Here is a 72,089-nt window from a genome sequence, read left to right on the forward strand (position 1 = left end):
TTATTTAATCAGTTGTGTAGATTTATAATATCTCCATAGAAACATTTTTGTGGTGTTTTCTTCAGGTTAACTATGTTTGTTTGCATGGATTAACGGAAACGATTTTGGTTAACCTGATTTAACAATAAAGCTCTCTGGTCCCCAGTTCTTCCATTCATACATGTGTCACGTAGGCCCGGAATAAAAACCCACCGGGGCTTCCCATTTGATTCATTAGGATTTGGATGGTGAGCACTATCCTGATTAAAGGCCTCAGACTACTGATTGTCAAACCACTGCTCGCTTAGTTGTTACTTGCTAACACTTTGCAATGACCCAACGTTATGAGACCTAAACATAATCAGTAGTCATCGGTTAATGGTAATCTCCATTTTTCATTTAAAACAATGCTATCTATAAGCTTTGAGGTATTTCTGTTTACTTAAGTGATTTAATGTGATTTATACCTTAGCAGAGGATCCTATGAACAGACACCCTTACCTCTTCCTCAGTATTCCTGATTTGTGCTCTGTGTATGTTACATAAGAAAATGTATGTGTGTATGCATACACATATATATGCACACTATAATTTCATTTTGCATGCAAGAACAGTAAAAGTACCTCTGTTTTCTGGAAGTTACAATCTCTTTCAAAACTTTTTCCTAATGTTGAGCTAATGTTTTAGTATTCCAGTGCTGTTGGTCCATTGTTCGGAAGTACAGCTTTATCAGCAGAATGTGTGGCAGATGGTTTACATTTGCATTAGCCTTCTGGAAAAGGAATCAGCTCCCACCAACATAAGCTTCATCTTTCCTTTTCAAAATTTACAACAAATTCGTCAGAATGGCATTTTTAGAGGAAAAAAAACCCCAATCCGACTGTCTTTGCGTTCCCTTTTTGAAGAGGAAAAATGAGTCCTGTTCTAATGCCCTCATCTGCACATATATCTTCCGTCCCCTCCCCCAGTGTTTGTTAAAATGATTTAAGTATTTCATTATGCAAAATGACTTTTATAAAAAGACCTTCCTTTTTGCCCCACAGTCATTCTTAATTTCGTTTGTCACTTGTTATAGAGTGGAGTTATGTGAAGCTAGGATATATTATTTGTTCTAGTCTGTATTGGATAATTTATTACATTAAGAAACCAATAATTTTCAAATATAATCAGATTTAAGTTTTTAATAAGATTCATCCTCCCATTCACACTTGCTTAATTTAAGGATATTAAATCTGCTCAGGAATGAGCTGCCTCTCAAAGCCTCGTGTGCCTATTAAAGGATTTTATTCCTGATGTGTTAATAGGATTTAATTATATTAGCCCCATAGTACAGAGACACATCACAATTGTTAAACTTGATAAACCAGACAAATACATGCTAAAACAGTGATGGCCAGCTCCTTAAAAAAATTAAATAAATTACAAGGTGTTAATATTTTAATATCTATGCTATGTAACTATAGGTTTGCATAATGCTGAAATTTTAAATCTTGACTGTTTAACAGACTGTAAATACTTTTTTCTCAAAAAAAATCAAGGCTAATGAGGAAATTAATAAGGCTTTTTTAATGACTGTTTATCTTTGTTTCTTATTTCTGATTCACAGAGGTTAATTTAGATAAATTTTCAGATTTTCTCTTCTCATAGCATCCTCTTGTTGTCTACAGACAAAAGCTGCAGCAAGTCATTCTGGAAATTTGGCATATTAAACACTGTCTCGATTTCTTTGTTTCCTGTGGCTAATTAGATTAATGGTATAGTGACAGAAACAGAAAACAACGGCTTGGGACATTTTGCAGAGACGTGGTTAGGGAGAGGGAGAGAAAAGAAAGGCGCAAACTCCTGTAGTCTGTAAATCTCGTCAAGATCTCCTTCGGCAGCACTGGCATCAATCAGAAGTGCTGGCTTTTGTCAGGCTTGCCCGAAAGCTAAACGTACAGGAGTCAGCGTTGCTGATGGCTGCAGACATGGAGAGATGGAGGGAATGACAGGGTTTGCAGAGAATTGCAGGGAAGGAGGAAAAATTAGCAATACGCCATCCGGTTGGACATTTTGCTTCCAAAATTAGATTGACGCGTGTTATGGCACGTTTCCACTGGTAATCACAGACACTCAACGTGTATTTCAAGAAGATTTAGGCCCTGAGTTTTTCTCTCACTTGCGCAGAGCTAGACTTTGAGCCTCTCAAAACATGGTGTAGGCTGCATTTGTTTGGAGAAGCTAAACATGTAAAGTAGGCTTTCGTTTTTAAAAAAGTAACTTTCTGGCACTTTTCCTTGCCATGATAGCCTTGGAAATGTAAACTGATATAAACTGTTTTTTTGGGTTAGAAAGGAAGTAGAAGAAGAGTTCTTCTTTGCCCAGCGAGCAGTTGGTGAAGGAAGCCGTAAGGCGTCGTGCTGGCTTTCCACCGGCCCCCCAGCCTGCCTGAGCCACCTGGCCGAAGCCATGGGCTGGAGAGCCGATGCTCTGCCCCGAGAGCGGGAAGGCAAGGAACAGGCTTGCTCCTGCGTGGAGCTGCAAGAAGACACACGAGAGAGTGAGTGTAGGGTCTACACATAAGATAACCCGTTCTCACCAGTCTCCTGACTCTAAATAAATGAACTTTTTGAAAATCTTTTGATTCTGAGGACTCCAGCTTGTGACTGAAAATGCAAAGGACTGGCCGTGGTGGGAGAGGGATGGGCTGAGTACCAGCTGAGGTCGGCTCTTGTTAAGGCTCGAAGCTAGGCTGTCTTTGAACCACCTACTTCAGACTTTGGTGCCTGCCAATGTAGGAACCGACTGTGAGGTCTGCATCCAAACCTACAGTGAGGAACTGAGATGAGCTATAACCCAAGGCTGCCAGACCTTGGCTTCCTGCAGACAGCGTGGACAAATAAGCATCTATAACAGATAGTCTGAATAACAGGCAAATAATTGTGGTGGTCTTTTAATACCTAAGGTGGGTTCTGCTTTTTCTGTACACTTGTCATGCCTTGGCTAGTCATGTCATTCCTAATTTATAGTGGCTATCAATAGCTTTTTAAGACAACATTGTGGCTTTCATGTTTATAGGTTGATAAACTCCTGATAAAATTACTCATTCAGGCTTGCTATCTATTGTTTAAGCAGTATTATTGATCGCTTTGTATGTCTGCATTGACATATATAAAAAGCTGTGTATATTTATTAAAGACAAAAGGTATCCTGCTCAAAGATGAGCGACTGTAAACATGCAACTTGTCACCATTTATACATATATTAACTTTTTTCTTTGCCTGCAGTACTGTGTGAAAAGGTCTTTCCTAATTTAACTTGGGATTTATGGCTCCGTAGTGCTTTTTTCCAGTTAGGTGCCCATATTTCTTTTCACATGAATCTCCCAGGCATTTAAAGGGGTCTTAGCTGCCTTGTGTTGCCACTAGAACCAGAAGCAGAAACGGTAGCTGCCAGTGGGGATTAGCTGAGTGTGTTTTTGTTGTATCAGATACCAGGAGCAGGAACACAGCCATCTGCCAGGTCTGGCGAGGTAATCACCCTGCTCTGCCTCCCCAGCGCTCTGCGGGTTTTGTTGCTCTGTTTATAAACTATAAAAATTGAAATGACATAGGAATTGTGTTCCTGTGAAATATACTGAGATTTTGAAATTCACCTCCCTTTCTCCCCCAACGTTTCAAGACTTTCCACGGAAGCAGGAAGGATGGTCACCCAGCAGAGACCACTGTGCCCAGGGGGTCACGGGGCTTGTCGGGGACATTGGGGCCATGCCTCATGGAGTCAAAATGCCAGAGAAATACTCACGTGGAAGAAGAGTCTGAAATCACATATCAGGGCTGTATGCAATGCCAAGGAATTCAAACGTAAAAGTTTAATTGCAAAGACAAGCAGGAGAGGTGAGAGTAGGAGGATGTATTTCACATGGACTCCCAAAGGAGAACTGATTTACAGTTTGAAAAATAGTAGCAGAGCTGAAAAAATCAATGTTCTTGGGCAGATACAATGATAAAAATTAGGAGGTACTCTCAATAGAGACAAGGATCTCACTATTTTATGGGCAGAAATAGGTCACTGTGCACACTGAAGTATAAAAGTGCGATAAGTTTCATAGCATGAAGTACAGGGTCCTCTGGTGAAGGCCTGATAGGGAGACAAGAGAAGAAACCTTTGTCCAGGGACATTTGTGATGAGACACTATAGCCCAGGAGGAAAGATACCTGCAGCTGAGGGGGGGGGGGGGGGGGGCGGGGCGGGGAAGGTACCAAAACCCCCAAGCAAACCTTCCATCCTTGCAAAATGCAGTAGGGCTTGGGAAAAACCAGCAACTCGACGAGCACTGCTGGTGGAGACTGTTGGCAAACACTGTAGTCTTTAATACAGTTTTGAATTTACTCTGCATATCCTTTTTATATGCAGTGATGCTCCTCTCTGATTCCTCACACGTGTGGGTTGGTGGGGAGAGGTATGTATTTGCACTTGAGATGCCATTGTTATTCTCATGATCTGTATCACACACACTTTACCTCTCGTATTATACTGTCAAGATCATTTTACCTGTCTCTCATCCTTTCAGTGCTTCCTTTTAATTTGCTTGTCAGGCTCCTGTACATCTTTGGCTCTTTCTAAGCCTCTTCATCCTGACTTATGAGTAGGACATTACTGGAGTACATCAGGAAATTCACATTTCAACAATTTTTCTCTACATCTGTCCTTGCCCTTCCCTGCACCCATCCAGCCTGTCTGGCACGTTTCCTAGATGGTGCCCTCTTTCATAATGCATTAATTTTTTTTTTTCTTTTTTTTTGAGTAACTTCAGCTGCTCTTTGGAGTCCTTTCCACCTTTTTTTTCAAGGTGGAAACCATCTGGCGCTCTGTTTGGCGTGTTTCCCATGGGATTTGGGCAGGAGCAGGCACACCGATTGTGCCCTGCGTCCAGCCCTGCCAGGTGCCTGGTCAGGGCCGAGCAGTGGTTGCTGTTTCTTTCTTCACCTCACACCGTATTTGTCGCTAGCGAGTCTCGGCGTCTCTTGCTGTTGCTCGTGAATTCTCATCCTTACTTCTCCTTTTCTTGCAGACTTAAATTGGGGCTGAGGAAAAGGTCACACTAATAACAAAAGTATTAATTTTTGTGCGACCAGAATAGTTCGCTTCAGTGCTACCAGGCACTGTTTCGTCTTGCTTGTGTGGTTCATGAACTACATGCTAATTTTCTTTATATTTAATTACCTTCGAATGTCTCCTGTGCTTCAGGGTACAAGCCATCTTCTGACTAATTAGGGCTTTTCCTCTGAACAGGCTATTCCCCATAAGTCTACGAAGGGTTTCTTGTACTTTTCTTTGAAGGATGTGGTAACCAGCCTCTGCCAGCAGTAAATGGATTGCTGGACACTCTGCTCCCGAAGTTCTTCTGTTATTAAATCCACAAATTTACACAAAGCAAAGTTAATAAGTGTAGCTGATTGGGCGGGCTTGGATCAATTCTTTGGCATGCAGATGTAATGGAGTGCATATCGGGTGAGCTATTGTGCCTAAAAGAAAATAAATATATTTTATCTTAAGACAATTACCCATTCTTTTGTAATAAGTGTGTGCTATATGTTAACTCCTCCCGATTCAGGCTTTGTCAGACAAGTCTCCCTTGTTGTTATGTAAAAACTGTGCAGGCATCAGATTTTCATTCTCAGTACTGCTTGGTCAGTGATTAAATCAGTGCATGCTGCATGCGAAAAGCACCACAGCAATGCTAAATATTATTATTGATTATGTATATAGCAGTCAATACAAACATATTGTGTTTCGACTGCAAAAATGATCATCTTAATTAGCTAATGATTTTTCGCCTGATTTCTCAACAAAATGAGACATTATGCGATTGCCTTTCAGTCTGACTGTTCTCCCTCTTCCCTGTCACTTCTGGACCTGTTGGTTTCAGTCAATGTCAGTCTGGTTTGACTGAGGGTGGACATTTCAAAGGCATCAAGTCCTTACATGTTTAAATAGGACATCTGAAAAATCCTCTTGATACACCAGTGAGGGCAGCGCTGTGTTAAACCAGATTAGACACCGGAGCCGCCTGCAGGCGCCCACCTTGGGTAGAGATGTGCGCAGGAGCGAGGTTTCGCTGATGCTGTTACTCACTGAACAATTTAGAGGATTTTATCGCAACCTTCAGTGTTTGATTTGGGAAGAGATGCTGCGTGCTCTGCTCTCCGTTAAGTATCTGGAATGTCGAGATCATGGGAAGAGCTGAGTCATAGTTACCACTTGCTCAAAAGCTAAACTTCGTATTTTTTTCTTTCCTTTGTAGGTCAGGTTATCTGTTTCAATAAACAGAACCAAGCACTTACACTAGACTGCTAGAGTCACTCTTTCACAAAGAATAAGAGCCGTTTAGTGCACCAAATGGTTTATAATCTAAATGACAGAAAGCTGCCTCCCCCCGCAGGACCCCTCAGGACAGATAATGCCTGGCTTCCTCAGCTGGCGGGCGCTTTCTACCAGGAACTACGTCTCCAAAGCCTTTGTGCAGAGATACAACCAACTCATTTTCTGAAGTTGGGTCATGTCCAAACATATGAGATTCTTCAAGCATGAAATTCCACTTGACCCTATTAAGGCTTTCTCAGCATCAGATATGTACACTGCAGAGTGGATAATGTTCATAACTCATTTCACATTACCCCTGGGTAGTGCCAGTGGAGAAATCCTGTCTAGTCTAATGCAATCAAAGCTGTGAATACGAGGAAATTGAAACATCTGGCCAGGTTTCTCTACCGTGCCCCAGGAGGTGCGACATGAGAGATTCAGGTCAGAAAGAGGAGGGACAGAGGCATCTTTCCAGGGACGTGTGTGCTGCAGAGGACAGATGTCCCAGCAATGTCGCCAGCAGCACCAGGGTGCATTGGCTGGGCAGGTCACCTCAGCTGATTTCTTACGGCTGCATGGAAGTTCAAATGTGCAACTGCAGTTTGTGTAAACTTGTCTGAGCTAACCTGAGAGCAGGGCACCTGAGCACAAATAACCATGACGCTGTAGGCTGGTGGAGCTCTGTCTGGGCCAGCTGCATGAATATTTGAATCCACTCAAATCATTTGGTGGTACGGTGGGGGAAAGCACATGCATTGGGGTGGGTGCTGCATGCTGAGGTAGACCCAAGGGTAGGGGCTTGCATTCTGCCTCCTGTGTTTGCCAGGGGTGTGGGTAGGATCGCAGCCACGCAGAGCCTGCGCAGCCAGTGACTCTACAGGACCCAGCTCCTCTTGCAGCTTAGTGTTTGCATGTGCAGGGATGTCTGTCCAGGCATTTGTTCTCAGTATAGACAAAAAAAGCCATTGCCTTGGGCAACTGTTTTCCTTCTGTGGTAAAACAGCTGTGGCCTTGTGCCTCCTTTGCCTGTGCCAAGGGGTGGCTGAGAGTGACAGCTGTGGGCAGGGACATCCCGGTGCCTGTCCCCAAGCCCTTCCATCACTCTGTGGTGTGAGAGCAGTGAGCCCAGTTTCCAAGGCCGTCCCCTCTCTCTCCATCTCCAGTCCTCTCCTTCCCTCTTCCCACAGCAGGCACAGCCAGATCCCCGCTCCACAGCCACAAGGCATAAAATAGGATTTTGCGTGCACACAGAGTGCCTTGAGCCAGCACAAACCTGTCCAAGGTGACTCCAGTCTTGCCCGTCATGGTGCCTTGGATCAGGAGAACCCCCCCTCAACTGTATGTCCCTTAGAAGCTGCTGAGATTAATAATTTAATTTCCTCCACGTTTCACATTTTCTCCATCTTAAGATCAGCTTAAAAGAGACACTTTTTTTTTTTGTTATTATTGTTTTGAGGACAGAGGTATTACCTCTCGAGGATATCCAGGGAATTTATTCCTTCAAAGTTTTTGGTCCTTTTAAGGGCTAAGGGTACAAAATAGCTTTAATGGGAGTTACCTACAAAAATTTCCCAATATTGAATGGAGAAGGCAGTTTGTATGTCTCTGTGACAAAGCCAGCTATTAAAGAAGCAATATAATTAATGAAATTAATTAATATAATTAATTTCAGCATAAAAATTAGAATTAAGAAGGTACATGTATGTAAACAAAAGTCAGCTATGAAATCCAGGGCTGTGTTGAATGCATCTCTGAAAGAAATGAAAGAAGGTATATGTCTTCTTTCCTCCTCGTCCCTCTTTGCAGGCTACTTGAATTCAGAATTAACCTTCTGGTCAGGACCCTCCTATGCATATAATGTCATATCTCCTCTATAGTCTTGGAATTAGTCTAGAGGCTACTACGCTGATGCACTCCTCATGCTGGGAGGAATACACCACGAAGGCATGTTTTAATCTTTCTGGAAACTATTTTCATTACACTTAAAAATTTGTTATGTTTTTATTTAATGCCCAAACTCTAAGCTTGGTCTTGGCCCCTCAGCTTTGCAGTGCTGGGGCCCACCGCAGATGAGAGGGTCTCCAGGCTGGTTTCTTACTAAAAGAACCAGTTATTTTGTTGGAAGGCTCCAGGACACACTGCCCATGCCTGTCAGGGATGTTGTTGCAGTGGTGTTTTTGCCTATGCTGGACAATTCTGCTCATGCTCTTGTGGATTTTGTTCTTTATGTTCATAAATACTTTCAGAGCCTTTGATTAAAATTGCCGTATACAAGATGCAGAGTATTATTCTTCCACTGTTGTTTTTCTTAAAACACGAGCCATTGCTCTCTGCCTGAAAACACTAAAACCTAAAGCACTGTCATTTCCTTCTCCATAATTAAGTATTTTTGCCTGAGTTTCAACTGTTGTGATAGAAGCAGTTCCTTCTGAAACCATCAAATCTTACTGTATGCCTTGAAAAGGAGGGGAGAGAGTGGAGAGAATGGTGATATCAGACTCCAGCTTTTAAAACCAATAAAATTTTTATTGGGTGTCTTCTAAAGTGATGCTCTAGCAGGGATTGATGACTGGATATTTCTAGTCTTACATTTTCTAGCTCAGTGAGTTTCAGTACGGAAGACACCACAAACTTGATCTTGCACAAGAGTCATGATGGACAGACTAGGAAATAAGTAGTTTGTAAAACTTTCCCTCCCCCAAGTCTCGGAGAGTAATACTTTTACCATTACTCTTCAGCAGAAGTGACATTAGCTTAGCTGGATGTGATGGCTTAGCTGTATTGCCTTAATTAAAGCAGTTAAAATGTTTATTCACAAAGTGCCAGTGTGCCTGGGATATGTGTTTGGAAAGAATAAAAACCGGCTTTCCATAGAGGATGCTTTTTTTGAAGGATGTTTATAGCCGCTCCCCAGGTATACTTCCTTTCTGAACATGTCCGATTTTTTCAGTTATCACTGGCCGTTCACCATGATGATTGATAACAATGAAAAAACAAATAGTTATTTAACCATTAAAAAAAAAAAACCTTTCAAAACAAGCCTTGAAGAATGGCTCACTTCGTATGAGTAGGGGAGCAGGATTTTGCCGGGCTGTCTGAACCAAAATTAACCTGCCTCCTTCTGTGTCAGGGAGGACATAACGGATGGCTCCTGGGGCTAGCAGGTTACTCCTGCCTGTCTGCCCAAAGTTGCTCCTTCGAATCTGGGCCAAGCTGACACAACTTGAAATTTACCCTCAGGCAACATTCAGGACCATATTTGATGATTTTTGGGCTCAGTCCTACTCTCTCTGGGCATATGTTCACACAAAAATATGCTTGCCTTCCCTGACTTGACACTAATTGCTCAGCCAAGCAGTGAAGGATTCCGACTCTGATTTAAGCATGTACTTGAAGCTATCATTCTTAAGCACAAAAGTCAGCGGCAGGTAACATATACTTAGCTACACTTTAAGTGCAGGAGTGTACTTTAAACATGTGCTGAGGTGCTGTCCTGAGAAAGGATACTTTCTGGTCCAGGCTGCGACCTGTCGTTTTTTACTTCGAGCTCACTTGTCAAAAATGAGACAACATGTGGGAACATCCACAGCATCCACAGCTTTTCCACGGCATTGGGAACAATGAGAAATCCAGGGTCATCAATGAGGCGCTTTCTGGAATAAGTAACATTCCCTTTTATCCTCTCTGCATCTCCTGGGCCGTTTCTCTTGTTTCCCCTCCCCTTAACCTAGCTAGCTGGTGCCTCGGGACCTCCACATAATGTCTGGAAAGTTTTTTTCTGTGTTTTTATTTAAAGCCTCCAAAATTTATGTGCAGAAAACTAACTCTGCAAAGACAACCAGTCAGCCCCGTGCTGCATGATCACTAGCTCCAACACAAAGAGGTGTGAGCGCAGGAACCCGTGCCTGGAGAAATGGGTTTTAAATATTTTTTTTTAGTTAATTTTTTAGCTTTGACTTTCACTCTTTGTTTTTAGACTGTCTGTGGTTTTTGACATGTACATTTGGCTGTCCTGAAATGCGTGTGACTTCTTGAGTGCTCTGTATGAGGGATGTGCTTTTGTTACTAACCACCTCCCTAATCTTCTGCTCTACAGCCTTCGTCAGTGGGGACTCTCTATTTTCTTTCATGTTGCTAGGAGAAATGCCAGCAGCGTGGGTCCAAGATGCAAATCCTTGGGGTCCTCCCTACAAGTACACCTGCTTTGCGATGATTTTTCAACTACAATTAGTTGCTTCAAATTACTAAGCTGAAACCTGACCACCTGTTTTTAATACATTAAGTGTTTACCGTGTTGATCTTGTATCATTTGATCTTCATCAGGACTACCAAGTCAAATACTCTACAGAAGGCCAAGTATATTACCCTTCTCACTGAAACTTATATTTTTCTCCAGAAAGGTAACAGCTGCTTGAAAAGATCATTTTTTTCCATAAAACCATGTTGTTTGACATCACACCGCCTTTAATCACTTTTTTAGTCGCATCCTTTATCAGCTGCTTCACTATTTTCGCCTGGTTTCATGTTGGGCTGAGAAGTCTATAATTATCTGGGTCATCTCATTTATCCTTGTTAAATATTGACACTAAATATTTAATATTAAATATTGATACTAATGGATGAAATGTAGAATTGATGACTACCAGATTCTTGGCCCTAGGGCAGGCCAGGCAGGCTCGCAGCCCTCGCTGGGGAGCTCCTGGCAAAGAGCCGGGGACCTGAGCAGCTGAAGAAGACACAGGCTTGAAAGAAGACGTGCCTCCAGTGTATAACACCCCTCTGTCGTTGTTAACCATTCCAATCGCGTGCTCGTTTTTTGTTTTGACAGGGTCTGAAAACTATTTAGGAGTCATAACAACAGCATCATTACTCCCAGGTGAGACCGTGGTTGTCCGTGGCGTTTTGTGGTTTCAGGCACTTTTACTGAAATCTGGAGCGCAAGGCAGACTCCCTTCTGATCCGTGTCCCTGGGTGATAAATGTAGGGCTATTCATCAATGGTGTTAGGAGACATCTCGCAAGTGAAGCAGCTGTAGTTACATCTATTTGGAAAGTGAAATCAGATCCCGTAGGTACTATATGTGGATGAAAAATAGACAAGGGGTTTGTTCTAAGGTTTCCTCCTTTTGTATTTCCAAGGGTGTGTGTGTGAAGTGTCCAGCATCACCAAACAGGTGCTTTTTACTTCCTTGCCCTGTTTCTATTCGTACACTTTTACCCTGATTGCTCTTTCAGGGTCTATCCGACTTGTTAGCTGAATTAAGGCAGTCCTGAATCGGAAGGTCTGCAATCACCAGGTTGACCTATATCAGCCAGTTGTATTACTTTAATTTCTTCACATGACCTCTTGCTCTTGCATGACAGCCTTCTAGTATGTGGATGTTTTGTAGTGGAAAGGTGCTGAGAGAGGAAGAAAAAAATTGCCACTCACCTAGAATGTGAATCATGAAAAGCTTTCCCAGAGATGTCCATTCTTAATTTCCTGTGTTCGGTCTGTTAGCAGCATTGCTGGTGAAAAGCCAATATGATCTGTGTTGCTGTTTCAAAACAAATGCCTCCTTATCCAGTAAGGTTATGTGTTCTTTCACTTTTCCAGGCAATTCTACCAGGAAAGAAAAGAAAATCAAATGGCATTCTTCTCTTCTTTTTTTGCTTTCATATTATTTTCCTCACTGTTGGAAGTAGAAATGCTTAAAAAAACACTTAACGCTTACCAAATAATAATAGTAATAGTATTATCTAGAGATATCTTGTCTGTAAATCAGTGGTGACAGTCAGCCTGGAGTCCAAGCAAAAAAATGTGCAAATGGCTTTATTGAAAATCAATGTGCATTTGTAAGTGAGGGCTGTTTTTTAAATCCTTTGTGTTCATTGCTGGTTTTATAGTGATGACACTTGCAGTGATGCTGCAGCTTTGTTTCCAAGAGTTAGTCTTAAAGTGCTAGAGCAGGTAACTGAGTTTCCCCCCCACCATTTTCTTTTTCCACCTGCCCAAACTGGCATCGTGCTCAAGTAAAAGGAAGCTGCATGGCAAATGCTTTTGTACTTTACAATATTGCCTATGGTATAGACAAGTTAACAAATACAAGTAGGACATCATTCACTGGGCATGGCTGGCAATCACCTCCCCATGCTTGGTGGAGTATCGCCCTCGTGGAGGACATAACGTAAAGCAGGAGAGTGAGAAGCAGCCTGGTGCTTGGCTGTCCTGGTCAGGACACCTGCTCTATTCCCATGCACGTAACACTTCTGACACCTTGGTTTTCCAGCAGCAGTTTAAGACATTCGTGCCTCTGGTGGTTTGCTCCCTGCACAGCAAAAAAATACACTTGTGCCACAGCCAGTCCAGTGAGGTCTGGTGTAGCTCAAATTGATATCAGACGCAGATTTGCATTAAAACACTGAGTTTGAGGTGGGGCAGCTAAGATGTTGGCATATGAACTTTCCTCTGACTCTCCTGCAGAGCAGGCAGCCTCCTGCAGAGGGGTGGCAGCGAGCAGATGGAGGTGGCAATCCTGTTGAAGGACTGCAGCTGTGTGCCTGGGGCCACCAGCCCCAGCTGAAGGTCCTAGTGGCTCCAGGTGTCAGAAGAGCAATTTAGGGATCCCTCAGGTCAGTAGGTCTGCAAAGGTCATGGGTGTTCCTAGGGTTGCAGCTCCTCAGGCTGGATCTTCTAAGAAAAAGTAGGTTGCTCATTTTTCTTAATTCGGTTTTGTATTTGTGTATGTCAGCTGTCTGTTGGACAACTGTTTGCCAGCAATTTCTGCTTCTGTCTGTGTTGGCTTCTGGCATCCCCTTACAAAATATGTGGCCAGGGTTAGAACAGAAGCGATTTCTGTTACTGTTATTACTGTTACTGTCCAGACCTGATGGTCTGACTTTCAATTATTCCTAATGTGCTGCTTCTGGTTTCCATGCCTCCCTGTCCAAAACTGTTTTTTTCCCCTTGCTTCTCCATGAGTCTTTCATTAGCCTTCCCTATTTCATTTTTAGTTTATGCAATCTGGTGGACTTTCAAGGTTGTTTTTCCTCAATCAAGATCTCTCCTGTATTGTTATTCCATCCATGTGTAAGCTATAAACTTTAGGTGGCCTTTCCCTATGCACATCTATCACCTACATGTGGATCTCTGGAAATGCTAAATCACAGAATTGCTGTAATCAGGTCTGTGTGCTCTGCACAGTCGCCAGCGATCGAGCCAGGCTAAGGTGTGTTTTTAGAAACTGAGTAATAGAAGTTGAGTAAAAAATGTTTCATCTAGGGAGTGTGGTAATAGTCTGTCAAGAAAAAGGACTATTCTAACCTTTCTAAAAAATATGAGAAGATCGTCCATCTTATGACTGGAGACTAAAACACGGAATGCTGCTCTTATTTGACTTTTGCCTGATCATCTAAGCAGTTTCACATATATGCCATATGCTTACATTATTTGTACTTTCATATCTTGGTATGTATATATCACTCCATCTGTGTTTTTTTCCTTTTAGTCTTCACCATTCTGCATTAGGATTGTACTTGAATACAAACCTGTAAAGTAAGTTAAAACACCTGTTTCACTACTTGAAGTACAACATGATGTATTTTTCAGATAGGAGTCCTAGCTAATGTTTTTTTCAGGTTTTCTTACACGGTACCTTCAGAGGTTATGCACTGTGCGTAGAAATGCTATCTTAAGGTATGACCTACTGACTTCTTAAAAAAAGACTGAGTTAAAGAAAAGCAAAACATTTGCTATAATCAAATCAACTTGTGTTATCCTTGGTTACTTCAGCTGAGTAATTTTATATATAAAGTGGTAGCATTCTGTGGTCATAGTGAAGGGTTTCCGTAGAATTTCTGAGAAGAATGGTAAAAACCATTACTCTCCACCTAGCATGTGAAACATTCTCAAAGCAGGGTATTGTTAATTATGTTCTGTGCTCAATGTGTTGACTGAAAAGCCCCTGCTACCTATGCTGCTGTATAAAGAAAGGATTCTGTAAGATGTATCCTTTAGCTTCAGAAATGGTTCTATCAGCAAAAGTAATCTCTTGGAAAGGACAAGGGAATGAGAGAGAAAACAAAATGAGAGATACTACTTCAAATGATGTTTGAATCCTATTCTAGCTGCTTACCAAATACCAGTTTTCCAAAAGGATAAAAGTTAGAAAAAGCTTTCATGCTCTGCTGTCAGAGATACCACAGCTCATTAGCGCCTCTTCTCAGAGAGGAATGAACTAAGGACAGCTGACTTGGATACTACAATGACAAACATGGCATAGAAAACCAGGGGAGAAGAAACCTACCAAAATGTGAATTTGATCGAAGTAGTCCTTCAGGGCATACACAAAATGACATAGAAAGCTTCACGTAATGCGAGTGATTTTAGTGCTGAGGGAGGAAAAAATGTTGTTTCTCACTCAATTAACATACTGGAATGAACCAGTGCTAGGAATTCAGTTGATGGTACTGTAGCTACCGCTCCACCAAACTATAAACCTTTTGAAAGATCCTTTGTGGCTAAGATATTGAGTCCCACCTGATAATCAGCAGGATTTTGGATATATCTGTTCTATATGATGCAATTACTTGAGCTTGCTGTAAATTGGGTAGATAAAATATCAGAAATAGTTGAACTGCAGAAACATGGCATATGTGGAGAGCTACTCAATCCCGCTGGGCAAACAAAATAGTGCTTCTTTTATGCGAGTTAGCTGCTGTCTAGACATACCTGTAGCCTCCTAAACCACTTAGTACTTCTGAAGGTTTTACCACTACACTCATCAGTCATTTTATATGCTTTAGAAAGCCATGCAATGACTGTTTAATTATGCAAAGTGAAGGTATAATTAAATTTCACTGGAACTGTGGGGATTTGAATATGATGAAATAAAATGGGTTTAGTTTTACAGGCTCGGTGTGCCACAGAGGAATCGCAAAGCCTTTTGATTTTCTTTTTTCATATCTGTAATGCTCTCTGGGGGAATGGAGAGTTTGGGCCCAAGGTGGCTTTCCGTCTTTGTGACAGGCAGTGTAGATGTACACTCATAAAAGTTAGATGTTGCCAAGCACAACTCAAAGATGAGATTTGTTTTTCTCCAGGAAAGCTGCCAGCACTGTTAATACATACATCTGGAAGTTCTTGAAACCTGGTAATGAGGACAGTGGTAAAAGCCAAATAAAGAGTCAAAATAAACAGATCTATAATACAACTTTCAAAAATAGTAGCATGAAACTGGGCGCCTAGGCATGTGGCATGCGTATAATACTGCCTCTTCACAACCATAAGAGCTGCAGGCTCAGCTGTTCTGGAAAATCGGGCTTCTTGCTTAAAAATGGATGTAAGAGACTGGCTTTTCCCTGATATTTGGAGCTTTTGATCTTCCTCCTTCAGCCTTCTAATGGTGGAGCTGGCTAAGCACCTTCTGTGTACCGCTGGGTTGCTTACCACGCAGGGTCGTGTGGTAGTGATTTGCTTTTCCTTTCCTCTTTCTGATTTAAGACCCATTTTGGAGAGGACAAATTGAAAAGATAATGGGTTTAAAATTCAAATTAAACACTGGTTGAGCAATTGTTGCTTTTCAACCAATGGAGCAGAGACTAAGGAGGGAAAAATGGCTGAGAGGGAAGGATAACCTGGTGGAAATGCAACATTCCTCATCTAGGTCAGGCTTTCCCAAATGGTGCTTAGTGATGGTGGGCTCGTAGGTGCTGGCTTTCCTCGGTCTTCAGCTACGATACTATAATCTTTAAAGATAAACAGAAAGGAGGGGAGGTGTTTCGTACAGTCGTGGATCAGAGTCACAGTCCAAAATCCGTCTGTGGCATGGTTGCCTACTATTGCAAGTGTATCATACAATGATATAAAATATGCAAATTGCATTACATAGGTGTAAAGGGCAAACTTATAACTTGCATCATGACTTTTCTTTCTTATGACGTTGTCTGATTTTAACTGTTGAGTCTGAAGTTTTCAACCTGGCTTGAGAGCTGGACTTTTTTTGTTCACTTCAAAAAAAGTTTGAATATAATTTAGCCATTTCTAGAGTGTGCCTAAGTGGAAAGATTGCTGTGTTTATCTCTGTTTCCCTCTCTCATGTGCTCTCTCTCTCTTGTGTTTTTGTTTTTGTTTTTTTTTTTTTGTGCGTGAGGGTTTTTTGGGGTTTTGGTTTTTTTGTTTGTGGGTTTTTTTTTTTTTTTCCTTTGGGCAAGTTTCTTTTAATCAGAAGAGTTCACAGACCCATTTAGTTGAGGGGAAAGCCCAGCATCTTCATCCCTTAAAAAGGACACTTAAAATCCAGCAGATAACTTTCAGTTGGAGGCCTTGTTGTACCTCCAGAACCTCCCAGGGTTAGCAAGAGTGTGCACTGAGACCTATGCCACGGCTCAGCACCTGGGCTGGAGAAGCACCTGCTGCGTGCCGAGCTGTTTCTTCTGCTGGCCATGTTCAGTGTCCTGGGTAGGCGGTAGCTGCTGAATTAAAATGATTAATTATCTAGTTCTGCTTTAAGCATGCAGTATACATGGGTTTGTGCTTTGTTGCCTCTGTGCCCTCTCGGTTGGCCCAGAGGGTCTGTTTTCCCGGTGAGTCTTCCTTGGTGGCCATTGCCACAGTTTCTCTCCACTTCACAGATACCTGTCAGTCCAAACCTGTGTGTAAAAGGTGACTGTGATTTGCAGCAGTATCATAATGCATACATGCAAGAGATTAAAGCAAGGTTGCCTTTCCATATGGTCGTGGTTTGCCTACAGAGTGTAAATAATGTACCTGTAGCACAGGATTTCAGAATTATTTTAACTATGTAATGTCACTTATGAATTGGTCAGAAGTTGAGATAAATGCACTAATTTGCACAGATTTTGGTGACTGGTGGATGTGTAAAATGACTATAAAATGCACATTAAAAGTGGAGAAGGAAATGATTTTAACTTGCATAACAGACAAAGATACAGCAGGAAAATCAGTACTACTTTCTGTCTTGCAACTTCTAGCAAACGGCTGTGGTTACCCCTCAACCCTATGTGCTACCAGGGATGCCGATCTGCCTCTTGTTAATTATTGTATTCATTTACAGTGTTTTGGGCTGCTTTTCTGGCGTACACTGGTCTCTTTTAATGAAATGTCTCTGAGATAAACCATGGTCCCATACCAGTTCAGAATCTGATCTGCAGGTTTCCTGAATGGCAATGGGTGTTTAGGATTATCATTTTTCTCCTTAAAACTCTAAATAATACATCAAGAATTCAGTCTTATTTGGATGTAATCACACGACCCCCATAATCATTTAAGCAAATGTTTCAGAGATACAGCACTACATAATTACTCGTGGGTAGGGAATAAATGTATGCAATGGAAAAGCCCTGCTAGTGCTAATGCCTCCTGTAGCACTGCAAAGTCCTGTAGTGCAGCAAAAAGTTTCCCTCTTGATTATCTGTCAGCTGAGGAGGAAAATGCCATTCAGCAAAGAGACCCTGCCTCTATTTGCTTCCATTCTTTTTCCTGACCTCACCTGTGGGTAGGCTTTTTGGGAAACATGCTTGTATTGTGTTTATCCTTTTGAAGAGCTACCTGAGCACCACTGCATGATGATGGACCATCCTCCGAGAGAGCTGGCTCCTGAAGTCTTGGGTAGTTTTGATGGCCTTGTTACTTAATAGCTGTGGTGTATAAACCATTTACTGACTTACCGAGCTTGAGACCAGATCAAATGATCACATATGGACATACTCAGCAGCTTATTCTACACTTAATAATTAACAATTATTCTTTGAAAAAAGAACAAGGCTCACCAGGGATAGGTGAAATTGAAATGCAGTTGCAGAGGAAAAAGATATTTTTTTTTTTGAGACAAATGAACTGTTTCCGTACATTGTAGAGCTTTTGAGATAGCTGACTGCCTCTTTAGGTTTCTCATCACCTTTGTAAATTAGAGTAAGACAGAGGAAACACTGAAACAGGAGTAGTATGATGCTACGAGCAAATCAAGTACTTTAAAAGATGCGCTAGATGTGCTCACCACACTCCTGCATAAAATTGAAATTATAAAGTGAGAGGGAGGGACAGAAACCAGCAATGTCAAAAGACAAAACAAATAACCCCCAATAAAATGAAACAGTTCCTTTCAGAAAACACAGGTACTTCTTTATTCTAGCCTTTTTTGTCAACATCCTTGCAGTGGGGAAAAGAAGAAATTCTAATGGGTTCATGTGAATTTAGTATTTGATACTATAGTCCTACTCCTATCTTTAACACTTAAACTTCTGTACGCTCACACACCTTCTTTCATAACTGCCTTAGGTTTTTTTTTGCTCTTCGTGTGAATATCTTGAATAACTGCTGAATTGAACATTTTAAATTATTTCTGTCACCTTGCCAGTGCTACCTGGTTCTTTCACCTTTTCAAAAATGTGATATTATCTCATAACTTGAGCTAGCATATACAATAAAACTGGTGATATTTTTCTGCCATATGATTAAACTTTGAACAAAACTCTTTGGGGCTTGTGTATGCATGAGCTATAATTCCTGCAGGGAGCTTATGGCCAAGCTTGCAGATGACTAAATTGATTTGTTTTCAGAAGTGCTGAATGGGTAGATAGCAAGACTTCCCACCTGGGTCTTGCTTGTCTGATTTTTTTCTTTTAAATAGTATTTTTCTCTAGAATGCAGAGCAGATCTTTGTTAATGTTTTCATCTCTATCTGGGCAAGCTCACCAAGGGTGACCTTATAAAAGAATCTTCTCTCATTTCTATGAAAAGAGCTTGTCTACTAAGGAAATCGCTTGACTTGAAGAGTTGTGATTTTATTTAAGTAAGATTATATTTAACTGAGATTCTACAGGAGAATTAAGAAAACATAAAATACATACAAGCTATTCAACTTAAAACTGTAATAAAAATGGTTTGTCAGCAACTGGTGTTCTTTCATACTGCCAAGTATCTGTTTGTTACACTGTTGTCCATCTGTGTAGGTCTGTCGCTCTTGAAGTTTCCTAGTAAAATGAACAGGATTTTTTTCCCCCTGAAATCATCATATTCTGATGAAATCTGCAGACAGGCGTCGATGAGGGAGTTGATCTTGCCGTGTCCCTTTTCCCACAGGCATTGCTCCAGCACCCGTGTTTTTCTTGCAGTGGGTGGGTGGGGGTTGTGCTACAACACGTCAAAGGGGGAAGAGGGTTTGTGGTAGTGCTGGCTCCGGGGAGAGACGAGGGGAGCTCTTTAGTGCTGGAGAAGTGTGCCAGAGGTGGAGAGGACCTGAACATTTTATGTTCTTTGTTAGAAGTGTCTTATAGGGAGGAAGCCAAAATCAGCAGTGGGCAAGGTACCTGCTCTTTTCCATCCTCTCTGAAGGAGGAGGAAAAATCAATGATAAGCTCCCGTACATACACTTTATAGCCTATGGACTGAGATGTTCAATGACATGAAAGCACATCTTTATAAAGTCAGAATGCATTTCTGGTTTGGTCTGTGGTTACCACTAAAGGCTTTATACTAATGCTGTTATTGGGGGCAGCTGCATTATAGCAGTACTTACTTATTTATTCACTGTAGTGACAGTTACATTTCATGTAGCAGCTGCTGAAGCCAAGACTATTCAGCAAGGGCAAAATGTGACAAAACTTCAATGAGATTTTCTTCTGCAATATTAAGTTTTAATTTTTTGTACAGGAACAAATATTTTTCTACTGCTGTTTTCAACTTTTGTCTGTAGCATTATCAAAGAAATTCAGTAGCCACTAGTTAGGAGCGTCAAATTCAATTTATTGCATTTGACTTTCTTGTATGTGTATCTGTTCTAGATATATAACCAGCTTTGTAAAACCTAAATGCATGAAAGTCATTATTGTGATAGAAACAGCCCACCCCATGTTCTGAACACTTTCAGCTTTTCTTAATTCCTTTTAGTGTAATGAGGGTTTAGCCTCTGGGCAAGGGGAGGAGAAAACCCTAGTGTAGTATACAAATGATTTAGGAAATTCTAGACACATGCAGAAAATGGTATCTGCTCTGGAAGGCTTATTGATTGCTTCTAAATTTTAACTAAGCAGTTGATGGGGAAAGGGCAAACTCTGCCTTGGAGGATACCAATGAGATGCTCAGGTTAGTGCAAATGTGACCAGAATGTCTGTGGCTTCAGGGTCTTTATTCTGCTGTTATTCACCTGAGATTTTTGGTGTAGGCATTTCTGTTTTGCTGGAAACTAGATCAGGCATATCTGTGTGTTTTGTTGTGGTTTTTTTTTGGTGGGTGTGTATTTCTTTGGTGGTTTTTTTTGTTGGTGGTTTTTGTTGTTGTTCATGGGGTTTTGTTTTGGTTTTGGTGGTAGTAACTTGTGCTACTGTAACTGAAAGTCCCGGGCTTGGTTCCTGCTGGCAGCCACGCTCTCGTGAGTGGATCCAATACATTTGGTCACCAGTGTAAAAATATGTCTTTGCCTGGGCTGCATTCAGCCTGGCCAGGGGAGTCTGTAATGAAGTAGCCAGGCATGTGCTTGCACGGGCTTGTGGTGGCTGGCTCCAGACAGACCTGCTCCCTGGATGTGGCACAGCTAATGGTGCCATGGGCCACTCTGCTTTGGCGAACAGACTCCAGATTAAAGCGTAGCCAATTCATCATCTTTTCCCCATCTGCACGAGGAGTTTGACTGCTGCCCAGCAATAAATGACGTTTACAGGAAAAGGTTGTTTGGCCCGTTTCTGTGAATGACATGTCACGTCCTTCACTTTAAAGCTGATACTACCTGCTCTATTTGTATTATATACTTGGTTTCCTCTATTAACTCTGGAGGACAGTTTCCATAACTTCTGGTGAACTACCAGCAGTAGACTCTGTAGACACTAAGCAACTTTTCCAAGATGATAGGTATTGTATGTATAATCAAATCCTGCCATAAGTTGCTACCAAAAACTTTTCAGGCTTGCTCGCCGTTGAGCCACAACAACTCGAAGAGCAAGTACCTTTGAATCAGGATTTTCTGCCCATCTTAAAGGAGGCAGAGTTGATGCTTACATTTTACATGTCAAATGTCCATTAAAAGCAGTGATGTTTTGTCTTCAGTACATGTGACATCCATAGGACACCAGTAAAGTGACCAGAGTAAATACTAATGGGCCATCTCAAGATGATGCCCTCTCACATCTCATTTTGCATGAGCTGTTACATAGCTGCGGTGATGGAAAACAAGCTGCTATATTTAACTGGTTTTAATATACATTAGTAACAGACATATGTTTAATGTGTTTAGCTGTAATTAGCACTTTTCCAAATATATATTATCTAGCTTTCTGTAAATGTTTATTTTTGTACAGCAGACTTAATGTTATATTCACAGAATTGGTCGGAAATTTTTCGACAAAACAAACGTGAGAAAGTGGCAATTTGTTGAACCCAAAACTTTCTTGGGGAATGTGGCATTTTCTATGAAAAACTTTTTTCCAGAAAAGCTTTGACATGTCTTCAGTGTGGTTTCTGGTCTGAGGAAGAAAGAGACTGTTGCCCTGGGCTGTGGGAAACCAAAGGCGCTGATATGGGGTATGCCCCATTTGGCAGAGCAGGGAGTCGATCCTGGTGAATCTTGTCTCTCTGGCTCAGTTAGTTACATCTCAATAGTGAATGCAGCAATCCTAAGTCTCAAATAGATCCCATGTAGGTCTAATCACAGCAAAAATTTAGTAAGCTTCTGCAAGTAGTAAAAACTCTGTTTGAACTGTTGCTGGTTTTGTGGGACAGCTGGCGCCGAGTACTGCGCCCAGCACTCACGGGCAGCGCTGAGCACTTGTAACCTGTCTCTGACGGCACGGGTTGGTCTTGGCTTCTCCTTCAGCTCAGCTGCACTTTGTAAACCAGACCCAGTATGGACCTGCTCCCTGCCAGGACGGTACAGGGCTAATTCTGTATGAGGGGGCTTCCTCCGGGCCAGGAGTGGGGGTGGAATAAACAATGATGTCTTTTGCCAGTCTCTTTGAAGATACCCAGGGGAAAAGTGCCTTCTCCCCCCAAAACCTCATGCTCATTTAATTCCCTTTGAACTTTGGATATCAAACATAAAATGGCCTGGTTGTCCTCACTCACACTGGTCTCAAAGAGCATAAATTCACAGGAGCAGGTGAGAAGTTTGCCAAGCCCATTTCTCTACCTAAGGGGTTATGGCATGAAGGGGTACTAAAACATCTTTCTTTGCTCCCCAGCTCATGATCTGTGAAAAGCAGCTGCCTCTGCTGATTGCTGGCAGGCAAGGAAGGGTTGCATTCAGGGGAGGGTGGGACAGACTAACAAGGATGCTCATGAGCCAAAATGCCAGTCTGCATCAAGTAAAACAAGCTTGTGCTTGCAGGAAGTTAGTGACAGAGACGGTCTAATTTGCCTTGAGTGTATATATTTACCCTCTTTATTTTCTGAACACACAAAGCTGGCAAATTCTTTTCCTATGGAGAAATTTCTCAGAAACAAGCTTGCCCTGTCTCCTCCAAGACAAAGTGTTTCTGCAGTTGGGGTCCAGTGGAGCCAGAACTGATGTCGTTGGGCTGCCTGAGGTGTTCAGAAAGGTATTTGTTTCCCTCACTGGATTATTGAGGTGGCATTGCTGCTTTTCATGCTTGCTGAGCTTTCCTTTAGGAGTGGAGCTGGCAGTTCCACTTTTCTGATACCCCAGGCACATAAAATAACTTTCAGTTGTTTGGATCCCCATATCTTAGCCGTGCTCTGTGCAGCTGCTCTCCTATATGCCAAAGGTAAAGAAAGCATCAGCATCTCGCTTCTGGCTCCCCTACTTGTGGCAAAACTTTCAGTAAATCGGTGCTATATTCTCTGCTTGTATTGCATTTGACTTTTTTTTTTTTTTTTTTTAAACCTCTGAGCTCTGTATTTTTGAAATGGAATGCCACAGTTTCCATCATTACCTTCCCAACATAGGGTCTGACTTTGAAACACACATTTTCACTACGGTGAAGCCATCTGCTATGTGTGGGGAATTAGCAGTACTAGGCATAATGTTTCTTTATAGCTATCTAGAAATGTGCCCAAATAGTGCAATATAATCAGGCATAATAAGATTTAAATGTCTGTTCAATGCATAGACCTGCAGTAAGGCCATTTTCACATCATCTTGCATTGACTTGCATTATGTTGTATTGAATTTCATTTCAGGTTTTTTTTGCTGGTGCCATACAGGCCCTGCTGTTGTTATCACCTCAGATGCATGTGTTTTTAATGATAGTGTTCTGAGATTCAGATAGAGTTGAATTTACATGAAGTGGACAATGAATGTGATATAAGCTGCCTTGCATTTACTGGAAAGTAAAAGCATACATGTGGGTAGATACTGTAGAGTAGTAAATGTGCTGTAAATTCACACTTAACCTCCCAGGTGGAACCTGTTTGTGGAGCCATATCTAGGGGTTGACAAGAATTAGGATAATATTGGTTGTAGTTGTTCTTTTCATAAATCCACGGCGTTTGTAGGGCTCTGAGCTTGCTGTATACTTTTTTCACAATTGCTATCTATCTTTGAAGGCTTCTGTTTCTTTTCTTTTTTTTTTTTTTTCCCCAGCATGTCTCACATGCAAACCAGGGTGTACTCTTTTCATACAGTATTGAATTACACATCCATAGGCATCATATAAAACTTCCCTCCCCCATTCCCCCAATAGTTGGTGGCAATTCTGTGCATTTTCAAGCCTTAGGTCTCTTTAAAATATTAACTAATCCCTAGCCCATCATTTGTGGGCAACTATAACCTGTAATTTGCAGCAGTGAAAACTGAGGCAGAGAGGTTAACTTGCTGCAGATGTTGGTGATATAGTGGTAAAGCATGAATTAATCATCGCAAGCATCCTTGTAGAACCACTAGTGCAGAATTCTGTTAGGCATCTGAAGTGTGGGGCTTCCCAGTTCCCAAATCTCTAAGTTACGCCACTAATCTTCATATCTCTCCGTGTTTTTCCTGTGTCCCTGATGATGACCATTCATCAAGAGCGATGTGTGCTAAGCTGTTAGTTATGTTCCCGTGCTGTCAGAATACAAAAAACTACTGATGTTGAAAGATGTGGGGATGCTTTTCGCTCCCTCCCTCCTTCCTGCTTCTGCTAGTCTAGTTGCAAATTACCTATGTTGAAAGAAGTCATGAGGAAAGAAGGGAGAATGCATGACTGAAGAAAACTTCAGATGCTAGAAACCCGATAAGCTTCTAATGTCCTTTTGCTTCCTGGCAGGGTGTACGGGACCAGAAACCTGTTTTGAACACACTATTTCTAATTTAATGAAATGCTGTTGGCTGAGAAAAAGACTGTTGAGACCAAAATATTGGTTGTAAAATATGCCCTATCTCTATTTTTGTTCTGGCTGGCAGTGTCCAGAAAAAGTAACTGTCTCGCATGGATCCTTGGTGTTCAGTGCAGAATTATAGAGAAACATGACTCCACTCGCAGCGCACCAGAACGACAAGCAGGGGTTCTCTCGCACACTTGCCATCACAGATCTGGCCCTCTCCGTACCAGCAGCTTGATGTGTGTTCTCTAATAATGCTTTCCATGTCAGAACGAATACATGGTAGGGAAGAACATGAAGAAACCTTCACCAAATCTGCCTGGCTCAAGAAAAATAGATATTGTTGGCCTTGGGTTCTGACCTGTTTTCCTTCAGTGAAATTATCCTCACGAGAAAAATCAAATCGGGGTTTACCTCCCTTTATAAAGCCTCCCTGCCCCTACTGCAAACACCACAGCTTCAGGCAGGAGTGGGATCTTGACTGTAGAGTATTGCAAGTGTTACAAAGGTTCAGCTTGGCACCACGCTGAGTGGTTAGAGAACGTCTCTCTCCATCTCTGCAAAGAGAGGAAAGAAGTAGAAAAGTCCTATCAGAATCAGTGTTGTCATTGACAGGAGTGGAAGGGTTTAAGGTTTATAGTTAATAACAGCAAGCTATGTTCATCTGCTATTTGTCAAAGTGAAGTACTTGGAAAAGAAAGATGGCTATTGGAAGAGTTTCCACAATAATGTATCAAAATACATGTTGAAAACACTTTTGTGTCCAGAAGAATGGCCTGAATCAACTTTGTGCTTTCTTTTATTTGAAATCAATAACAAAAACTAGTTTTGCTTGGAAGGTTCCCATGAAAGAGGAGTACTGCCATCCCTTGAAACTCCAGAAATATTTTTCTCATCTCTGTTTCTCCAGACCCTTTAAATACCTTTGGGTCTGCATTAGACGTAAGCAGTGTGAAGTGCTATGCTTAGCATTTTCAAGGGAGCTATGACTTATGGGTAGTGTTGGCTGGGCCACAGCATCATTCAGTCCTGCTTCAGTTGTGTCTCTTGGCTGTGAGCTGGTGTTACAGCTGGTGAAGGGAAGCTCGGGTACTTCAAATACATTGCTCTCTAGGATCCATGTGGACAGCTTTTTAGGAAGGCAGTGCTGTGAACTGGGTCATAGTTTCAAGCCCATTTTGTGCAAGCTGCTGAAGGTGCACGCAAGATGCTTGGATGCTATTTTCCAGTGACAGATTCAAATGGGTACCCTAGAACCAGGAGGCTTTTATCCTGTTCTCCCTCTCCCACCAGCTTTCCCTGTCCCATAAGGATCCTCTGCTTTTGCTTCCCTCCTCTGCTTCTGCAGAGCTGAGGCCTGGTGCCTCGGGGAGGGTGGTACACAGCTTCTGGCAATGCAGCTCTTCCAAAGGTGAGCACCAGACTGACTGGAAAGTGCTGAGTTGTGTGTACCCGATAATTCTGGGCACTTTGCTTTAATGTTTCAGGACAAAAGATATTACTGAATTATCTAAAATTATTTTGTGGCTCTTGGCTGTTTTTTTAGTGTTGGTTTTTTTCCTTCTTTTTTCTTGTATTCCTAGCCATTGCTCAGTCTAGCAAGGTGGTTGGCCACAAACCCCTCGCATACTGATCAAGATGAATGGTACTGGTAGCCTGACTGACTGGGGTGTAACCATGTAGATAGAAAAAAGTTGCTGCCAAACACATGCAGCTTTTACAACATGTGCTAAGAACTCTTTTACTCCTGCAGCATCCTACAGCTTGAGGTAGGATGGACAAGATGGGAGGGAAAGAAGAGAGGGAACATAACATAATCCTTGTTGAACAAGATGGAGCACTTCTGTTTATTTCTAGAGATATGTAGGGTTATGTTTAGGACTCTTATAAGAAGCAACCGCTGAAGTCAATCCTGCTTTCGCCTAGAAAATGGACAGACTCTTTCTTGGTGACAAAGGCCCTCTGACAAGTATCAAAGCAAGCGAAGCTTGCTGTGTCACACTTTGTGGAAAATAAAATTGGACTCATTCTATCAATCTCCTTCTCTAACCCTCTTTTTTTTTTTTTTTTTTTTTTCTACTGCACACCCCAGAGGATGTGATTGTTATTGGATATACTTGTTTGCCATGTCAGTTGAGTGAAAAGTTTTACTCTGATGCTGTGGCTTGTTTTGAGCTTCTGGTAACGTCGCATTCAGCTGAAGCTTCCTTCTGAGCCTGTGGGTGTGTGCATGCACGCGTGCAGAAACTGCTGGTGGTTGCCAGGCACAGTGAAATCTCACTGTTATTCCTGTCTCATCTCCATGACAGATTTATTTTCCTCTGCATGGTTACAGTGACTCTTACTCATGTCCTGTCCTTCTTGGTGGCACTAACCTCCCCCTCTGAGGCTGGTCTAATGCAGGCGGTGCCCTGCTCATTGGGTTACAAAATAGGCCAGGAAAATCTTCTTTGATGCTGGTCAGAGGCTGCTGTTGGATTCCTTGGCTTTGCTCCCCTGCTGAATAGCAGCTCAGATTTCTTGACCTCTTCTCCAAGGCCCCACTTTGCTGCTCCAGAGCATGCCAGCTTTGTCGTCTGGGTTGCAGCATCTCCTGCAGCTATCGGTGTGTTGCCTGGTGCCTGGGTGCCTTGTGCACCTTGGTCTGCCAGTCCTCCGCTCCCCACAGCTCCCTGGGGAGCTGTGTGACTTGCAAGGCCTCCAGGAGACCTGCAAGTTCAGTTTCCTGTCTACTATATCTATGTATTTATGAGAGAGTAAGTAAACCTGCCATGCAATGCTGCTGTGTTCATGTGCAGTCTTAGTGGCTTGTCTAATGTTTTCCTTTCTCCCTGCTGTTGTGTCCAAAATGTTTCCAGGCTTTTTCTAAAGCAGGTCCTGCCTGGCCCCCATCCTGGGGGCTGAAGCAAACGTGTTGTATTTACTTGGTGAAATTCTCTGGCTGCGAGTCTCACTGGGGTGTTTTTCCTGAGGCTATCCCAGAGTGATGGGGGGAGCCCCGGTTCTTGCTGGAAAGGGAGATAAAATAAAAGTGAAGCAGGTTAACTGGGCTGTCTTACAGGCAGCAGCTTGTTTTTTGTCCCCAGTGAACCAAAAGGTAGGCTTAGGACTAGGTCTGCTTTTGAATGCTTAGGTACAAGATCTTAAAATGGAGCCAAAATCCCTTCTAAATACGGCCCCCTGGCTTCCAATTTAAAGAATATCTGAGCTCTGGGAGTCTGTCACAACACAAACCCGGGTTGGTTACTGCAGTCTGCTATCAAAACCTGCTGAAGGTTTCCTTTCTTAAAAACCAGCCTTTGGGATCTGTCACAGCCACTTTTGGCCAAACTGAAGATGTGCTGGTGGTCTGGATAGCAGCACAGTCAGCTGCACAGAAGGGGTTGTGAAGTGTCCAGATATCCAGTTTAAAGCACTAGGTAAAAATGAAACTGCTTAAATAATTTAGAAGGAAAAGAGATTTGACTCCTTGCATTCACTGATGCTTTGAAATAAACCCAACTCAAACCACTTTTGCAGTTTAAAACCCCTCATTTAACTCTGTACCTAGTCATTTAACTCTTGCTAGCGCATTAAGTGCACAAATAGGGTTACAAATGATTCTAGCCCAGTTAGCAAATACACACATATTGTTCCAAGAAAGACCCTTCTCCAAGAATTTTAGCTTTATTTTGCTCTTTTGGGATTCTAGAGTTTCCAATAAGATCCAGACAGTACTTTAGGTCTTGTTTAAATCAAGCTACTTGGTATTTGTCTGTCACTTTCTTCACACAAGTTCTTCCCCAAAAGTGCTGCCTGCGCATCCCGAAATACCTGGGGCAGTGCCTGGGCCACCTGGTGCTGTGAACAGTAAATAACAGCCCGGGTAATGGAATTGATTCCCGCTCAATGAAGAGGACTGAAGGAGTTAAAACTTCTCAAAAATGGACTGTAGATGGAACTGAACTGTGCCGGTGCCGAGCCTCTGAGATCTATTAGTTTTGACAACCTCAGTTATTCTGGTGCTTCTCATCATCTGTAAAGTTAACAAGGGCTGATAAGAGATGATGAGGCACCACACGGGTTTGTATTTCAGAACTCATAAATATTTCACAATACCATTTTTCTTACAATCAGATACATTAATTTGTCGACTGTAGATGTTGCTGAATATTCACTTGGTGCAGAGTTTTAACAAAGGCACTGCAAGGATAAACATTTTTAAATCAGCAGATAGAAGCCATGGGTTCTGCTGCGTGCTCAGCTGTTACATGTTTTCAAATGCATGTTCTAATTTTACTGAAATTGTTGATTTTTTGACCTGCTTTCTTCCTTGAAAATATATTATGATTCATAGGCAACCCCCTCCTCCAGCTGTATTTTTATCTCTTTTTGGTGTGACTTCGTAATTTCATACTAGCGAGTCAGATACCCAAGGGTGAATTTAATTTGAAACAAACCTTACTCTTGGCAGAACAATTTTTACGAGGGGATCAAACAATGTAACATACAATTTTCTCAGGCTGCATGTCACCTGGAGATGCCTGCAACTCAAATTAAGTAAAGGTGCTCTTTGAAGCAAAAAAATTCTATGAAATATAGTGTGGACAAACTCTCCAAAGTAGCAGTTATTCTTTCTCCTGCTATAATAAGATGGAGCACACAAATATCACTTGATTAACAGCTGCAGTATTAATTTCCCTTTTTGGTTGCTTGACTCACAGCAAGAATCATGTCAATGCAGCAGAGAAGCAATTAAATTGATTTTAATCTTTGTCAGAGAAGATAACATGCCTCTTTCTCTTCTCATTTAAATAATTAAAGTTTCAGCAGGTATTATTTCTGGCTTTAAAGAAATTGGTATCTTAATGTAATAGAATCCTTGTAATTATACACTTAATGGGTCTTAATAAGTTAATCATGGTTTTTCATTTAAAATGTTTTTTTACTTATTAAACTTTTATTTGCTTTGATGGTTATGCTTTTAAGAGGGTAGAAAATATTAAAAAAATAAAGTTCTAAAAAAAGGCCTCACTTTTTTTTTTTCCCCCTACATGGCCTTTCAAATTCATTTTCAGTGGAATAGTTGGATTTCAACACATGCTTTAAAAATTCTTATCCAGTGAAGCTTTCTGTTATGCTACAATTAATTATTTTGTTGAAAAAGCTCCATATAGTGAGTAAAAACAAATATTCTTTTATCTTTGTTGTACAGCAGACATTTCTTTGTCCCCTTTGATCCAAGCTGTTAGTCAGTATTTGGGGTCCTCCAGGTTATTCCTATTAGGCAGAAAAATGGCTGGTGGAGTCAGGTGTGCCTTTGATGTGATGCTCTGTGTTTACTCCGAGCACATGTACAGCCTCTCTCCCTGCACCGTGTAAGGAGACACTATCTTGTCTTGCAGTCCCAAGCTTGCCTGTTCAAGCAGCACTTTACCCCAAAATCTTTCCCTTGGTAATGACCTGACATGGCAAACTATGTTTGTCTCTTTTGTTTTGAAATTTTTCCCCCTCCACTTACAGCAGGATTGCCAGCAGTCTTATGTTACTTGTTCTGGTTTTCTGGCTGGGAGAGTCTCAACCCTTCTTGCCAAGAAAAAAACTGAGCCGACAGCAGACCATGTTTCTCTGGAGCATGCATGGATGCTCTCCGCTTCGTAATGACCCACTTCACACAGGAAAACCATAGTGAAAAGTTCATTTGCCTTTTAAAGGGGACAGATGCCCCAGTCTGTCCAGGGAGGACTGTCCCCAGGGATACCTGTGGCTGTCAGGCTGGGCCTCAGGAGCCCCCTGGCCCCTGACTCGCTGGTGTGGAGCTGACTTCTGCTTTGGAGTTGCAACCCATCTCTCTTGTGGTTCCTCTTCTAGCGGCGAGATGAGGGGAAAGGCAAAAATATTGAGGATGAACTACTTTGCAAGGTTTAGTACAAAGGACTCTAGAAATATTTGGGAAAGTGAAGACAGTTCCATCTGGAGATCTTTACATTTTGAGAATTAAAACCATACAAAAAGAAATAGTGACAGGTCATTTGAAGTTTCATTAAAAAAAATTGTGAATGTCTTCCTGTACAACTAATATACTTTGTATTCTATAAACAGAAATTGAAAACTCATGTGTCTACGATATGAATTACCAGAAGTTAACAAATCATGAAATTGATGTCTTCCCATATAGTGGATTTGGTCATGTTCTCTGAGAATTCCCAGTTGCTCAGTGACCTAAATGGAAAATATTTCGTTTGTGATTAACATCATTCAACTTTCTGAGTTTGCACTGAAATCAGTTATACCCAAATTTTCTTAAAGCAAATTTTTTTTTTTCAAGTATGAATTATGGTAGTGATGAGCAACACCTCACATAAGCAGCAGGGAGCACACCAGCATCTAATTTATGTCCATGCTCAAGAGCAGCATTGTATTTCTCTTATTTATTGCTGTATCATTAGGGTTCTTGTGATTTTTTTTTTTTCTTTGTCTAGAAAAGTACTTCATATTTGCTCTTTGCTTTGAATAGATATAAAATCTTCTCTTCTAAAATACCTTGTTAGCAATGCTGTGATTTGGAAGCTGTATTAAACTGTCAGATTTCTTTTCCCTCAGATTTCATTACAGGCAATGCTCAACTGAATTTGGGTAGGGGGGTAGACTTAACAGACAGTAAAACTACATGAGTGATGCCTATGGGGCTTGTGTGTATCCCTCCATCCCAAGATACTTAAGTGGTTCAAAAAACCAGCAGGAAAAGCAGAGAAAGGCACTTATTTGCGGTCTTTCTCAGCCTGGTTCAAATATCCCTGCAAGTAAAGTTACTGCAATGCAATTGCTGGACTCTCAAGACTTACATTGCTTTCCTGGGAAAGGCCTTCACGTAACTTTTGAGCTCTAGATGTGGCTGTGTCTTTTCTTAGGTATGCACGCTCCAGTGATACAAATATATTTTCATAAAGCAAACATATAAGTAAAGTCTGGCCTTCTCCTTCTTCTCCAGTTTACGAAGGGAACTGGCAGCTTGGATGGGGGAACTCATGAAGGAAGAATTCCTCTTTTCTGTGCACAAATAACTTATATGTGCAAGAGCCTGTTGCTCCACGGCTTGGGCAACACCTCTGTGTTCTGCATAGGTGCAAAAGTGCTCCTAACTGAACTTAAAATCTGTTTCATGGGGTCTAATATGACCAATTAACTTACTCTCATCTCATTTGTATCGCTGTGCCATATGGTGTGTGTGCAGGCAGAGATTTAGTCCAGGCAGAAATTTTATGGAAGAGAATTGCAAATGGGGAAGGGAGGGAGAAACCGGGTGGTTAATCAACAGAGACGGGGTTCTTGATAAATACATACTGTTTACCCTAAATAGGGAAAAGATACGTAACAGATGCTGAATTCTTCAGCACACTTGGCAGCATAACATACTTGATATCAACAGAAGTACGAACAATATAAGTGATGTAGTATATAGGAAGGGATACTCTTTAACTAAGAACCAAGTTGGAAAGGATATTGCTTGTTGCCTTGCCTACCAAGTCATTACTGTGAGCGTTACAGGCAGTCTGCAGATAAAAGATAATACTGTCTGAACGGACTGACATTTGCAATTATTGTCTGTATTTTGCTCTTTGTTTTTCCTCTTTCGAAATCTCTGCTCAAAATATGATTGCAATTGCTTTCCTGGTATAAGTTTTTTGTAGGACAAATCTACTGTGCCGTGTATTCCCAATTGCATCCTAAGTTTTTGATCAGAAATATAGAGATATAAACTTTTATCTGAGTGAATTTGGAGACATTATTTTAAGAACAATCTCTCTTGGCCAGCCAGGGCTCTTAAATGTCAGCCAGTGGATATTTACCACTAGTAGTACAGTGCAGGAATTGTTTAACATGTTTAGGCATTGCCTCTGAACTCTGTTCTTTTTTTGTGATGAACACAATTGTGAAGGCTTTCAACTTTACTAAAAAACATGTGGCAGGCTGAGATTTCCTTATTTGTATAGTTCTTTCAGTGCCTTCTTACATGCAGCACAAATCCAGAAGACCCAAACCAGGAACCTGAATTCTTGCTTTCAGTCAAAATTGTTCCCTAAGTCTGACACGAAGTGGTTTGTGTAATGAAAATCACATGATAGCAGACATCATTTTACTGATAGATGGTTTTGTTGTATTTGATGAGGTACAATTAGGAACTAATTTGGCAGAAACCCTATCCTCCACATAAGGCAGTCATATAAAATATTATAGTCAGCAAAAATCCGTAGCAAATGCCTTTAATGACTTTCTTTTATGAAAAAATTTACGAACTCGCATATCATATATAGCAAACCCTCAAATCTTCACCACTTGGCGTATGTGTGTCTGTGTTAATAATGCCCTCAGTAACCATGCGTGACACACACTGTTATCAGAATGCAAAAGATTTTCAATCCTCTTTGTCACTTCACTTATTTGAATATTTTATCTAGGAGTCAGTGATTGAAATCAGCTGGCGTTTCTCTGTTTGGAATGAAGCTGTACTACACCTTACAGCTTATCTGTAGTTGAGCTGAACAGCCTCTGCAGGAAGGCTAGCTTTTTTTTTTTTTTTTTTCCCAAAAGCAAATTCAGATGTTCTGTTAACAGCATAGCTTAAAAACATTTCTCAATCGTAGATGCAATAATTTCAGTCCAATAGCAGTATCTTACCTTGCCTTCATCTACCTCCTCAACCCCTCCTCAACTAGTTTTAAGATGTAGTTTGAGAGGTTGATAGGTTTTAGAAAAAGGCATGTATGGTATGGCTGCCTGATGACAGGAGAGTAGACTTGATGACCCAGTGTTGTGGTTTAACCCCAGCTGGCAGCTAACATCACACAGCTGCTTGCTTCCTCCCCACTGGTGGGATGGGGGAGAGAATCAGAAGAGTAAAAGTGAGAAAACTTGTGGGTTGAGATAAAGACAGTTTAATAGGTAAAGCAAAAGCTGTGCACGCAAGCAAAACAAAACAAGGAATTCATTCACTGCTTCCCCTGGGCAGGCAGGTGTTCAGCCATCCCCAGGAAAGCAGGGCTCCATCACGTGTGATGGTTACTTGGGAAGACGAGCTCCATGACTCTGAGCGTCCCCCCTTTCTTTCTTCTTCCCCCAGCTTTCTATGCTGACCATGACGTCACATGGTGTGGAATATCCCTTTGGTCAGTTGTCCTGGCTGTGTCCCCTCCCAGCTGCTTGTGCACCCCCAGCAACTCGCTGGTGGGGTGGTGTGAGGAGCAGAAAAGGCCTTGACTCTGTGTAAGCACTGCTCAGCAATAACGAAAACGTCCCTGTGTTATCAACACTGTTTCCAGCATAAGTCCAAAACATAGCCCCATACTAGCTACTATGAAGAAAATTAACTCTGTCCCAGCCAAAACCAGCACACCCAGGCAGTCCTTGCCCACCCTACCTTCCCAGTGCGCTGAGGTTTGGGGTAAATCACGTCTGACAAGTAACACGGGTCACAGCAAGGTGACGTTTGCTGAAAGGGTGCCTGGGCTGGGTAGCAGCTCCACAGGTCTCTGTTCTGGCGCACTGTGCGACTCGGGGCATGTGCTTCTTTCCATGTCAAATATTGAAGCATGTCTCATTGGTTCCTAATGCGCTATGCCAACTAGTTAAGATGGAGTATTTGGGAGCTTAAAAAAACCTAAAAAATTAATGGGTTGGTATTTCAGGTGTATTTACCTTTTGTGACCTGCAGGATGCTGACAGCTTGTACAGGCGGGAAAGGAAACTGGAATTCCAGGTCTCCACCAGGCTTGGTTTTTAGTGTCTTAGGCCACTGGCAGTACTAAACACTTCAGTGGAAAATGTAGTGCTGGAAGTACTAATAGTATGAACATAGTTTACAGTACAGTTAATTTGTGTGTTCCAGACTGAGCATGGCTGCCTTACTTGTGCCCTCCTTGTGAAATGGCCCGTTCTCAATACTGTGAATAGAAAATGTTTGAAGTAGCAGTGGGAGGATGTAATGTGGTAATAGGTGTGATGGAGGGCAGGCATCTGTTAAAAAAAGGCAGAATTGTGGTTGTGGTGCAGAGGCCTTTAGGGCACAGTAGTTACAGTAATGGTAAGATGTGAGCCTCTGGGGAAGCAGAGAATATGTACTGACAGACTTGCTTTTCTCTGCTTTTATGTATTTGTGTTAAGTTTTACTAACAGTCACTGTTTTCTTTACCTTATTTCAAGGTTTTATTTTTTTGTCCTGCACTGCTTTGGTTGGGTGGCAGGCAAGGTAAAAGTGTGGGTGCTTCTTGGGAAAGGGTATATTGGTTGCATAGGAGACTTTTTTTGCATGCAGGGCTGCATACAATGGCTGCTTACAATCTAGCAGCTGCACACACAATGTGATCCACCAGCTCTTGTCTTGTGTAGTCTATGGTTAGAGTAATGGTTTATTTCATGGTTAGGTGACACTCTTATTCCTATGAACCTGACCTGCACTTACATGTTTGGCTTCTGACAGGTGACCTCATCAGCATCTGGCTGGTTCTGGTCCTGCTTTCCATTTGGAACACTTAGGTGTTCAGATTGGCTCCTGTTTCCTTATCTCACGCGTACTTGGGATCCAGTAGCCACTTTTCCTCATTTGGGGTCTCCCAAGAAGGACTCCACAGCAGCCACTCTTAGGATAGGACTCAGCAATTCTATCACTTTGACTTCCAAAATAGTCCTAGACTCTCCCCAGGTTTGCTGCTTGATCTGACAAAGGCATGTTTGCCTTATAGCTCTGGTTACGTCTCTTCAGGGAGAACAGAGCAATAAAGGATAGAAAAACCCTTTATCAAATGAATTTCTCATTCACAAAGCTTAAATGAGGATGGGGGACTTGCAGGTTTGTGGAAATGTGATCGAGACTGTGAGCCCTGCTCTGTTTTTCCCTTCTTGTGAGTCCTTGGTTTGGTGCATTTCTCCCAGCTTTCCTGTTGTGATGATAGTGGTAAAATGGCTTCTCTTTCTCAATGTGTGCTTGTAAAACAACAACTGTTTCATTCTTTGCTGCTTCACTTCTGCAGGGCAATTTTAGTGTACCATCTCCTGATGTGTTTGTACCGTGACAGTGACAGAGCCATAACTGCCTGAGAGCTGATCAAGAACTGTGCTGTGGATGACTCTCTGCTCCTCCACAGTGAAAGGTAAACCACAACTGGTAATCAGCAAATAAAATGAAATTCTGGATTTGTCAGATACAACCCGAATACTATTGCAGTAACTCCTGCAGGCTCATTTTACATGTCACTTTGTCCACTTTAAAATATGTTGCCTTCTTTTTTCATCCGGAGCACTGTGTGATGCAAAATCTTCGAAAAGATTGAAAAGGTATACCTGGCTGACCTCTCATTCCATTCGTTATATTTTATGTCATATTGTGTCATCTTTTATTCATCTCTTCACTAGTTAACTCTTCCCTCCTTTTTAATTGCTCATTATAAAGAGGTTTTTCCGAACTTGTAGTACTCTTTGCTGCACCTCTGTGAACCTATTCTATTTTTGCTTTGTGTTTTTTTTTTTTCCTTAAATAATTGACCATGAAAGAGTTATGGTATCAAGACAAGGAATAATGATATAATAGCTCCAGTCGTCTTCTCTCTTATATGACCTAATGGTTATCACTAACGTTAGGAAATGCATCTTCAGAATTCATGATTTCCCCAGGAAAAAGAGGTAAGAGAAAGGGAAGCAGGAGTTGGGGCATGCAGATATTAACAGAGGAATAACTTCAACAGAGATAATATTCTTTCTCACCTTGCTGTCTTTTTATCTAATTATGACATGTTTGTCTGCTGTCCCCTATGATTTTTTTTGCCGTATGGCTAATACAAGTCCAAGTGAGCCCATTTCTGAGATGTAGCAGGTCACAGGTGAGAAAACATGGATTAGCCTGAGCTTTCTTCTCAGTCTTGCTGTCTCCTACAGCACCGTATGGTCTACACCCGATGCTGCCTTTATCACTGAAACCGTTCCTGCTCAGTGTTTGCTGAGGGGAGCTCCCATGCAAGGAGGCAAAGGTCTCCTCTCTCTCACTGACTTCTGCTTGATGGATTCTTGATTGACAAACTGAATGAATTATTGAGAAACAATTGTGACATGCAAGCAAAGCGCCCCAAATAAGAACATTTTCTCTTCCTATAAATATGACTTCAACATTTCTAGTTTTGGAAGTCTAATTTAAAAATAATTCAGTGCTTTACAGTTTAATTCTCTTGTGCTGTTGATCTGGGAGACTTCAAAGCTACAACAAAAATAAGGTAATAAAAGCAGACAATGACTTTGGTAATGTATTGTGTATCATAAATATTTGTGTCTCTGACTGCTTTCATTTTTAGCTTGCTGAGGAAATATAACTTGCTGAAGGCGGTTACCTTTGTTCGAAGCCAACCGAGACAGCACCAGCACTCAGTAATTACAGCCGTACAGTTTCCAGGAGACTCCTTCTTCACCAGACCTGTCGTCTCATGTCCCCATTTGTAATGCTGTTCATTATATTCAACCTGCTGCCGTCACTCTGGAGCTTTCAAAAGGTATTCTGTGGGCTATCGTGCTGCAGGACGCGGATAATGAAATAGTTAGACGTGACTTGTATTATAATCGGCTCACCTAACTTTCATTTGGCTTGAAAAGTAGACTTAATAAAAGCAAGAGTGAAAGGCATTTTATGTTTTTAATAAGGAATCTCATACGGTATTACCTGCTGTTTTTCATTGTGTGTCTCTTCTCATGGTTTCCTTTTGAGGCACCTGACAGAAGAAGAGCAGTGAATGTCTCTTAATCTTAAAGCTTTTTGAGAAACTGCAGTGGTAATCAACACTACTGATCAGTAATTTCCAACTGCAGTAAGATTGACTTAAAGTTTTTATATCTACATCTTAGATTTTAAATGGATAATTATTTGTTTTCTAGTGAAGATAATCGTCTTCGTCAAAAACAAAACCAAAAATCTACACACCCCAGAACAAAACATCTGTTTAATCACTTATTATTTGTTTTCAATATCTAATTATAAGCTTGTAAAAATCCCTCTACCCTTGCAGTGTCTCAAGTTGGACTGTAAAGGAGCTAAAGGAGTTTGTGCTGCTCTGTCCTGTGGCAGAATGGAGGTACGCTTCACATAAAGTGTAGTGAATTGGAGACAAGATCAAACAATGAAACCTGAGACCTGGGTGTGACGAGAGCATTGAAAAATAGCTTCCGAACGTAAACCAGAACTCTTTATTGTAGTGCTATAACTTTTTTTGACTAGATAGTCATTGCTAAAGGTGATCCATAGGGTAGCTCCAGGGAAGCCCCATCCTTGCTGCTGCAGACCTGGATCAGCACGTGCGCCGCAACACAGCGCAGGGAAATTGAAGGTGAAGTGGGGAGGCAGCCTCTGTGGGAGCTTCTAAATAGAAATCTGATTTCTGAAGTCATATGCATAATGGTAACAGCCCAGTTATGGGAAGAAAAGCCCTGTCCCCCAAAATGGGCAGCTGTGCTTTCAGTGGAATAGGTTCAATAAACACAGGCATGACTGATGTGACTGCATGAAACGGAACTGGCTGAAAAATACCTGGCTCATTCTGTGAAAAGTGGAAGTACTGTCGGTCAATGGTGGAAAGCACTTTGAGGGGTGGGCATTTGAATAAGGACATCTGTGCTTCGGTGCACACCACCTCCCAGTTCTGTTGCCACTTGGTCTGGATACAGAACCAGAGATGCACCACCAAAAATGCTACTTTCCAACTCTGACTGTTAAATGATGGCATTCATTTTTCTCCTTGCCACAGCTAGTAATAGTCATGTTTCCTGTAAACTTCAGACATGTATTTTGCACCCTCTTCTACTTAGCGTTGCCCTAAACTCTACCCGAAAGCTGAAACTGATGGAGTGCTCTGCTGCTCATAATATTAGTTGCTTAAAGTAGACGGTAGCATTACTAACCACTACCTTGTTTTGACAGTTCTTGATGGATTGGTTCAAGTGCTAGTGTCAATACTTTGTTATGTAAATGTCTTTTCAGCTCTGCAAGAAGTATGCAGGTGATGGCTGGATTTCAAGCCTGTTTACCTTTGGGAAAGGCATGTGTATGGAAGACAAGTACCTTCTTGATCATGCAAGAAGCTCTTGCCTTCGTATGTTTATAAATGCCCAGAGAAAGAATTGGAGACATCTGGTGATGGTTTTAGACAAGAGCTAGCCAAAAATATTTAATAAAATTAAATTTAAGAAATATTTTAATTAGATTTATTGCTTAAGAGGAGACCTGTAACAACAGCCTTGATCATGGCCTTTGGAACCACTTCTCCCTGAAAACCTATTACCTGTCATCCCCTCCCCACTCATAGCCTCCAAGATTTCCCAATTCCTTTTGGCTACACTCACACCTGACTACCCGCTGACCTCTCCTAGTCCTCTGTTGCTCCTTCCCGCCACTCACAACCTATTCTGCAGCCCGAGCAAAACCAGATTTTTCCCTTCCCTGCTGAAAAGCCTTGAGCTGGCTCAGAGTTAGTCCTTAGGAACTCGGTGGAGCCCAGCCATGCCTCGACAGCCCTTGCTTTGACCTCTCATTCTCAACTTTGCAATTGTCATGGTTGCAGCAGGTAATGGTCTGTTCTCAATTCTCTTAGCCAGGCAGCGCTTGTGCAGTGTGAAAGGGAATTCTGCCTCACTGCATTAAACGATCCAACTAGTCAGAGAAGTATCTGCCCTCTTTTTAATTACAGGAGATTGAGTGAAGTATGATTCGTTGTATTACGTACTGACTAGCGGATGTTATAATGCATCTTTTCTACAGCTAAAACCATTTCTGTTGAATACAGTTTCAAGAATGGCCTCTGCAGTGGGAAATATTCAGTCCATTGAAGTCAGTGATGCAAGTCTGGTTGAATTCAGTAAGACCAAGATTCAACCACTAGCTTACAAATCAGATAAAAAAACTAGCAGTAAAATGATCAGATAATTTACAGGTTACTCCTCCACATGTTGCTAAAGCTTTACGCTACTTAGGCCGGCTTGGTAAAGCTGTTAACTCTGCAGCTGTGATTGGCTGCTATGTGCTTCGCAGCCGAAAGTGTCGCTGGACCTTTCCACTGGTGATGATCAATACCTCTGTGGTGTTGTGTACTCCTATGTTGAAAAGGACAGAATGGTATTAGACTAAATCCTTGGTCTACAGAGAAATGACTTACTGCTTCCTACCCTGTGTAGGAGGACTGCTGGACACTGAAATGGACATACTTCATTCTATTTATAGGTTACTCTGAAGTCTGAGTTACTTATGGAAGAACTAATGTTCCTTGGAAATGTCAGTCAGAACTTTTTCATTTTAATAATGTGCCTGGTTGAATTCAAAACTGGTATTTTATATTGACACTGCGCATGAACTGACATGTCGTTATACACATGCTAACCTAGGTTTATAAAATAATAAAATCACTGCGGTTTAAATTCCCACAAAATATTGATGGAAAAAGTGTTATACACTTAGGGGAGTAGCTTACTTGCTAATGTGTTTGCCATTTTTTACTGACCTTATTGTGAATGCAACCTTGCTGCAGGCTCCTGCAAATTGGAGCTCTGCTACAGTATTTCTGTTAATACCTGCAGAACCACGTACTTACTGGAAGAGCACTCTATTCTTCCTCCCTTGCTTCTGGAATTCATTAGTCTAATAACCAAAATGACAGTCTAGAATAATACATCTTTATTTATTGATATATTTCTTGGTTCTGCTCTGTGATAAGAGGCATAGTGACTTAATTCAGGCAGTGTATGACATTGACAATTTCTCTCCATTTCAGTGTTCAGCTACCTGAAGGAAAAACAGCCCAAATCAAGAAGAAAAAGAGTTTTCCTTTATGTGCTATGTTAAAATAAAGCTACGTTAAGGGAACAAGAAGTTTGTGAAGGCATGCTTTTAGTTGGGAGAGGAGATTCCAGGATTAACATGGTCAGTGCTACATGATTTCCGACTTTCATACTCATGCATTACAACACTGCCTTTTGTTACAATTTGCATATTATTTCAGTTGTACAGTAACTCTAATAATGTTACTTCAGTTTAAAATGGTTTTCAACTGTGAGAAAGGTAGGTCTTTCAGGGGATACTAAAGACAGAAGTCTGATTTTTGTGTTTCCAAAGCCAGAGAGGGTGGAATGATTGAAGGAAGACAACAGAGCAGGTATTCATTTGGAAGAAGGTGGTGGGTTTTTTTGGTGCTGTGACATTACTTATGTCCCAGAGGTAAGAACTTAAAACTGGGAATGAGGTCACTTCATGGGAGAACCTCCACTGTAAAGTGATTAAAAATTGGAAAAGAAATTAAGCAGCTGCATGGCATTATTATCCAACTTGGAAAAAGAGCAACAAAGTGATTGACCTTTACTTGAGCTCTTTTAGCTTAAATTGTTCTTCATATCTTTGACTATGGTATTTAGTGATTTTAGGCTGAGGATGTCCCCAAGTTTTATAGAGTTAAATTACAATTTTATTGTTGTGGCAACAATATTATTGTTCTTTTTTTATTAACTCACTGAAACAATCATACTAAAACTATATCTATGACTGGGTGTCAAAGTCTTGATTATGCACATAAACAAAGACCATGTTTTCAGAAGAGGCCGTGTGCTCACAGCTTCCCCAGACTGCTGACTTTGTGCTGTTTCTTCTTCCTCTGTTACCTGAACTGCAACTTGGCTCCCTCCGGGAGGGGGGTTCCTTCGTATTGGGTACGGACAGCATGATGCTAGTGAGTTGCGTATATCTCTGTGTGTACTTGAGGAGGGGAAAAAAAAAAGGGGGGGGGGGGGGGGAGAAATAGCTATGTCTGGAAAAATGACTTGTAATTTTGCCCTGAATTTTCAAACTTTATGTAATTTCAGCGTAGGGAATTTCTACTTGTGTTCCGACACAACAAGGTGCGATGGCAGCTAGAGAAATCATTTAAGACATTTTTGTAAAGATAATTTATTAGGCGTTTACATGGAAAAAAGGAGTAACAACTTAATAGCAATATACCTCTGAGCAGGTAAAGTCAAGTTGCCCTGAAATGATTGTGTCAGATCAAGGGCTGTGAAGAAATACAGATAAGCCAATCAAAGTTGTCTTGGGCAGTATGTATCAGGGTCATTAAAGCGAACCTTCAGATACAGTAAAGAATTAATTTTCTAACATAGTAGGGATGGAAAGTGAGAGAGGAACTGAAACTATGACATTTGTCTTTGAATTTAAAAAGGACACAGAAATTGAGGGAGAACAGTACTGAGGTGCTAAGGGAGGCACAGGGAGCTTGTAATGATCTTGTCGCTTGTATTCCACGGTAATGTGCAGTTCTTCCCTTCCTGCAGAGATTTCTATTGAAATTACCCATATCTATTCTGTTCTAATAAACCTGCTTGTAATTAGTTGGACCTGAGCTGGTTTCTGAGATTCACTTTGGAAAGAAAAATAGAACTAGCTGTTCTCAAGTAAAATGAACTTGATATTTGACCGCAGAAAGGGCTGAATTAGAATAAAAGTCCAATAATTTGAGATTTTTGGGAAAAAATAGAGAATGTTAGAAGAAACAGGAGCAAACTAACTTGGTGTTCCTCTGGGCTGGTGAATAGAAGTATTGCAGTTTGTACAAAAGGGAGTGGTTTAAATTTCTATTGGAAAGAACAGAAAAATATGGTGGTGGGTTAGTAACGCATACTGAGTTCAGAAGCATTAGAATATACACTGAGAGTTGAAAGTAAAAGGCATTTTGGTTCAATAAGTCATTTATAAATAGCACTGAAATAAAATAATGATATTTTAGGAACAAATATGTTATGCATTTTGAAGAGGTAACTTTTAAAATAGTTCAATAGTTTTCACATGATTAATTGCTTTGGACTTGAAACCTAATAGATATTTTTTCTTTCCTTTTTAGAAATGTCAAAGGGAGGCATATTATGAACAATAAAGGAAATAGCAAGACAGAGTCTGTTTCTCTAATTTTTTCCAGAATTATGTATAATTTTACTAATGTTATTGTTCTCCACCCGTCCACCCCCTCTTTTTATAGATGTATATGGATTAATGTGCTAAAATGGAAATTTAATTTAGGGCTAAGTGAACTATTTCCATGGAAATAATAACATTGTTGATGTCCTTTGGTTTGGGAAGTATTCTAGAAAATGCAATCCATCAATTTTTCATCAGTCTAGACACAGGCCAGAAATCATGATGATTTTTGCAAATGAGTGCAGTATTAATAGCAACCTTTGTACTTGTATTTTCATGATTTTGAGCAGCTGCAGTTTATGGGTGTGTGTGTATGTCTGTATATGCACACACATGGATACAAATTTCTTAAAATTCAGATTTGTTTTTTACCACTGCAGTCTTTCTTAAAAGACAGTAGATGTTCATCAAGCCTGAAATTTCCTTTGAACAGCTTTAAGTCTGCAAACTGTTCAGTGTCATTTGTAGTCTTACCATTTAGCTAGTTCCACTCAGGTAAAAAGTAAGAAGCATTGACTATAGATATGTATATATGTAGTCTTGCACGAGACTAATGGCTTTCTTGAGATTATTCACAAGCAAAATTCCAAATAAATTTAAACATTTGAAGAGTTAAGGATAAAGTAGTATCACACTCAAAAGTTGAAATAATGTGTTCTATTTCCACGGTGGTGTGTGCACACACACTAGCTTTCACTGGTGGGTGCATACTGATGGTGCAGGTAGAGCTGAGAAATTATACTACATCGGGGCTAGAAGCATGTTAGCATTCAGTATGCTTCTGCCTGATTCTCTTCGGGACTTCCAAATGGCAAAACCAACATGGGAAATGTAAACGCACCATAATCTGGTACAATTATTTGTACTTATTTATTGAGAAAAATATTCAAAATAATACTTTGCTGTAAGTGCTGGTGTTATTTTGTATTGTCTACACTAATAGGTATAAAACTTATGGACCAAAGACCATTGTTCAACCTTTTTTTTTCTTTTTTTTTTTTTTTTAAACCAGAGAGAAGGTAAAGCATTTCCTTAAATGTCAGTGTATATAAACCACTATTTACGAAGTCTTTATAAATTACAGTCTTTACTGATGAGGCATATTCACATTGCTGCTCCATTTGTTTACTCAGGAGACCAATTTATTTTGCTACCTCAGTGCTAACTGTTTCCATTGACATCCAGGTCTGCTCTGACCAAGCAACTGTGACAAGTTGTTTATTGAACTGTAAACGGGCACTGCCTGACTCTAAACAATGGCTTTACCTAATTATGAAACCCTATGCATCATTTTAGTCCAGTGTTGTTGGTTATACAAACAGGATTTTACTGTTATTGAAAAATTAATTTAAGTCTGGGTACACTGTACTACAGTGAAAGATATTCTTCATTGTAACTTTATAGATTGGTAGCTCACATCTCAGATGAACTGACTATAATGTTCCAACTGTGGTTTGTTGGGCACTATGAATACCTGAGAAAGGACAAAAGAGAGAAGCATCTTATAAGAACATAAGGAGATGGCATAACAGCACAAAATCTATTGCTTATGCTTTAAATGAATCTGATGTTATCAAAATGAACTCTTAAAAATAACATTGATACAAGAAATACGGGTGTACTTATGGAAAGGAAAATTGGATCCTCAAGAAGTTGTTAACTTTCTGACTTGGAAGTAGTAGCAAAAATTGAGTAGACCCACTTGAAAAAAACAACTCTGCCATTCTTCCCATTACTTTATCAGAAGATAATTGAGTGCAATCAAAGCTTTTGTCTTCAGCTGTCAGTAAGTCAGCTTCTCTAAGAGAGCTTTATCCAATAATCACAGAAAGAATTCGGAGGGTTTACTCTCCTTTGTTGGTGTTTCGGTGGTGTTTTTTTTGGTTTTGTTTTTTTTTTTTTTTTTGGTAAAAGGAAACTAACCCAAACTTAATGAACAGTTTTGATACCATGAAGTATATGTAAAGGGGAAAAAAAAAAAAAGATGGAACTATATGTGTATATTAAAGAACTCAGGAAAACTAACGTATTAATGTTCTAGTAACACACATGAAACATTTGTGACTGAGGGCAAATCTCCTTTCCAGTGAGAACCTGCACAAACAGTGCTGTTCGTAAACAGAATTCACTTAATTCATCTTTATCACTGAAAACTTTTCTGATTGCTTTTCAAAGCATTGCTTAATGATCTTGTATAATTGGTTCCATGTGTTAAATCCCTATTGGTAGTTTCACTGTGATTTTCTTATGAAATATGAAACTCTCTAAAATTTAATGGTGAATTAATATTAATTTAATCAAATATTTTAATATTAAATCTATTAATATTTCATCTTCTACATGGCTATGCAGATTTTTGAAAGCCATTCCAGTGTTTTCTGATGAACTACTCAGTTATACAAAGACTATTTAGAAATCTTTTTGCTCTTGTGGTTCCTGAGCAGTAGCTGGGCTGCCCAGGTCGTTGGTTATTTTTATTCAGCCTCTAAAGTGAATGCAAATGAGTTGCGGGACACAGAGAAGCTAAAGAAAGTTTACCAAGTCTGATGGAGTCTGTAGTTTCCTTGTGCCAGGCTAGAATACACTTAAAAAGAGCCCTGCATGATTTTACAGGTTAATCTCTGTTCACAGCAGGGTTTGACTCGTATCAAGCCTGGCATGCTTAGGCACCTGAGGGCTGTCACTGACAAGGGGCTGCGAGGAGATGGACTGCCACTGATCGGCTCTAAATGAGCCAGTTGCACAGAGCTGATAAAAACAGAGATTTAGTGAAGTAGACAGGCCTGTGCTAAACCAAGCTCCTCTCTCAATCGAAACCCTGTCTGTCACTTTAATCAGTCATCTCCCCTGTCAGGCACAGTCAGCAGAGAGGCTGGAGTGGTGCAGGAGATGCGGCTGAGGGATGGCATGGGGTGGTGGCCAGGCCAGCGCAGGGTGGCCTCCCCGCTGCCTGCAGGGCTCTGGTGCACAGAGGCAGTGCCACGGCATGGTGCTGGGGGTGTTTCGCAGCCCAGACGTGCTCCAAGAGGTGATAGGTAGTGCTAAAGCAAGGATCTTTTTTTACCAGGTGATCTGTGCCTTCTCCTGTGTTTTTAATACAGCGTCATTCTTGCATCCGACTGTGCTTTTTCAGTAGCTGGAACAGTCTCCTGGACAAGAAGATGCGGGCTACAGAGGTTACAGACCTGTCCTGCTGTAAAAGATGTAGTCAAGTATCTTAGTGGATTCTTTCTCTTCTCCAAAAATAAGTTTAAAAAATGCAAAAATGTTTGCTCAAGATAGCAAACTTACAGTGGAGATGTTACATGTTCAATGCTATGCATGCCATTAGCCAGAACTTGATCCCTGATGGCAGGGTGATGCTGCCTGGCTTGCTGTCATGAACAATGTACCCTCTCTACTTAAAGGGAGGCAGACGAAATCAGTGTTACTTTACTTCATTTTAAATGAATTTAATGTTATTTTTACAGAAACGTATAAGATGCCATGCTCGTTTCACCAAGATATCAAAGGCTGAGGCAGTAGCAGAAATAGAAGAAGAGAAAAAAAAATAAAAAGGAAGAAAGACATTGGCCCAGTGTCACAAAATATAGCTGGCATTTGGTCATGGACACAGCACTCTGATGCTGCTTGGCTTCTTAGGTGAACTTCACAGAGCACAGGGTTCTCTTGTCCCCAGGAGGTCACTGGGATAAATTGGTAAGTACTGCAAAGCTTTCTTTCCAGGAGCGTTGAGGGTATGCTGCTGGGCAGCTGCTCCTCCTTCCTGAAAACTGACCCTTGGGATTGAGCAGGCAAAGGAGCAGTTAGATCAGGGAGTGGAGGAGGAAGGGCAGAAGTAAATAGTTTACAACACTTAGCAGCATCTATGGCTGCTCCTCCCTCAAAGGGCTGCTGTCCATGCTCTCTCCTGGCACCTGGATGGGGCTGTAAAAACTTCGTTGGCAACTCTGTGTTGTGCCTTGTTCTCCACTGATGTTAGCACAGCTGCAGCTAATGGGCTGTACAGCCTGGAACAGGGGAGCTCTTGGGAAATTCAGATCTAGACAAGAACTGGAAGGAGGAAATACTCTGAAAACCCAGCCCCGGCAGCATCCTCTCTGCCTCTGTCCTTTCGTGTAAGGCACAAAGATCCTGTTTATCTAAGGGTTGTGGTAAACTTTGGTACTCTTCTGTTCACTGTGAAGCTTGACCAGCTTGTACTGTTCTGGTACAAAATATCATTCCACTCCAGCATACTAGGCTGTGCTTCCCACCTCATTGGGCAACATATCCTGAGGCCAATGTATGGCCGGAATGACCCGTATGTTGTCCTTTTCACTTTGAATTGCTACAATTCCTTGTATTCATGCAGAGGCTTCAGTGGGTACCAAATACTGCTGCTGGTTTCTCCCATCGCCTAAGCAATGCTAGCAAGGAGCATGTGCCCATCGCCACATCAGGTCTCTGGGATTTTAAGGAGCCTAGAGAGTGACAGTAAAGGATGAACTTGTTGGTTCAGATTTCTCTGGCAATGAAAGTCATGCTATAAATTCAGCTGAGGGACAGTCCTTGAGTCTTCAGTGACTTGAACAAGTGGCAGTCAGATTTGGTTTGCAGCAAGTTATCTAAGCTAGTGTAAATGATGAGAGGAAGAGCAGAAACCCAGGGACTTGTGCTTCAAAGGAACATGGAGCAGCAGTGACTCAGGGGAACACGCTTGCTGGGGAAGGGATGGGTGAGAAGTATGGCTGGCTGTAGGGGCTATGCTCAATATTTGTGGTAAAGAATGCACTGTGGGGATGAATAGGGCAGGACTGTGGGTGACTGGCCCCAAGAGCTGAGGCTACAGCCTCACTACAGTGAGTTGACCGTTATAACAGAATGAAATAGAAGGTCACATATAGTAGATTTCACTGAAACAACGGGCATTCCTTGAGAGCTACCAATGTTACAGAATTGGACTTGAATTACAGACTTGAGCAAAGGGAGAAATGGTGGGGATTGATGTTTGGGTGGGAAGAAATTCAGTTTGGATAGGGGATATGAAAATATCCTGACGAAGAAAAGGCTATGCAAATACATACATACATACATAATATATTTATATGTATTTACACCTGTATTGTTTGATATCTGAAAAATCTGTTTGAGATTTCTCATAGGGATGATGTCATTTTTAGACCTGACGGCAGAGCTGAAACATGTTTTATACAGTTAACATTTGGAGTTAAAACTCATGGAAAGCGGTGGGTGTGATGGTGAAGATAACTGCCTTGCACAATGCGTAGGTGTAAAAGACAATTCTGCTGCTTTGGGGAATCCCCAGGTGAAGCACCAGCCACCTGAAAGGCTGCCCAGCTGTTGAGCTGTGCAGTGTCAGGTTTCATTGGGCTGAATGCAAACGTGGGAAATTGGAGAGTTACTTTAGATACCCACATCTCTGTTTCAAAGGCCACAAGGCTAGAAGTAGGCAGCGTAGCTCTCATTGAGTGTCTAGCAAAAGAGCAAGAGGGGGGCTGGTGGTAGAAAGTTGGCTTGGAAGAGGCTCAGAATGACAAGCAAAGGAAAGAAATGGGCTCTGTCTGATGCCTTCTGTGCTCAGAAAGCAGGGCAACGTCTGTGCTCATGGAAAAACAGCTGCAGCGATGAAATACAGGCCTTTATGTTTTCTCTCAGCAGAAGCAGCATGCAACAGGCGTGCAACAGTACTGGATAGTAGCTCTAGATGAAATACCTGGCTTAGGGTTGGTGTGAAAATGGGTAATGTGTTTATGTTTTTATCCTTATTGAGGTCAGCTCTTCCATCTCTATTATTTCTCTTCCCATATGGAGCTGTTGCTGTAAATACGTATCTGAATTCTATAACACGCTGAAGCAGCAATCAAGCAGTGAATATTGATATAGTAAGGAATATTCAGAGTAAGTTTGTTTTTTTTTTTTTTTGTCAAGTTTGGAAATTTCCGTTTCCTATTCTCTCTACTTTACATTTAGAAATCAAAATCTATAGGGATACATAGACACAATGACAAATTGTGAAAATGCAAGCAAAAGAGCTTTGACCCTAGAAGCCCCCAAACTGCAGCAGACAGATGTACTTGCCAGAGCCAGAAGTAGTCTATTGAATCATACAAGCGCCATAAAGTTAGCTAAAGCACTAATTAAGTATGGTCGTCTTAAAAGAAGAATTCATGCTTCATCTTGGCAAGATGCCCATAAGAAAAAGATAGATCTGTCACAGTCTTGCAGACTGCAGTAATTAAGGTTTAAAATACTTCCCGGTCTAAAACAAGGATAGTTCAGACAGAGCTAACTGTTTAAACAACGTCCCTTATGAACTGACATTGCTCTTCTATTTCAGACTGACATGTTTTAATTATTATTTTTTTTTTTTTGCTATTGGCTTCTGTGCAAAATGTACAGAAAAACAGAAATTATTAAATACTCATCAACACTTTTTATAGAAGCTGAGAGGCTAGAAAACAATTGTATGGAGCAGCCAGAACATTCTGTGTGGAGGTAGTACAGAAAGTAGAAAATTGAATTCGGCACCTCAGAGTAGTTAGGAAAAAAGGTTATCTGTCTGGAGGTTTTGTTCTCTTCTGTCTGTGAACACGTGGTTCTATTGATGTTAATTGGATCCAAACATCTCCAGATTTTAAGGTTTTAAAATTTATTTCCAAATCTTGTGTCTCGACTCCCATCCAAATCTGCAAGTTCTAGAGGAGAAAGATCTCCATCAGTGCTTCAGTCAAACTGCTTTAAGGTTTTGATTAGTGAGTAAATACAAAATGAAAGGTCAAGTTGATTGCATGTGTCTCTGACTTAAATAGGCTAAATGTATTGTATGTGCGTGCGATCTCCCGGTATAATTTTGCATAACGTGTTATCTTGTTAGGTCTCTCAACTCGGACAATCTATTTTCCATTCAGAAAGGTCAGTCTAGTTTTAAGGATGCAAGGTATTTGGGGGTCCAAGACCGTGAACCTCTTTGTAGTGCCCTACTACTCTGTGTTATATTTCTGGTGTAATCCAATACTTGTCTCAGAAAAGTCTGCCCTCTGGCACAGTCGTTCCACTGTCATAAGAGTTTAGTTTTCTGTGATCTCAGTGGTATTTAACAATAAGGTCTGAACTGCATGTTTAGCAGAAGCTGTGGGAACATGGATGTCAAGTCCATTAATCACGGATAAAAAAAAAAAAAAAAAAAATCTCCAGGCTGGACTGTCAGCCAAGGATTAGCTGTGCCCCCACTGCAAAACCTATTCAAACTACCCACCGATTAGGTCAGCTTGTCCTTCTGCCCTGAGATTTTTTTTAGTAGAAACTGGCAGTTACAGCTATAATCCTTACAGTACTCGAGGCTGTGTATAGATATGTGATTGGAAGACCATAGGCTACTCCTGTGTAGTGTTTACTTCACTGATGTCAGGTTGACACAACTGCATAAAATCGATACAAACCGGCATGTTCTGAGAAGCAGATGAATGCATGAGTTGGAAGTGTTTCAGCAGCACTTTAGTAGCAGCTTTTGAGCATGTTTCTGTAACTCAGCAATTCATTTTTTGATCTGAAATTATTTGGAAGGTAAATATTAGCTGAATATATTTATTAAAAGGTAAATAAGACCAAATTATTAGCATGTTTTCTAAATATCTTACATATTGAAAAGATTAATTTTTTGCAGTGATGATGTGACTTGATATAAACATATCTGAGGGGCACACAAGGAAATCAAATGCATGCTACAGACATTTTGACTGGTCTTGCTGCTTTGGTTCGGCTAACGAAAACAAGCAGTGTGTATTTTGGTGGTGCCTGGTGAACGATCTCTGTCTTTTGAGTGACGTTGTGCTGGTGAGTTGGGATGACTTTTGTTTTTTTAACTGGTTAAAGAGGGCACGAAGATGTCTTGCAGTCCTCTGTTGCGGAATAAAGTTTTATTTTCCTCTACTGCAGCTATCAATCAATGTGGCTGTTCTGCATGGTTAACAACATAGCTCCAGAATCCTATTACTATGCAAAGTAATTTCAAATTATTTTGCAAATAAATTGCTCAGACTCTGTTGGATTTTCTGACTTTCTGGAGTTATCTTGAATTCTCAGCACCATTTGGCCCCATTCATTTTCATTTGCAGAATTATCTGTTGTATGGAAATCGGTGTTAATTATTTCTCTAGCCACTATTATCACTAGCCAAAACTGACATTTTAAACCTGTGTCTTATTAGCAATCCTGATATAGGGTCACTCGTTCAGCATGGTGCTGTGATCTGTGTCTCTGGCACCTTCACTGGCTGTCTTACTCCAGGCTGCCCAGAAGGTCAGTGGGAAGGCAGAGCTGGGTGGGATATTCTCACTCCGGTGTTAGATGCAGTAATGTGCTCTCGCTGGCTGGCATCTGCCTGGGCTTCCAGGGGCTTCGCAAGGTGCTTGCCTCAAACCATATGGCAATAATTACTTCGCATCCAGGCCTGGCTGATTCTGTCCCCTTCACCAGCTGCAAGGGTAGCTGGAGCCAGCTCCAACAAGCTCTGTGGGTACTTAATCTTGCTGGCTCAGGAACTGGCTTTGGACTGGGGTGTCAGGTAAGGGATGTGGGAGACGTGCCCAAGTAGTAGCTCTCTGCACCAGCTTTTGGATGTGTGCTGAGAAGGGCTTTCGTTTGCATTCGTCCTCTTGGTATAAAGTATTTTTAAGGTGATTGACACATTAAGATTTATATTTAAAATTTAATTTTACATTTATTAAAAGGTTGAGGCAGAGTATGAAAACGTAAAATGAGAATTGAAATTAAATGTCAAATTAGGGTTTGCTTTAGGGTCTGCAAAATTTGGTGTACCTAGAATATGACTTTAAAATGTACAGAAGCCTTAATGAGTTCTCGATATACCTGTATTTCTGGAGCTCTTGAGAAAGGAAATCATTTTTCATTTTTGTTAGATAATGAATAATAGGCCAGGCAGAGCAAATTCTGAAATTTGATATTTTTTTAAAGAACCATATATATAGTAAAATGATGACAATGGAACTTGTTTATTAAACTAATGTAGTGATTTTATCACTTCATTCTTGGTATCTTAGTACCTGATATTAGCCTGGTATGGTTGCCATGGTAACTGAACACACTGTTCCTTTCATTTGACCTTAAGTTCAAGCCCTGCTGTTGCAGCAGAAACGCCAAGAACACCTCCACTTTTATTAAAAACAAAACTATCAAATACATGCAAAGAGAAAAATGGGCAAAAAGAAAGGACAATCTGACATTACATTGTGAAACCAAAAAGGAGAAGAGCCTGCTTTCAAGTAGAGGATCAAGAAACAGTAACTGTTAAGATACGTGTGTTCATATCGTGTTCTGTCTTTAAATTCAGCTGTGTTTGGATTGATTTGCTCCATGACCATTATATTTACTATTCACTGTAGAAGTGGCTACCCTTTAAAAATTCGCTCTTACTTATTTGCTTTGAGAACCTGTTGGATTTGCTCTCAGAAGAGCAGCATTCACATGCTCAGTTCCACGTAGCGACTGACTGCCAAGCCAGAAAATAGTTGAAGAGATCAGAGAAGATTCAAATTAGGGTCTAGTCGGACGAGAGCTCCTGCTGGCTGGTGTTTGGGGACTTCTGTGTTGTTTCTATCTAACTTGGTCATCCCACATGACTTTGGGGTTAGTGACTTCTTTTGAGGCTCTGATCCACATCCAAATGGAGTCCATTTGGTCTTGGATGGAGCCCTGAAAATGGGGAAATTCTTGGATATTGCTGGAGGAGATGCCCTTTCCTGAGGCCAGCTAGTGGGGTGGGCTGGAAGTAGCTCCTGGGATGATGGGGTGGGATGAGGGCAAGTGTGGGGCAGGAGGGCAGCAGAGGCAATCCTAAAGAGAGACCAGGAGGTGATCTGATGTCCTGGTGGATAACATGAAGGAGATTTTTTCCCAGGGATTCAGTGAGGACTGGGCAGAACTTGCTGCAAACTGAGAAGTGATTGGAAGCTTCTGGGCCTAAAAGCAAGCCAGGAGGCAGGGACAGAGTGGGCAGGCTGGAGCAGGGATCGCTTGTAGACTTCCGATCAGCCTTGTTCAAAAATGTGCATTTTCTCTTTCTGCAGAGCCGTGTGGTTGTAATTTATTGCCCAGAGTGGCATTGGGAGCTGGCTTTGTGCTTGCTTTAAAGACACAAGGGCAGTCCTTCTTCTAGGCTCAGGATGACGGGTGCTCCCGTTGCGTTTTGCTCCTGTATGATGAGTCGCTCCTGTAGTGTGCTGCTGTAAAGCCATGCTCAGAGCTCCTGAGCTGTTCCCCTGCTTGCGGGGGATCCCAGCGGTGGATCCACACCTCACACTGTTGCTCTCCCTGCCCTCTGGTGTGCAGGCTGCCTGGGGTGGGCAACGTGGGGAACCAGCCTAGGCAAGAGCTTCTGGTCTCCTCCGGCCAGAGGCCAGGGCAGCGGCGGGTCCCTGCTGTGTTCGGGAGGGGACACTTACAGAGCACTGTGGCTGATTTATTTCCAAATGTCAAGTTTTAGAGGTGGCTTTGTTCTGACTCTAACTTAAAATTAGTGAGAAAGCTTGTTTCTCAAAACTGGGACAGGTTCTTTGTTTCCAAAGGCCAGGTTACTAGCAACACAGCTGGCTGTCATTTCTTAATGTTTCCTACAGTTTGCTCTAGTAAGAAAAGGTGTGAAGGAGCAGAAATTCTTAGGATATTGGAAATATGATATTGGGAAGAGTGAAAATTACCAGAAAGGGTAAGAGCAAGGATATCTGGGCACCAAGTGAAGAATGACAAAGAATGGTGCTGCTAGTAACAGGTGTAAAAGGCAACAAGATAAAGGTTTATGAGTACGTAGGAAATGAGAAAATGGTTAAAAAAACCCCAGAAGTTCAATTCTGCTACCTAATGGGAAAGAGAACAAATAATGCTTGACAAGGAAAATGATGAAATGCTTAATCGTTACTGTGCTTCAATTTTTACTAAAAGAGATAATAGTTACAGGCTGTTTAATGCAATAAATCAATGAGAAGGAGAGATGAGAAGGTAAGAAGGACCATCTCAAAGCATATTCTGAAAATCAGAGTGTTGCTCAGATCAGTGGAGTTTGAAAACATATGTTGTGCTGAAGGAAGCAGCAATGCTGTTGCAATCTTTGGAGAGATTATGGACACAAAATAAATCTTTGATGCAGTGGAAAAGGGAAAACATATATGCCTTTCTGCCTTTGCCCTTGTGTGCTGTGCTGCTTTCAGTTTGTCATTTTTGCCATTCCGAGGAAGATGTCCACTTCATAAGCCCTCAGTGACCTGAACTGGTCTAGGTTTGCAAGAAACGACTAAGATATTAGTCTATAACCTCAAACTTTCAATTTATGAACCATGAAAATGACTTAAAAAAGGGGGAAAAAAAAATAAGAGCTCAAGTCTCAAGCAGACCTAAAAATTAAGATCTTGCTACTGCACACGGCACAGGTGGCTATGCTTCCTGTCTGTCCAGAGAATGTGCTTTGCCAAGCCAGGCAGCAACTGCTCTGTTTTTTGTTATTTATTGCTGCTGAACTTCAGTAGGGAGCATTTCTGAATGATGTGTGTCGTTGTCCATGCTGCAGCGCTCGTCATGCATCTGCATAAGCTGCATGGCATAATATTGCCCATGTCAGCAACTGTTTGGCCAAATCAAGGTGGGTGGCTGGTTGTGTCTTTAGTGTTGAGGAACAGGACTGTGGGATCTCCTTTCATCCATGTAATACTGTCCTGACCTGGGATGCTGGCTGTTGACTGAGGACTGTCTCAAAATTAAAAGACATATGGGTGAACTTAAGCAGTCTGTATGCAGTGGTCATTTGGGATTGGTGTAAAACTCTTCTAATATCCAAAAAATTGCATCAGGACTGGATGCTGACAGCAAGCATGAGTTGAATGCTTTAAACCCTTGGTCCTTGAGAATACTAATGCATGGTTGCACTAGAAGTCAAAAAGCTGGGAAGGGCATGCTGGGGGCAGCATGGGCTTGGCTGATCCATAAGGGCTGGCAAGCCATGAGTCGAGGATGAGCATGGCAGGGGTCCCTGGAATGGTACCTGTCCTGCAGTGCCCTCGCACAGTGCATGGGGCCGGCCCAGGACAGTGGTTGGAATCAGACACACAGCAGCGATTGCCAGGCAAGTCCACTGTGATGAAGCAGGTCTCACGTCCAGAACAGATAAATCCTATGGTAATGAAGAAATGTGATCTAGGTGAGCTTTCAAGGTCTTTGACAGCCCTAATGGTTTAGTGGTTCAATTTTTCCACTGCTGTAGGCTACAAGCATGGATCCCCTGTAGGTGTGTGGTTGGTTTTGCTGTTTTGTCGTCCCCCCCCCCCCCCCCCTTTTTTGAGACTTACAGCTATGTTGAAGTGTAATCAAAAGCCAAGAGTTACTAGTTTATTGTTGCATTTCCTCAGAACAAAACGATAGGGAGAATTCTGCGTTCCTGGAGAATTATCATTACCTTCAAAGTGTAAAATGTGAATACAAAGTAGTTTGCAAATATCATTCTAACATCAGTATTTTCTGTTGAAGAAAATGTGAACAAAGTATAAATAAGCTAATTGTTAGTGTTCTTCCCAACATAAATGATGCCTTGTGAATTCTGATCTTATAGGAAATGGATTAAGAAAAACCTAACAAACCACACGAGAAGCACAAGCATGTGAAAGTTATTCTGTGCTGTTCTAATAGTAGATCAGCTTAGGCTAATTTGCCATGCAGTGTTGGTAAAGCCAGAATATCCCAATGAAGAACTTAGTCTTCCTTTCCGTTAATATCATGGCCATGATACAAGCTTGTGTTTTATTTTACAGTAGCAAAAAAAGAGATCTGAACACCAGTGTCAAACAAAAAGGTTTTGCCCAAGGTTGGATGCTTCTAACACTTCTTTTAAAGACATACTCATGTCTTTCTAAAAACAAGCCACAGATCTCATCCAATGACCTGTACTTGCTTAACCCGTCCCAAGTAGGATGAGCACCCACTATCGGGATGCAGCTTCTGGTCCTCGGTGTGTAGCTTTGGGGTTGTGTGATGTTGGGGTTGAAGCCCATGGAAGGCCCCAGGCATGCAGTGTGCAGACAAGCGTGGGGATCCTCTTTTTTTTTTTCTTCAAATAATGTACGGTGGGAAAAAAAACCAAATCAAAACAGACCTTCCTCTTCTCCAGCATTTTTGTGTTTGTTTTACAGCTCAGGAGTCCAGCACAACCCTGCTGCTCTTTCAGAAGTGCCTTAAAGAGTTACCTGTGCCCTTTGCTTGGGTACAGTACAAGCGTGACCCTGCAGGTCTACAAACTGCCAAAATCAGAAGTTTCAACATTTTGGTCTGCCCATCACAGCCGGGATATAATTGTGAAAGATCTGCCCTCAAAATACTTGATAAACTATTATTTTTAGGATAGTTTAGCAAAGGTTGTAATTGTCCCATTTATCACTTTCCAAAGTTTAAGTAAATACTGTTTTGTAAAAGGTGTATAGTGGTCTTAAATCTTCCTTTGAAGAAAGGTTTCTGTTGAGAACTCAAGATAATGTTTGTTTTTTGTTTTTTTTTTTTTTTTTTTGAAGTCCTGAACTATAATCTAATGTAACTTTTGGTTGTCAGTTGAGGAAAAAGATAACTTTGAAATAGATAATGAAGATATAGTTGACCTTGAACAAAAAGTTAAGCTGTTTAATAATATTGTTTGTATTATTAGATAAGCTTTTAAACTTGGTTAAGCTGAATAAATTAGAATGTATATTTCTTCCTCTTGGTGATTCTTTGACTACTGGAAGGTGGGTTTTTCCTTCCTTTTTTTCTTAATGCTGGATTTTTGCAGTAATTGTTGATCTTGATTTTGTGTCAGTCTTGACCAAAGTGTCTTTAGGGTTAGAACAAGAAGAATCCATTAAGATAGTTTTAATTGAAGCACCTATTAAAAAGGGAGAAAAAGTTTCCTTAGAAATACTACCTAAATGATGATTTTCTTAGGAAAAAAAATAAAATGAAAATTCTTTATAATAAAAGATAGCAAATTTCATTTTGATTCTTATTTTGCTTTTTATTTGCATGTTATTCAATTAGAATCTTCTTGCACTAGCAATATTTTGTGTTACTATTTCCCTTGTATTCAAATGCTTAAGACAGCTATACTTTTATATTTCTTCTCTAGATTTCTTTTTTTTGTTTTTATTTAATGTAACAATGTCATATAAACCATAAACGCTCCTGGTGTAACTCAACCAGGAGACAGTTTGACCTAGAAGATATTATTGCCTTTAGTAACAGCACACTACATGGCTGCTAGGGCTAATACATCATTAAAAAACATCCAAAGAATGAAGTAAGAATTGAGAAAGCATATTTCAAAATTGTTCCAAAATAGTATTTCCAGTGTGATTTCTGTAACTGTTTTTACAGGAAACAGTGCTTTCAATCTAGCTTAGAATCTAGCTTAAAATTTTTTTGTAGTATCAGTATTCTGGGCAAAAAGAATCTCAAGAGTGTCATGTTTAGGATGGCTCCGGCTAAGATTTCTAATGCCCTCAGTTACTCCTCTGTGTGATATGTGCAAAGGTGACAGAGTAGCCTGTGATATCTGATAATAGCACTCCCTTCTAAACAGCCTGTGCAAGAAAATTAGAATATTGTCAAATTCCATAAGTATAAAAAGGACATATTTGTCAAGATATATTTCATATTATCTGTTTATTCTTGTTAAAGGTAATCCAGATAATAGCATGTTAGGCTTAGGTAAGTCTTCAAGTGAACTACATGGAAGATAGTCTTCTGTATCTATCTTCTTTTATTTCAGCCTAGCTTTAACTCTAGCTCCTGTCTTAGCCTAAAAGCAAATTAAATTAAGTCTTGGTGCTGTGGTACTTGGTACAAATAAATTCTGGAATGATCAGTGAATGCTTTGTAGAGTGTCTGTGTTTTACAGGGCTCTAATATTTATGGTAAAAGTCAATTGTTCCTTAAAAAGACCCTTTATATCTCTTAATTATTTTTCATTTATGCAACGTGAACTAATGACAGAGCCCAGGCTCTCCAAGACAGTATGGACAGGCCACGTGTACTCGCACTGATCATCAGCTGCTCTGTTAGCTCCTCGGAGCACTTTGTGTCGCAGGGAAGTGTGAGGCGTGATTACCAGAACCATGTTGGGTTTTCCATTTCGTTCTCATCTAGTTATCTGATCACTCAGTGGGCTGACAGCATATCAGGTGATGGACTGGAATCAATAATCCCCCACCAGGGGGGATGCCAGTTTGTACACCTCAGTGTTTGGATTTTTTATTTTTCAGACAGAAGTGTAGATTTAAATAGAAAAGATTCACGAGTAAAAAAGTCATGTGTGGCTGGCGTTAAGGATGCGTCTCTGGCATGAGGAGGCTGGCTAGTGCAGTGTGCTGTGATTCAGATGAGCTCTGCTCAAAATGTGGCTTTTTCATAGATACCCTATCTATATATATATTTTTTTTAAATTGCTGTGACTGTTTCTGCTGACATAGTTACAAGGATAACTATGCGTATGGTTGAGTCAAGATTTTTTTTTTCTTTTTTTTTTACCAAAAGACAGCTGTACTGTTAAATCCTGGTGTTTTGGGGACAAACTTTTTACTACTTCAGCTAGTGGAGGTACAAATTACTTTTCATCTGCTTATCTTTCCAGAGCAGCCAGTGTGAGAGGTAGAGTATCTCTGTGTTTGATGTCGCCTTCCTGCAGGAATCCTTAATGTTTTTAGGTGCCTTTTTTTTTTTTTCTAAAAAAAAAAAAAAACCAACAAAAAACCAAAAACCACCATAGCTCTATGCAGTGGATCATATCTAAGGCTGTGCCAATGTGGGTAAAGACTCAGGCTGAGGCAAGGTGGTGCCCCTGCCCACACCCAGGCCCCCCTCCTGCTGCCCTCAGGGTCCCCAGGCTCCATCACGGCTCATGCCTTCCCTGGCTTCAGGCTGCATCTGCTGGGGCACCTGGGATCACTGAGTCGGATCTGCCCCTGGTTGTAAGCTACCCCTTGTAGTGCCCTTGAATTTTCAGTAAGGAAGGGAGAGCGTGCAGGCGTGGGTATCTCTGATTGTCTCCTGGGGCATGGGTTGGGTGCCTCTCTGTCCAGCTCCCAGCCTGCATGGGAAGCAGCGCACCTGCGGGAGCCTTTTGAAAGGGGAGAAAGTAGGGATTTAATTGGGGAGGGTGATCCCTGCTACAGCTCTTGCTTATCAGTGGCCATTGTGCTACTGTCCTGAAAATAACGAGTAATAGGATGGTGCTGTAGCAATGGCACCAGAGCTGGTGGGTAGCATATTGGACAGGAGTTTCTCTCTGAACTCTGTTGTTCATCTTTTCATTGAAATGTGCTTTATTAAGGAATATATTGCAATTTTCTTTCAGCTTTGAAGATCCTCTTAAATTCTAGAGAAGCCATTGTAAGTTGTGCCGGGAACTTTAGTATAGCTGTCAAGTTGGTGGCAGCTCTCAGCCTCACAGTTTGAGAACTTTTTTGATGGAGTACAAACCTTGAAAGCGTTCTGTGTGTGCAGCTCAAAATATTAACTCTGCTCCTAGGAAAGTGTAGACAAGGATGGTGAAGTTGCCAGCTGTCATTTCATTTTGGTATTTATTTATTTATTTATTTATTTATTTATTTATAAAGCTACCCTATTGACATCACACAAGTGTAGCGGTGGGTGGAATGGTGGCTCATTTTTAGCTGCTGATTGGTGTCAGGGCTGCATCTGGAGTTTTAAAATAGTCTGCCCGGTGCTGACGGAAAGATTTTTACCCATCACAACAATCTGACATACTTTTTTAAACATGGCTTGTATTTTCTGTCATGTCACATCTGTGAGAACAGATCCTAGGTTATTGTATCGCAATTAGGCAGGTGTATTGTGGCCATTAGATTACCTTTTTGAGATCTACCATGGGTATAATGTGGGGTTTTGCTCTTAAGACTAATAAAAATCATTGTTTCCATTATTGCCAACAACATTTTGCTTTTTCTGTGTCTCAAAAAGTCTCAAGATGAGAATTCTGTAATAAAAATTAGAGGTTAGAGGTTTGGGGAAATGAAGGAAATGCTAAAATAACAACAATATAATGGCAGAGGAGTTTAAAAGCCTTCTTTCTTAAGGAAATGAGGCTTGTATGACTGCACTGTTAGTGTGTCTTAATAACTTCTGAGATTGCTGGCCAACTTAGCAAAATTTGACAGGTGGAGAGAGATCTCAAAGGTGTTGAGTTTCTAGAAGTTTTTTGAGAAGAGAGAGAGATGCATTTGTAGCCCAGCTGTGGGAAGAGCCGGAAGATGAGCTCAGTTATATGATTAGAGCTCAGAGCATTGGCAGAGAGGAGCCCCGCTAAGACTACAGCTGGACAAGTTTTTTCCCAATCTTGCTCTCTTATTTCTCATCTCCAGGGAATATCCCAACCTGAGACAAGCAGCAGTAGGGAAGCAGGTTGTGTGGGGCAAAGTTGTCCAGTAAGGGGGAGAGGGTGCTATGAGCCAATCCCAAATTCAGGAACGTGATGCTGAACTTTTCAGCATCAGTTTTGACTGATGCTTCACCTATTGCATCAGTTTTGGTACAATTTTGAGCTTGTGTGATTCTCCTGGTTCATTCCCAGTAGGTCAGATTGGACTGGGTTGGGAAAATGCCTCTGTGATGGAAAGCTTTTTTTTATGGGAATCGTTGCAGTGTAGTCTGCAGTGCTCTCTGCAGCATGGGGCTGTGCTGCTCACGCCTGCCACTGCTTCATCCCTGAGTGGTGCTACCTGAAAGTGCCAGATTCAACCACAGGGGCTGGCTGGGAAAGTTCAGCTTTCCACTTCTGTATGAAAACCTGTCAGGCAGTTTATTATCCTTAATTTTCCTCTCTTGCTTGCCTTTATTAAAATAGGAATCATGAAATGACTACCACAGTGTATTTCATAAGTCTCGGCTCCTTAATAGATCCCCATGTAGTTTTGATACACATCCTCTTGGGTCTGGCAACTATAAAACAACTGCTATAGCTTTCACTGTGGCAGCTTTTCTGCAGAATCTGTTTCATAAAATGGCCCGTTAAAGGTCTTCAAATATTTCCTTATTGTTGCAGGCTTCCAAGGTACCACCCTGAATGGCTTATTATACTTCTGCTCTTTCTTACGCTCCTTAAAGGATGTATTTTTTTTTTTTTATTAGGTCTTGTTCCTCAAGGACAGACTAGCTGTACTAGGCTTGTTACAATTTTAATAGACTTTCCTGTCACTTAGTCTTGTACATGGGCCATGGAACTTCAGGAATCTCTGAGACTTAATGTTATTTAAAAAGTGCCTCCTGCTTCTTCTCTAATTAATTGCAATCAGAAAGGCTAGTTGGTGGACACATGGTGTCGCAGCTTCTGTGAAATACTGCCTGATGGCTATAAACATTGCCATATGTTCTCTGTGAAATATTGCCATAATCACTGGCAACAGGAACAGCTGATAGGGGATGAAGGATTGGTTCTCTTCTTTTTCGGCTTTATTTTCAAAATCTGTGAAGCACTTCCTGACCACCTTAATGGTTTTTTAGTTGCTGTTACTTACAGTGGCTTATTTTCTTCTAAAATGTTATTTCAATAGCTTTTATCGTTCATGATAAAACATGCTGCTAGCAGTTGCTTTACATACCATGTCCATTTGCTAAAACCACTACCTAATCAAAGTAGGCAGTTAAAGGGAGTTTTTCCCCAAATTAAACAGATAACTTTTTTATAAAGCTAAATAGTTCAAAAATTAATAAGAAGTCTCAAAAGCTTGACAGTCAATGAACTACAAGTTTTCATCTTAATAAGAAAGTATCTGTTCTTCACTGTAACATAGGAAGAAGGACAATTTTGGGGCTGAGCTGTTTACCAACTCCTTTGATGGTGAAAAAGTGAAAAGTCTTCAAAGGTATGATCTTAATTAATGTTCGATGCTTTTTCAGCCTTTCATCATAAAAGGGGTGGCTGTTGCAGTTTGTGGTAACATCCAACAGTGTTAGTACATAACATTACTTCCTCTGCTGATACAGCTTCATTACACTATAGCAGTAGCCTAGTAAGAAATATCATCTTTTAGTAAAACAGTGTCTTTCAGATTGTTCATCAGCATTTCCAATAAGCTTTCCTTTGTACGTTTTGCCTCTGACATTAAGTTTTTAACACTTTGGCCTCCATCATAAGGAGACCATTCATTAGAGGCAGCAATCCCCCAATTACTTCAACACAGCTAGAAGCCTCAAAAGACTTCTTCCACAATAAGTGTGATTCAATAAGAGAAAGGCAGTGCATTAAGCATGTAAAGTGTTTTTGTGTCTCTGGTTAGAAGCATAGGGCTCTCACGGAGGTAAGCAAACAGGATTGATTCTGCTCCTTTTATTAGAATTGGGTTTTTTTGGTTTTTTTTTTTAAGCACTGCTTTTCTGTCTCAAATTACTAATTCTAATAGGGTACTTGCTAGCTCTGAGAAAAATTGAGTTTTATTAAAGCAACAAATGGTTTTACGTGCCCCTCTATACTTCAGGAGTTGTGGGCTATTGAAGCAAGTTCTGTCTTACATGCACAGCTCCGGCTATTAAACTGTACACAGGTGATTGATCTCTTTAATAAAGCCCTGTTCTTTAGTAAGGAAAGAGTGATAAACAAATGTACTTGTTTGTCCAGTGCTTTGGAGATTACGGTAACATGAGGACATCAAGAATGCCATTTTAATGAATAAGGTAGATGAAGCACATCAATTTGGACTTCATTTTAAGCATGTCTGGAAACCAATATGCTTTAAGGTAATTTGATTCATGCTTTTCATTTGTTTGTAGCACCACGTGCATTTTAACAGAAAACATTTCATACTTAAGCAAAGAAAAGATCTGGCAGGTAGAAGATTCTGGCACTTTCTGCATGAGGATTGAGCAAGTGAGGAACACCGACTTTGCGAATCCGGTCTCCTGCGGCTCCTTGTGGCTCTGGCCCCTGCCGTGTTTCGAAGGACACATGTCACGAGCATGCCCGAAGGGGGCTGGCTGCGGAGCCATGTGGTGTGAGGGACAGCTGAAAGCTGCTCTGAAAATACAGGGCTATACAGATCACTACAACCCTAATGCCAAAAATTCTCTGCTGTGCATGTATCGGGTCTGATTGTTCATTCATACTGTTGTGTTTCAGGAATAACTCTGCTGATGTCAATAGTTACACCAGTTTATTATTTATTTATTTAAGATAAGTGAGAGAGGGGGAATCAAGCCCTCATTTCTTGTGCTAGTCACTAAAAAGCATTCTTTCCATGGCAACCCCTGTTTCCATGGTACATGCTGTATTGCCCTTCAGAGAGGCTTTATTAAGAGACACATATAGACACACATGCTGTCATGTGAATATGGCTGCCTTTTATAGCACTCTAAAGGAAAACTACAGTAAAATGTCTTTTTTTTTTTTTTTAAGTTGTAGTGCTTTTTTCATTATACAATGTGATGAAGGATTATTGCTGCCACTGCTTGGCAGTGTCATGGGAATGCACTAAAACATGGTTGGTTCTACTATTGTTAGAAGGATATTCTTCAAAATGCTGTATTTACCAGTACATTAAGATCATTGTTTTCTAAACTGTCTTTGAGTGTAAGTTGGCATACAAACTAATCAAACTCCTTTTACAACTTCTAAAAAAAATATATATATATATATATATATATATATATAATAAAGGTTTCCTACTCTTAGGTTCAGTGTGGGAAATAACAGGGTTGTTAGCAAATTCAAAGGCGTATCTTCCATTCTAAAAAGAAAAAGTGAACCCACAGAAATTTGCATCTTCTTCTCCATAATGACACCTATTAGAAACTACTTTGAGTGTTTAAAATTAGCTAAATTTACAAAAGCAAGACACCGTACCTTCATTTTTTGACTATAAAGATGCAGCTGTAAAACTTTAAAAGTAATATCATTACCTTTACCTTGAGAAGGTTCATTATAATCACCCTTTTAGGCTCTTCTACTTACTGTCATTATGAGCTGTAACGGTCTCTGTTACGAAGCGCAGTGTCAGTCTTTCTCCAGATAGGCTAATGCATCTTGGAAGTATGTGTTAAGGTGACATATACAGCAATATATCAAAACTGAGTTTTGGAGAGCTGCTTCACGTGCTGTAGTTGTCCAGGACTGCAGTCTGACAAGGCTCTGCAGCTACATTTTTGAATCTGTTTAGTGTCTGCTTTTCAAAAATTCTGCTCCAAACCTTGATTAGAAGATCCACAGAAAGCAGAGTAAATGTAAAAGTATACCTATTTTCAAAAAGATTGCTGCCTCATATCAGAAATTGTTCATTTCAAAGATAACCCTGATAAAATCCTTGCAAGAAAGTCAGAGAAAGTCATCTATGCAAAAGGAACTTTGCCTGTGCCCTCAGCTTGCAAAGGTATTATAGTCCTTTTCAGACACCTACCCTGATGCTTGTTTCCCTCACTTGGTCATTGAAGTTACAATTAGGGAAGTAATATTTGAGTTGATATGGAAAAAAAATACATCAAAAAGCTTGGAGAGAGTCTTCAGGATTCACCACATGAGCGAAGGAATGTAGCTAATAGTACCTCTGATGGTGAGGTTGGGAAGTTGAAGTAAGGTGATGAAATGCGACAGGAGTTTACTTTGAGGACCTACATGTTACCTTTAAAGTTTAGTTTATTAGTCAGTAGACTGAGAGCTTATATACAAATTAGAGGCTTCTATTTCGCTTTCAGATGTCGTGGCTGTCCTTTCATCAGGAACAGAGTCCCTTAGAAGAGGTTTCATTAACAGCTCTTGGTGAGAATTGTCCTTTACATTCAAATTAACTTTTTTTTTTTTAGTACAACGAAAAGTGTCATTTTAATGAACAGTTTACTCTCTTTTACAGGTCCATAAAACTCTGGGTTGGTGTTTGTGAAAATGCTGAGGTAACAAGGAAGGATTGAAATAAGATTCTTTTTTTTTTTCTTTTTTTTTTTTTTTTAAATCACTGAATACATCTGTAGTTGTACTCTTTACAGTATGACTCTGCAGTGGCGTGGCACACAGATGAGCCATGGAAGTCTGTGATAATGCCCTTAACCATAATGCCATGTTAAATTTTATTTTTGGCTTTGTAAAATCTAGGCTGACTGTCCTGACTTGTTAAAGGAGAGTAGATCATACTAATAGTCCTCACTGCTGGTAACGCTGAAGTCAGATGCATAACAAGCAATGCTCCTACCCAGCTCCTCGGAAGGAGAAAAATTGTTTTGCTTCACTTTTTCATTTTTTTAGTGCTGTCCAGCCCGCTCTTGTGAATGAAGTATTTGCCTGCTGTGTGTCATCCTGGGATGGATCAACCTGTACCAAAGCAATGTGTTAATGTTAATAACTGCAGGGTCACTGCTGAGGTGACTTGGGGCAGGGTGCAGGGAAGAGCTGTCGAGCAGCAGCTGAGCTGGGAAACTGCCGTACCTTGTGCTCCTCAGGATCTTGTTGTAACAGAGCGCAGTATGCTTTGGATAGCTTGGTAAAATTGCACACCACTGTTACGGCTGCTCCTCTTCAGAGGGCTGTGCAGGTCAGTAACCCAGGCCTCCTGCCTGAGGCACAAGGACCAGGTCCCTGCCCCAGGGCGGCCGGCTGCCAACAAAATGCTTGAATGCCACGATGAAGCCGTTGCTTGCTTGCTGGGGCCTCGTCTGTGCCTGCAGGGAGATGGAGAGCCTGACAAGGCCCAGTCTTCCCTCTGAAACCCCTTTGCTCATGGTTATTTGTGACAGAGCTCAGGATTTCTGGGCAGAAGTATTTCTAATACCTGTAGCACTTGTGGAGAAAAATCCCACCCCCCTCCCTTTTCTGGTAAGAGGGAATATATAGTGGGAGCGGAGAGCAGCCGTGCCCCGGGGCACCTCTCCTGCTCTGGCTCCCCATGGGCGCAGCCCCAGGCGGTGGCCAGGTGAGGCTGGGCCAGTGGCCTAGGGCAGGGCCTCCTGGCTCTGTAAGACCCTGTGGAGACCACCTCAGGCCCTGTGTTCAGTCTGGGACCACCTCCACCTCCTTGTTTCCATCTTCACTTGCAGTGATTTTTAAAAATCACAGAACTTGGAAGTAAGAAACAGAAGACCTCTTGCCGCTACGGTAGGTACCCGGAGGAACATAAAGTACGCTTATACTTTTCACTTAGAGGTAACCTTTCACCAAGTAGGCACGGAATTCCTCAGGATTGTGACTAAATCCTCACATAGTGTAATTAATGTGATAAACGCTATTCAAGCATTTTGTTATAAGCGCAGTGCCTGCGTGCAGGCGGGTGCCTCGGTCAGCCAAGCAGGCGTGAGGGCTGGCCGCGGTCACTGCCCTGCTCTGTCCTGGGCCCGCTGGCAGCAAACCTGCCCCGGGATGGCCGCCTGCCCGGCAGCGGGGGATTGCCTATGGGGAAGCGGCCTCACTTCAGCGGCGGCGCGGTTCGCAGTAGCAACGCGTTCAATTCCACATAGTAATAGTTGCCCTAATAACAACCGAAAATATGTTTTATGGTGGATGTTGATAACTAAATGCTTATCCCATATATAGGAATTCAAATAATTGGAAATTCTTATAGCCTGGATCCAGTCGAGACCACTGGAGGATACCTTGATATAGAAAGTTAAAATCAATAGAGTGTGTGTTGGTTATTTTTCAGATGTCTGTTGTATGTTTAATATACTGTATTTGTATTGTGGGCTCTCATTCCTGTAAATCTGAGGTCTCTCTTTCTTGAATGAATGAGGAGATAAGCAATTGGATTTGAAAGATACTTTATGCAACGGAAAAGCAATTTGGTTTCTGGTTATCAAAGGGCAAGAAGCAAACAAGCAATTGAATGCTCAATATTTATAACCCTTATGTTGCCAGTCTGCCCTGTGGCTCCGAGGAGCTCCAGTTTTGGCCGTGCTTCCAGGGCTTGACTGGGTGGCTGTTTCCCAACTGCTGTGCCGTCAGGGTGGCTCTTGGCATCCTTGGAAATGTTTCAGGGCATGTTCCTCAGTATATTAGTGTTTCCCACTTGATTATTGCTGAAAAAAATCATTAAGAGGGACATCTAGGACCCGCTGTGCTTCTGGAGGCAGAGCAGCATGGTTCAGGCTAGTGCCAGGCACCCGGCAGTGATCTCCTTGTTTCGAGGTCTCTCAGGCTTTGCTGTGGTGGCTCTTCTCTGCCACCAGTTCCTCCAGCTGCCCGGTGCTGGGACGGGAGCAGAAGAGTCATCAGTTATTGCTGTTATTTATATAGCATCGTAAACCTGTGTGGAAAGTCACTGGTAGCTAGTGAAAAAGAATGTCTCTGGATTTGGCACAGATGTATTTATGCCTGTAGCATTTTAGTGCCGTTGACTTTATAGTTTTGGGAGATGTGAGAGGAAAAAAAAAAAAAAAAAAAAAGAGTTAAAAGGTTACATGGGATGCAGTGGTTGAGAGTCAGTTTGTCTGTCTGGCTGTGTGTCTCTGCGTTTGCGATGGTGTAACTCAGCCATGGTTTTCAATAACATCTTCCTTCTGAGAAGGCTGTGATTAACTGTCATTATTAACTGACTATACATAAAATGTAATTATAGGTGTTTCATACCTTAAGCATAGTTTTTTACTTAAAAAAAACCAAAAACACCTTGATTTTAAGAATCCTGGAATTGAGGAAATAATAAAAGTAGCAGCTGGAGATGCAGATGTTCATAACGAGTATAACAGGGGCTGCAATAACAGGAAAGGCTTTTTAAGAGGGACTAATCTGAGAAAGAAAATAACATAATTGTCAGCAGTATAGCTTCACCCTGGCAGTGTCTGGGAGTGAAGGATGGTACGTCTTGCTCAGGCACCTGAGAATTTTCTATCTGTCCTTTGCATGTGGACTGCAACTGTGGGTGTTTTGAAGGTACCGTCCTACAAGTGTGGCAGAAGCCTGGCAGGTGGCAGGGGCTGAAACTGTGCCCCGGTTGTGTTCATTGTGATAGTGAAGGGACACTGCTGGCTTCAAGTTTTAAACTTTTTAAAATTTTTTAAATAAAAGCCAAAATTAGAGTAAATGTTTTCTTTGTCACTTTATTTTGATTCTGTAACAGCACTTTCCAAAGTCTATATTATTCTTATCAGTAGTTATTTCTTGACTGCAAAATTACAAAAATTGAAAGCAAAATAAGAAATGAAACTATTTCTAAGAAGTAGAATGATACTAGATTTGTGGACTTTTTTTAATAGGATTGAAAAAAAAATTCTCTCATGAACTGGGTGTTCTCAATAAAAGGTAGTGTTTCACATCAGATTCCCTTTTGATTAAAGGATAGCTTTCAAAGTGGTAGCAACAAGTACTATTCATTGCTCTTTTATCCACTGTCAGTAAGAATGACATGTAAATGAAAAATTTTTAATGCAGTTCAAAACTGCCCAGCCACACTAAGGTATTAATCTCTCAAAATCAATTGTCTCAATCACACTTCAGATTCCTTTTTGAAGATTAAAAAAAAGTTTGAAAAAATATTTTTGTTTCTGTAGTGATGATCAGTGTTCAGCTAGAGCTGACAAATATGGAAATCACACTTTTTTGTAATTTACATAGTAGTCTAAACTCAAGTTTATCTTATTCTGGGCTGTTGAGTTAGTGGAGTTTTATCAAGGAGTGTTTGATTTTAGTCTTTTTTTCTAAGATGAATAATAGATTGTTTCATAATTCGTTCTCAAAATTCTTTATAGGTTTTAGCAAAATACAGAGAGAAAGGTAAAAATTAAACTCCTAGAAATAAATCTCAGTGCATAAGAGCAAATTTGAAATTGAGATCCACAGAGTCAATGGTAGCTGTGCACATTGCACTTCAAGTAAATTGCACATGAGAGATTTCTGTGAAGGGTTCGGTTTGATGGTTCTGTGTATTTCATTATGCTATTACTGCTTCTTTCTGATGATCTTATTTTGCTAATGGATACTAGAAAATTGTAAGTACAATAGTATGTGCTAAATGTACTGGCTGTTATGAAAATAACCAATTTCTAGATCTAGTTATGAATATCATTTCACAGGTGCTGTTAATATGTGAAGGTACAGGAACTGGAGTTGTGCCAGAGGGCTCTTAGGATGTGTCTGCAGTGAACTATAGAGCTGCAAGGTGTGAACGCTGGTGCTGGAGCAGGTGTAACAGAGATGCAGGTTCCTGTTTGCTGAACAATGTTTGCTGGCATCACCTCAGCTTACAGCTCTGAACTAGTTAATGGGGCACATTCCCTCAGTGCTCTGCGGCAAAGGTTTTGGGTATTTTTCAAAGAAAATGAATGCACTTTGCTTATCCTTTGTCAATGGTAGTTACAAATAGAACTACAATTTCACGTAATAGCTATAAACCATTACTCTAATGGTTTGACAAATACCTGTGAGGATAGACTGCAATATTTCATCTGAGAAAGGACGGAATATTAAATAAATGTAACCTCCCATTGGGTCCTGCTTTAACCTCCTACTGGTTTTGGAAGGTGAATTTAAGAGCTGAAAGCATTTTAGATTAAGTGTTAGGGGAGAGGTTCAGTAAGACCTAGACAGCAGATTAGCACTCTGTGCTCATAATAATAATCCTTTCCCTCTTCCCATTATCATTTCAAACACATCATTGCAAAGTGCAGAATTTAACTTGAGTCAGGTGTGCAGTTGGCTTGTACTGATCATCTAATAGTTATGGGTATGGACAATTATTGGAATTTTTTTCTAATTTAATTTTTTTCCGTACTTCTGACGGCATGTAGGACTGAGAACTGGGATTTCCCTATTAACTCAGTAAGATGAACTTTTGAATCTAGATCTTGAGTCCAGTAGCTCAGAGAGGAGGTTCTCAAGTCATGACCTATTTTCCTATAGACGTTAGAAATAATGAAGTTGTTTAAAATTTTTAACTTAAGAATATTAATGCAGGCAGAGCAGGAGACTACTTCTTAATCCAAAGGAAATGTTTCCTATAAATTCTTCTTTTTATGGAAAAATACATGTGGCATTGGTTGATCTCAGTTGGGAGGAATGAGATAATGCCAGTGTGAAATATTTTTGTTCCATTGTGAGGGGAAAAAAAAATATGAATTGCTGACAGTAGTAAGAGTAATTTTTAAAAAAATGGTAGTGATATAGTATGGAAATACTTGCATACATATAGAGACTTTAGAATATTTCCAGATCATTTTAGTAACAGCTATAGCAAAACAGCTATTGGAATATCAAGCCCTTTAATTATAAGGGGGAAAGAGAAAAACATTAGAAGCTGCATGTAATGTCTGTTTTCATTCTATATTTTTATTTTTTGACGAGAGAAAGCTATTTTGAAAGGATTTGATTATTCAGGTTGTAATTATTATAGCAGACAGCCAATCAAAAGGCAATTTTTCTTTCTAGAAAAATGATGGTTATCAATTATGTCATACAGAACAATTTAAAAAATATTTTAAAGTTGTTCAGGTGCCTTTCTTGCAATCAGAGTTCAATAAGTAGTGAAATGAACCGATAAACCAAACTGATAAGCAAATCTCTCCCACTGAAACAAAATTGCTACTGTCAAAGTACCTGCTCATTTGCTAAAACCTGTTTCTAGTTCCTCTTCTGATACATTGCAACACCTGGCTCGCACCCGTGACAACTCTTACGAGTTAGTTGATTTCTAAAATGCTTTGATAGAAACGAATGGACCTAGCGAGCAGCTAACAAACAAATTACCCCCTTTCTCTGGGTGAGGGATGCATAGCTATAGAGAAGCATGAAGAGTTTTTCCCTGTTGAAATATCCTGGATCAAGCAGGTAGACATCTTGTTCTGCAGATGGATCAGCAGTCAGAAAAACATGGTTCTGGTGCCCAGGTGTTTCGGTGGGTTTTTGTTCTTGAGTTGAGCCAGAAGCCAATCTTTTGTAAGAAGAGAAAGCAATGATGAGTCATTCACAGATGTCTCCAACACTATTAGAAGCTAAATGTCTTCCTACTGTAGCAATAATAGCATAGTATTAAGAGGTGAAGGCCATCAACCCAGTCAAATGCAATTAAAAAAAAAATCTCCCACTTTTTTTTTTGCCTAAGTATTATTTATTACTTTGCAGTAGCAACCATGATGGGCTAAAAGCTTTCTTGCAGCCATAATATTCTGATCTCAGCAAGGAGTGCATAATTTGACAGATGGATGTTGCTGAGGAAGGAGTGTGGAATGCAGGCAGGGTTGTGCTGATGAGATGATGAATATCAGTTAACTTGAAATAGTGTGGTCAGGACTAGTTTCGTATAGCCTGATCTTGCCCATTCGGTGTTTTTTCTTCTTTGTTCTTCTCGGCTGCTTAATTTCAATCCCCCGTTTTCACCAGTAAGTGATACAGCTCCATAGAGCTGCTCTGTGTGCGTGTCTTCCAATTAGCTGTGACCAAGGCGGTGGGACTCTAGCAAGGCTGCAGATGAAGCCTCCACAGATGTGGTAAAGGAGTCCCACCTCCACCATGGCAGCAGCCCCTGGGCTGCTGAGGAGGATGTCAGTTTTGGGGAAGGAAGTAGCTGTTAGAAAAGAGTGACCTGATCTCTCAGATGTGACTGCTGTCAGCTGGCGACACAGTGTCTTCTTGCAACGGGGTTCTCCTGTAGCAGGGGCATCTTCAGGGGCAGGAAAATCAGGGGCTGTAGTGGCAGCATGGCTGATTTTCAGAGGTACACCGAACAAGGCCGTAAGGGGCAAAGAAGAGCACAGTGTAAGAAGAAAGCGAGTCCTCTCAGAGCATCTGCGATGCTAGTTAACAAGCAGTATGAAGAGATGGAGGAAAGGAAAACTTACAAGTTAAAGCCCAATGGCTTTAAGGCCTGAAAGATAAGATGAGGGAATTGGGCTGTTTGGTGTGAAATGATAACCTGGAAAAAAACAGGTCTGGTGGAAGGAGGATAATCAATGCTGCCAAGATATATCAGCTTTATAGGAAAGATGAGAGGGACATAGAGTCAGGGGAGTGGCACTGTACATGAAGCATTTTATAAAGTGCAACAGCATAAAAATATTATGGGAAAAGAGCAGGCCTGTGGAACCCCTGTGGGCAGAAATCCTGTGCTCTAATAAAAACATAGTGCTAAGATTGTGTTACCAGCCCCCTGCTCAGACCTGTAATAGTGCTCAGGAAATGTGAAATGAGAGCAGAGAAGCTGCAAATTCAGGACAGGCAGCAACAGTGGGAGGTTTCAACAGGGGCCCTGTACAGACTGGATCGGTGCCCCATCAGGATGGGAGACAGAGAGGATGCATCCAGACGTGCGAAGTGGCTGCTTCCCAGAACACCTGGTGTATCTAGAAACATGCTATTCTGGACATGGTCTGGAGTGATGCACTGGAGCTGCTTGGTAATTAGTGACCATTGTAACATTAGGTTGAACTCTATAGCTGAAGAGAGCAGAATAAATACATGCAGCACATGGTCATTTGATTTCAAGTATAGGGTCTGCAGAACAATGAGGCAATTGGGCAACAGAATGGTCAGAGCAAAGAAACACCTCTGCTATGAGGAAAGGCTGAAAGAGCTGGGGTTGTTCAGCCTAGAGAAGAGAAGGCCATGGGGAGAAGT

The 72,089-nt window shown here is 41.0% G+C and overlaps 1 long non-coding RNA gene across 1 annotated transcript; it reads left to right on the forward strand.

Moving 5' to 3' along the window:
- The first annotated feature begins 12,948 nt into the window (after positions 1-12,948).
- LOC148052148 (uncharacterized) lies at positions 12,949-40,430 on the forward strand. The gene is made up of 5 exons (XR_015698649.1): positions 12,949-13,006; positions 35,577-35,696; positions 36,888-37,082; positions 37,593-37,658; positions 40,344-40,430. It is a non-coding gene; the product is annotated as an uncharacterized LOC148052148 (long non-coding RNA).
- The last annotated feature ends 31,659 nt before the right edge of the window (positions 40,431-72,089 follow it).

This window comes from Nipponia nippon, unplaced genomic scaffold (genome assembly GCF_047370975.1).
Source record: "Nipponia nippon isolate SJK-2023a ecotype South Korea unplaced genomic scaffold, ASM4737097v1 scaffold_5, whole genome shotgun sequence".
NCBI classification, from domain to species: Eukaryota; Metazoa; Chordata; class Aves; order Pelecaniformes; family Threskiornithidae; genus Nipponia; species Nipponia nippon.